At 42.9% G+C, this 71548-nt stretch overlaps 4 protein-coding genes and 1 pseudogene across 6 annotated transcripts in view; 1 reads left to right on the forward strand and 4 right to left on the reverse strand.

The window, feature by feature from the left end:
• The first annotated feature begins 5902 nt into the window (after positions 1–5902).
• Positions 5903–7593, forward strand: LOC123481156 (polycomb complex protein BMI-1-like). The gene is made up of 5 exons (XM_045219536.1): positions 5903–6061; positions 6278–6314; positions 6571–6669; positions 6895–6975; positions 7330–7593. Exons 1-5 carry the CDS (start codon positions 5928–5930, stop codon positions 7591–7593), a joined length of 615 nt encoding a protein of 204 aa, XP_045075471.1. The 5' UTR covers positions 5903–5927.
• A 6801-nt stretch (positions 7594–14394) lies between these two features.
• On the reverse strand, positions 14395–15974 carry LOC121532833 (CDGSH iron-sulfur domain-containing protein 3, mitochondrial). Its single transcript, XM_041838626.2, has 3 exons — positions 15639–15974; positions 15202–15318; positions 14395–14960 (listed from the first exon to the last, which is right to left on the reverse strand). The coding sequence occupies exons 1-3, from the start codon at positions 15726–15728 to the stop codon at positions 14775–14777; spliced, it is 393 nt and encodes a 130-aa protein (XP_041694560.1). The 5' UTR covers positions 15729–15974; the 3' UTR covers positions 14395–14774.
• A 13875-nt stretch (positions 15975–29849) lies between these two features.
• LOC121532998 (protein AF-17-like) lies at positions 29850–54404 on the reverse strand. Of its 3 annotated transcripts, none has more exons than XM_045219539.1 (20): positions 54121–54404; positions 52809–52888; positions 50868–50922; positions 50573–50682; positions 48210–48313; positions 47999–48092; positions 47503–47622; positions 47296–47382; positions 44357–44507; positions 43235–44095; positions 42403–42602; positions 41711–41828; positions 40602–40668; positions 39099–39247; positions 38432–38644; positions 38083–38159; positions 36422–36786; positions 36022–36079; positions 33145–33327; positions 29850–32866 (listed from the first exon to the last, which is right to left on the reverse strand). In XM_045219539.1, the coding sequence occupies exons 1-20, from the start codon at positions 54227–54229 to the stop codon at positions 32831–32833; spliced, it is 3237 nt and encodes a 1078-aa protein (XP_045075474.1). In that variant the 5' UTR covers positions 54230–54404; the 3' UTR covers positions 29850–32830. The 3 variants fall into 3 exon arrangements, with proteins under 3 accessions (XP_045075474.1, XP_045075473.1, XP_045075475.1); XM_045219538.1 differs by having other exon boundaries at positions 33145–33333; XM_045219540.1 differs by having other exon boundaries at positions 33145–33333; positions 52838–52888; positions 54121–54154.
• A 748-nt stretch (positions 54405–55152) lies between these two features.
• LOC121532997 lies at positions 55153–56162 on the reverse strand (annotated as a pseudogene).
• A 12123-nt stretch (positions 56163–68285) lies between these two features.
• The window catches only part of LOC121533990 (zinc finger protein Aiolos-like), a gene marked incomplete at its 5' end in the record, with an annotated part of 6889 nt that continues 3626 nt past the window's right edge, over positions 68286–71548 (reverse strand). Inside the window, one exon of the mRNA XM_045219537.1 lies at positions 68286–69594. Within this exon, the coding sequence (XP_045075472.1) occupies positions 68924–69594 (671 nt within the window). The remainder of the gene's footprint in view (positions 69595–71548) is intronic.

Here is a 71548-nt window from a genome sequence, read left to right on the forward strand (position 1 = left end):
AAATCACATTGTAGGATTTTTAATGAATTTATTTGCAAATTATGGTGGAAAATAAGTATTTGGTCAATAAGAAAAGTTTCTCAATACTTTGTTATATACCCTTTGTTGGCAATGACACAGGTCAAACGTTTTCTGTAAGTCTTCACACACTGTTGCTGGTATTTTGGCCCATTCTCCATGTAGATCTCCTCTAGAGCAGTGATGTTTTGGGGCTGTCGCTGGGCAACACGGACTTTCAACTCCTCCAAAGATTTTCTATGGGGTTGAGATCTGGAGACTGGCCAGGCCACTCCAGGACCTTGAAATGCTTCTTACGAAGCCACTCCTTCGTGCCCGGGCGGTGTGTTTGGGATCATTGTCATGCTGAAAGACCCAGCCACGTTTCATCTTCAATGCCCTTGCTGATGGGAAGGAGGTTTTCACTCAAAAATCTCACGATACATGGCCCCATTCATTCTTTCCTTTACACGGATCAGTCAGTCCTAGTCCCTTTGCAGAAAAACAGCCCCAAAGCATGATGTTTCCACCCCCCATGCTTCACAGTAGGTATGGTGTTCTTTGGATGCAACTCAGCATTCTTTGTCCTCCAAACACAACGAGTTGAGTTTTTACCAAAAGTTCTATTTTGGTTTCATCTGACCATATGACATTCTCCCAATCCTCTTCTGGATCATCCAAATGCACTCTAGCAAACTTCAGACGGGCCGACAGTACTGGTTTCTTTAACAGGGGGACATGTCTGGCATTGCAGGATTTGAGTTCCTGGCGGCGTAGTGTGTTACTGATGGTAGGCTTTGTTACTTTGGTCCCAGCTCTCTGCAGGTCATTCACTAGGTCCCCCCGTGGTGGTTCTGGGATTTTTGCTCACCGTTCTTGTGATCATTTTGACCCCACGTGGGGTGAGATCTTGCGTGGAGCCCCAGATCGAGGAGATTATCAGTGGTCTTGTATGTCTTCCATTTCCAATAATTGCTCCCACAGTTGATTTCTTCAAACCAAGCTGCTTACCTATTGCAGATTCAGTCTTCCCAGCCTTGTGAGGTCTACAATTTGTTTCTGGTGTCCTTTGACAGCTCTTTGGTCTTGGCCATAGTGGAGTTTGGAGTGTGACTGTTTGAGGTTGTGGACAGGTGTATTTTATACTGATAACAAGTTCAAACAGGTGCCATTAATACAGGTAACGAGTGGAGGACAGAGGAGCCTCTTAAAGAAGAAGTTACAGGTCTGTGAGAGCCAGAAATCTTGCTTGTTTGTAGGTGACCAAATACTTATTTTCCACCATAATTTGCAAATAAATTCATTAAAAATCCTACAATGTGATTTTCTGGATTTTTTCCCCTCATTTTGTCTGTCATAGTTGACGTGTACCTATGATGAAAATTACAGGCCTCTCATCTTTTTAAGCTGACTAAATACTTTTTTCCCCCACTGTATACAGTTGAAGTCAGAAGTTTACATACACCTTAGCCAAATACATTTAAACTCAGTTTTTCACAATTCCTGACATTTAATCCTAGTAAAAATTCCCTGTTCTAGGTCAGTTAGGATCACCACTTTATTTTAAGAATGTGAAATGTCAGAATAATAGTAGAGAGAATTATTTATTTAAGCTTTTATTTATTTCAACACATTCCCAGTGGGTCAGAAGTTTACATACACTCAATTAGTATTTGGTAACATTGCCTTTAAATTGTTTAACTTGGGTCAAATGTTTCGGATAGCCTTCCACAAACTTCCCACAATAAGTTGGGTGAATTTTGGCCCATTCCTCCTGACAGAGCTGGTGTTACTGAGTCAGGTTTGTAGGCCTCCTTGCTCGCACACGCTTTTTCAGTTCTGCCCACACATTTTCTATAGGATTGAGGTCAGGGCTTTGTGATGGCCACTCCAAAACTTTGACTTTGTTGTCCTTAAGCCATTTTGCCACAACTTTGGAAGTATGCTTAGGGTCATTGTCCATTTGGAAGACCCATTTGCGACCAAGCTTTAACTTCCTGACTGATGTCTTGAGATGTTGCTTCAATATATCCACATAATTTTCCTTCCTCATGATGCCATCTATTTTGTGAAGTACACCAGTCCCTCCTGCAGCAAAGCACCCCCACAGCATGATGCTGCCACCCCCGTGTTTCACGGTTGGGATGGTGTTCTTCGGCTTGCAAGTTACCCCCTTTTTCCTCCAAACATAACGATGGTCATTATGGCCAAACAGTTCTATTTTTGTTTCATCAGACCAGAGGACATTTCTCCAAAAAGTACGATCTTTGTCCCCATGTGCAGTTGCAAACCGTGGTCTGGCTTTTTTATGGCGGTTTTGGAGCAGTGGCTTCTTCCTTGCTGAGCGGCCTTTCAGGTCATGTCGATAAAGGACTTGTTTTACTGTGGATATAGATACTTTTGTACCTGTTTCCTCCAGCATCTTCACAAGATCCTTTGCTGCTGTTCTGGGATTGATTTGCACTTTTCGCACCAAAGTACATTCATCTCTAGGAGACAGAACGCTTCTCCTTCCTGAGCGATATGATGGCTGCGTGGTCCCATGGTGTTTATACTTGCGTACTGTTGTTTGTACAGATGAAGGTGGTACCTTCAGGCGTTTGGAAATTGCTCCCAAGGATGAACCAGACTTGTTGGGGTCTACATATTTTTTTCTGAGGTCTTGGTTGATTTCTTTTGATTTTCCCAAGATGTCAAGCTAAGAGGCACTGAGTTTGAAGGTAGGCCTTGAAATACATACACAGGTACACCTCCAATTGATTCAAATGTCAATTAGCCTATCAGCTTTTAAAGCCGTGACATCATTTTCTGGAATTTCCCAAGCTGTTGAAAGGCACAGTCAACTTAGTGTATGTAAACTTCTGACCCACTGGAATTGTGATACAGTGAATTATAAGTGAAATAATCTGTCTGTAAACAATTGTTGGAAAGATTACTTGTGTCATGCACAAAGTAGATGTCCTAACCGACTTGCCAAAACTATAGTTTGTTAACAAGAAATTTGTGGAGTGGTTGAAAAACAAGTTTTAATGACTACAACCTAAGTGTATGTAAACTTCCGACTTCAACTGTATATATACACACTACCGTTCAAAAGTTTGGGGTCCATGAAAACATACATGAAATGAGTTTGAATAGGAAATATAGCAAAATGCATAGGAAATGTAGTCATTGACAAGGTTAGAAATAATGATTTTTAATTGAAATAATAATTGTGTCCTTCAAAAACGTTGCTTTTGTCAAAGAATCCTCCATTTGCAGCAATTACAGCCTTGCAGACCTTTGTCATTCTAGTTGTCAGTTTGTTGAGGTAATCTGAAGAGATTTCACCCCATGCTTCCTGAAGCACCTCCTACAAGTTGGATTGGCTTGATGGGCACTTCTTACGTACCATATGGTCAAGCTGGTCCCACAACAGCTCAATAGGGTTGAGATCCGGTGACTGTGCTGGCCACTCCATTATAGACAGGATACCAGCTGACTGCTTCTTCACTAAATAGTTATTGCATAGTTTGGAGCTGTGCTTTGGGTCATTGTCCGGTTGTAGGAGGAAATTGGCTCCAATCGAGAGCCGTCCACAGGGTATGGCATGGCGTTGCAAAATGGAGTGATAGCCTTCCTTCTTCAAGATCCCTTTTACCCTGTACAAATCTCCCACTTAACCACAACCAAAGCACCCCCAGACCATCACATTGCATCCACCATGCTTGACAGATGGCATCAAGCACTCCTCCAACATCTTTTCATTTGGTCTGCGTCTCACAAATGTTCTTCTTTGTGATTCGAACACCTCAAACTTCGATTTGTCTGTCCATAACTTTTTTCCAATCTTCCTCTGTCCAGTGTCTGTGTTCTTTTGCCCATCTTAATCTTTTCTTTTTATTGGCCAGTCTGAGATATGGCTTTTTCTTTGCAACTCTGCCTAGAAGGTCAGCATCCCATGTCGCCTCTTCACTGTTGACGTTGAGACTGGTGTTTTGCGGGTACTATTTAATGAAGCTGCCAGTTGAGGACCTGTGAGGCGTCTGTTTCTCAAACTAGACACTAATGTATTTGTCCTCTTGCTCAGTTGTGCACCGGGGCCTCCCAGTCCTCTTTCTATTCTGGTTAGAGCCAGTTTGCGCTGTTCTGTGAAGGGAGTAGTACACAGCGTTGTACGAGATCTTCCGTTTCTTGGCAATTTCTCGCATGGAATAGCCTTCATTTCTCCGAACAAGAATAGACTGACAAGTTTCAGAAGAAGGTTCTTTGTTTCTGGCCATTTTGATTCTGTAATCGAACCCACAATTGCTGATGCTCCAGATACTCAACTAGTCTCAAGAAGGCCAGTTTTATTGCTTCTTTAATCAGCACAACTGTTTTCAGCTGTGCTAACATAATTGCAAAAGGGTTTTCTAATGATTAATTAGCCTTTTAAAATGATAAACATGGATTAGCAAACACAAGGTGCCATTGGAACACAGGACTGATGGTTGCGGATAATGGGCCTCTGTACGCCTATGTAGATATTCCATAAAAAATCAGCCGTTTCCAGCTACAATAGCCATTTACAACATGAACAATGTCTACACTGTATTTCTGATCAATTTGATGTTATTTTAATGCACAAAAAATTGCTTTTCTTTCGAAAACAAGGAAAACTAAGTGACCCCAAACTTTCGAACGGTAGTGTGTGTGTGTGTGTGTGTATATATATATATATATATATATATCATACTATTGTTTGCAAGAATTGTGTATAATAATTTAAATGGGAAAAACTCAAAAGTTTTGAATCCGGTGTCATTTTGTGTATCAGTTCATAAACCATGTGCCATAGAATCAGTACATAGAAAATCTCTTCCCAACTATTTTGCCATCTGTATGGCACAGCTGTCCATTTTTTGGTCCTTAAATTAAACTGGTATACTTTTTATCACAATTTTCTTTAACCAATTTTGGTCTTTAATGCAGGGCCGACAGACGGGTTCTTTACTTTCTCCCTCTTCCATTTTTGCGGTAATGTTGCAATTAGTTGGTTGTAATTTTGGATAGAGCAGACATTTCCATATATTTTTGTTAGCTGCATGTGTGACATAACTCCACCAGTCCTATTTATGATATAATTTACAAAGATTATACTGTTTCCTCCAAAAATGTTTATTTGATCAATTAGTATATTTGAGTTTAACCATAATATTTGTTGTAATATTTGTTCAGTCTTTTCTGGTGGATTAAACTGAAATTACAACCAACTGTCTATGGCTTGTTTTAAAAATAGCGATATTTTGGAGATTATTTCATTTTCAAATAACCGAAAGTGAGAGGTTGTAATCTGTTGGACGTACTGCCAAATTCTCTAAAACAATGTTGGAGGCAGCTTATGGTAGAAATTAACGTTCAATTCTCTGGCAACAGCTCTGTTGGACATTCCTGCAGTCAGCATGCCAATTGCACGCTCCATCAAAACTTGAGACATCTGTGGCATTGTGTTGTGTGACAAAACTGCACATTTTACAGTGGCCTTTTATTGTCCCCAGCACAAGGTGTACTTGTGTAATGATCATGCTGTTTAATCCGCTTCTTGATATGCCACACCTGTCAGGTGGAGGGATTATCTTGGCAAAGGAGAAATGCTTACTAACAGGGATGTAAACAAATGTGTGCACAACATTTAAGAGAAATAAGGTTTTTGTGCGTATGGAACATTTCTGGGATCTTTTATTTCAGTTCATGAAAAATGGGACCAACACATTACATGTTCCGTTTATATTTTTGCTCAGTGTACATTGCAGTATTTTACAAGGAGCTAATTTAGTGCTAATTACAGTATAATAAGCCTGTTTGAGACTTTGCCCATGAACAGTTGCCCCCTTTTAATAATTTAAAGCGGACATGTGCCAATGTCTTTCACTCTAATGACTTCTATTGTTTTGTTTACATCAGATGAGATGAAACGAAGGCGAGACTTCTACACAAACCAGGAAAACCAACACCTGGAGCCAGGAGAAGTTGTGGAGGAGCCAACTATTATTGCAGAAGATGAAATCATCAGTCTCTCCATTCAGTTCCATGAGAAGAATAAGTACGTTCTAGAATGTGTGATCTCAATCTTTTTCATGCAACCAATTAGATAGGATGTTTCTGTTTCCTATAGTATAGAACAGAGCAAATTATAGGTTACAATAGTGCTGTATCGCTACGTGCTAATAAGTTTGTTAACAGAAAGATGGGTAAAAAAAGCAGTTCAAAACAAAGCTATGCTCATCTTAACCCATGTTGTTTTTCTATTTGCCTATAGAAGTGACACACAACCTGTGGATACAGAAGGAGACAATGTGAGTGATTCAACCATAAAATACTAACCCAATATACATGCAAACGCTAACGTCAATTTCTCATCCACACTTTCTAAATAATAATGAATGCCATTTAGCATACGCTTTTATCCAAAGCAACTTAGTCATGCGTGCATACATTGCAAGCGCCATGCTCTACCAACTGAGCCATACAGGACCTTTCATATTGTGTCCTGCCCTTACCCTCTAGTTATAAATCTGTTCAAACCACGCGTACCGTTCTCTTCATTTCCAGACCAACAGCAAGCGCTTCCTGCAATGCCCGGCAGCCATGACAGTCCTGCACTTAGCCAAGTTCCTGCGTAGCAAGATGGACATTCCAAACACCTTACGGGTAATTCCTACAGGCTGCACAGCATCGCCTCACAACTCCATAGAAAGCTCTAGTATACACCAACAACAACTTTGTCTCAATACTGTATTTTAGTTACAAGCTGCATTCCTATACATTAGATCATGCATGCTTTCGCTTAGGTGGACTAGCTCTACTATTCCCATACTTCACGCTGTTCTCTTGGACTGTGTTATTAATCTGTAATAGTGCTCTCTACCTTGACAGATTGAAGTGCTGTACGCTGATGAGCCCTTAAAGGACTACTACACGCTGATGGATATTGCCTACATGTATTCTTGGCGACGTGTAAGTGCCAATTGACACACTGGCTATAACACCAACACTTACCAAGCTTCAGTTGTCATTTCCAACCCTAATCCCAATTTTACTACTACTAATAATAATAATAATAATTATAATATGCCATTTAGCAGACGCTTTTATCCAAAGCGACTTACAGTCATGCGTGCATACATTTTTTTGTGTATGGGTGGTCCCGGGAATCGAACCCACTACCTTGGCGTTACAAGCGCCGTGCTCTACCAGCTGAGCTACAGAGGACCACATCTACGTGACATCTACGTGGCTAGATCCTAGGATCTGAGTGATCTTTCACGTGTCTGGAGAGTTCTCATCCTCTCTCTGTGACTCTTTTTGCAGAATGGCCCCCTCCCCCTGCAGTACTGGGTGAAGCCCACCCGGAAGCGTCGAAGGCTGTCCCAGGGTGCTGCCCAGGCCCACTCCGACGGTGTCAACACTAGCCCCACCTCTGAGAGCGACTCCCACAGTGACAAGACCCTGAGCCCGGCCGGTCAGGCCCCCAAAGCCTCCACCCTGCCCAGCCCTGCCCTCCGAGGCCAACCCTCTACCCTTCAGAGCCCCAGCGGTACCACAGGACCCAATGGCACTCAACGGCTCCTCTAGCCTCCAAGTCAGGGAGCAACGCCTGCAAGGTGAACGCCAACGGCAAAAGCAATGGAGGGCGACTGAGACTAGGGGGGACAAAGGGGCTGTACCACCCCAACCTAAATCTGATACATCCCAGAAACATGGAGAATGGAATGGAATTGCCCCAAAATGTCAGAGAGTAGCCCCTCAATGGACAAATGGGACAGACAAGGAGAAAGTCTGCCAAGAGAGTACTGAGGGAGAGGGAAATTGTGATCAGCAAAAAGACTGTCAAGTGCAGCCAAATAGACATTTCATTTCAATGTGTGTGACTGTGTGTTAGAGTAAAACATGCATACAAAATGTACAGTATGTATCCAATGTGAGCATTCGTGCCTACATGGTCATGTATATAGAGTATCTTTTATACAGGATATTGTAATTGTTTTGTAACTGTATAATATGCAGTCGGTTCTCCGATTCCCCCAAGTTAATTTGGCTTTTAAATATACATTTTGACAAAATGCTGAATGGCATTGCAATGCGAATGTCTATCTATCTATATATATATATATATATACAGTGGGGGAAAAAAGTATTTAGTCAGCCACCAATTGTGCAAGTTCTCCCACTTAAAAAGATGAGAGAGGCCTGTAATTTTTATCATAGGTACACGTCAACTATGACAGACAAAATGAGAAAAAAAATCCAGAAAATCACATTGTAGGATTTTTAATGAATTTATTTGCAAATTATGGTGGAAAATAAGTATTTGGTCAATAACAAAAGTTTCTCAATACTTTGTTATATACCCTTTGTTGGCAATGACACAGGTCAAACGTTTTCTGTAAGTCTTCACAAGGTTTTCACACACTGTTGTTGGTATTTTGGCCCAGTCCTCCATGCAGATCTCCTCTAGAGCAGTGATGTTTTGGGGCTGTCGCTGGGCAACACGGACTTTCAACTCCCCCCAAAGATTTTCTATGGGGTTGAGATCTGGAGACTGGCTAGGCCACTCCAGGACCTTGAAATGCTTCTTAGGAAGCCACTCCTTCGTTGCCGGGCGGTGTGTTTGGGATCATTGTCATGCTGAAAGACCCAGCCACATTTCATCTTCAATGCCCTTGCTGATGGAAGGAGGTTTTCACTCAAAATCTCACGATACATGGCCCCATTCATTCTTTCCTTTACACGGATCAGTCGTCCTGGTCCCTTTGCAGAAAAACAGCCCCAAAGCATGATGTTTCCACCCCATGCTTCAAAGTAGGTATGGTGTTCTTTGGATGCAACTCAGCATTCTTTGTCCTCCAAACACGGACGAAGTTGAGTTTTTACCAAAAAGTTCTATTTTGGTTTCATCTGACCATATGACATTCTCCCAATCCTCTTCTGGATCATCCAAATGCACTCTAGCAAACTTCAGACGGGCCTGGACATGTACTGGCTTAAGCAGGGGGACACGTCTGGCACTGCAGGATTGAGTCCCTGGCGTGTGAGTGTGTTACGATGGTAGGCTTGTTACTTTGGTCCCAGCTCTCTGCAGGTCATTCACTAGGTCCCCGTGTGGTTCTGGGATTTTTTTCTCACCGTTCTTGTGATCATTTTGACCCCACGGGGTGAGATCTTGCGTGGAGCCCCCAGATCGAGGGAGATTATCAGTGGTCTTGTATGTCTTCCATTTCCTAATAATTGCTCCCACATTTGATTTCTTCAAACCAAGCTGCTTACCTATTGCAGATTCAGTCTTCCCAGCCTGGTGCAGGTCTACAATTTTGTTTCTGGTGTCCTTTGACAGGTCTTTTGGTCTTGGCCATAGTGGAGTTTGGAGTGTGACTGTTTGAGGTTGTGGACAGGTGTCTTTATACTGATAACAAGTTCAAACAGGTGCCATTAATACAGGTAACGAGTGGAGGACAGAGGAGCCTCTTAAAGAAGAAGTTACAGGTCTGTGAGAGCCAAAAATCTTGTTTGTTTGTAGGTGACCAAATACTTATTTTCCACCATAATTTGCAAATAAATTCATTGAAATCCTACAATGTGATTTTTCTGGAAAAAAATCTCAATTTGTCTGTCATAGTTGACGGTACCTATGATGAAAATTACAGGCCTCTTCATCTTTTTAAGTGGGAGAACTTGCACAATTGGTGGCTGACTAAATACTTTTTTCCCCCACTGTATATATATATATATATATATTAGTACCAGTCAAAAGTTTGGACACACTAACTCAAGGGTTTTTCTTAATTTTGAAGACATCAAAACTATGAAATAACACATGGAATCATGTAGTAACCAAAAAAGTGTATATATTTTATATTTGACATTCTTCATATAGCCACCCTTTGCCTTGATGACAGCTTTGCACACTCTAGACATTCTCTCAACCAGCTTCAACTGAAATGCTTTTCTAACAGTCTTGAGGGAGTTCCCACATATGCTGAGCACTTGTTGGCTGCTTTTCCTTCCTTCTGCCGTCTGACTGATCCCAAACCATCTCAATTGGGTTGAGGTTGGGGGATTGTGGAGGCCAGGTCATCTGATGCAGCACTCCATCACTCTCCTTCTTGGTCAAATAGCCCTTACACAGCCTGGAGGTGTGTTGGGTCATTGTCCTGTTGAAAAACAAATGATAGTCCCATTAAGCCCAAACCAGATGGGATGGCGGATCGCTGCAGAATGCTGTGGTAGCCATGCTGGTTAAGTGTGCCTTGAATTCGAAAAAAATCACAGACAGTGTCACCAGCAAAGCACCCCCACACCATAACCTCGCCTCCTCCTTGCTTCACGGTGGGAACCACACATGCGGAGATCATCCGTTCACCTACTCATGCGTCTCACAAAGACACGGCGGTTTGAACCAAAAATCTCACATTTGGACTCCAGACCAAAGGACAAATTTCCACCGGTCTAATGTCCATTGCTCGTGTTTCTTGGCCCAAGCATGTCTCTTCTTCTTATTAGTGTCCTTTAGTAGTGGTTTCTTTGCAGCAATTCGACCATGAAGGCCTGATTCACACAGTCCCCTCTGAACAGTTGATGTTGAGATGTGTCTGTTACTTGAACTCTGTGAAGCATTTATTTGGGCTGCCATTTCTGAGGCTGGTAACTCTAACTTATCCTCTGCAGCAGAGGTAACTCTGGGTCTTCCATTCCTGTGGCGGTCCTCATGAGAGCCAGTTTTATCATAGCGCTTGATGGTTTTTGCGACTGCACTTGAAGAAACCTTCAAAGTTATTGAAATGTTCCGTATTGACTGACCTTCATATGTTAAAGTAATGATGGACTGTCATTTCTCTTTGCTCATTTTAGCTGTTCTTGCCATAATATGGATTGTCTTTTAGGTGGACTAGCTCTACTATTCCCATACTTCACGCTGTTCTCTTGGACTTGTGTGTTATTAAATAGGGCCATCTTCTGTATACCCCCCCAACCTTTTCACAACACAACTGATTGGCTCAAATGCATTAAGAAGGAAATAAATTCCACAAATGAACTTAAGGCACACCTGTTAATTTTAATGCATTCCAGGTGATTACCTCATGAAGCTGGTTGAGAGAATGCCAAGAGTGTGCAAAGTTGTCATCAAGGCAAAGGGTGGCTATTTGAAAAATCTCTAATATAAAATATATTTTGATTTGTTTAACACTTATTTGGTTACTACATGATTCCATGTGTTATTTCATTCTACAATGTAAAAATAAAGAAAAACCCTTGAATGAGTAGGTGTCCAAACTTTTGACTGGTAGTAATATATATATATACACACAGTGGGGAGAACAAGTATTTGATACACTGCTGATTTTGCAGGCTTTCCTACTTACAAAGCATGTAGAGGTCTGTCATTTTATCATAGGTACACTTCCAACTGTGAGAGACGGAATCTAAAACAAAAATCCAGAAAATCACATTGTATGATTTTTAAGTAATTAATTTGCATTTTATTGCATGACATAAGTATTTGATACATCAGAAAAGCAGAACTTAATATTTGGTACAGAAACCTTTGTTTGCAATTACAGAGATCATACGTTTCCTGTAGGTCTTGACGAGGTTTGCACACACTGCAGCAGAATTTGGCCCACTCCTCCATACAGACCTTCTCCAGATCCTTCAGGTTTCGGGGCTGTCGCTGGGCAATACGGACTTTCAGCTCCCTCCAAAGATGTTCTATTGGGTTCAGGTCTGGAGACTGGCTAGGCCACTCCAGGACCTTGAGATGCTTCTTATGGAGCCACTCCTTAGTAGCCCTGGCTGTGTGTTTCGGGTTGTTGTCATGCTGGAAGACCCAGCCACGACCCATCTTCAATGCTCTTACTGAGGGAAGGAGGTTGTTGGCCAAGATCTCGCGATACATGGCCCCATCCATCCTCCCCTCAATACGGTGCAGTCGTCCTGTCCCCTTTGCAGAAAAACATCCCCAAAGAATGATGTTTCCACCTCCATGCTTCACGGTTGGGATGGTGTTCTTGGGGTTGTACTCATCCTTCTTCTTCCTCCAAACACGGCGAGTGGAGTTTAGACCAAAAAGCTCTATTTTTGTCTCATCAGACCACATGACCTTCTCCCATTCCTCCTCTGGATCATCCAGATGGTCATTGGCAAACATCAGACGGGCCTGGACATGCGCTGGCTTGAGCAGGGGGACCTTGCGTGCGCTGCAGGATTTTAATTCATGACGGTGTAGTGTGTTACTAATGGTTTTCTTTGAGACTGTGGTCCCAGCTCTCTTCTGGTCATTGACCAGGTCCTGCCGTGTAGTTCTGGGCTGATCCCTCACCTTCCTCATGATCATTGATGCCCCACGAGGTGAAATCTTGCATGGAGCCCCAGACCGAGGGGGATTGACCGTCATCTTGAACTTCTTCCATTTTCAAATAATTGCGTCAACAGTTGTTGCCTTCTCACCAAGCTGCTTGCCTATTGTCCTGTAGCCCATCCCAGCCTTGTGCAGGTCTACAATTTTATCCCTGATGTCCTTACACAGCTCTCTGGTCTTGGCCATTGTGGAGAGGTTGGAATCTGTTTGATTGAGTGTGTGGACAGGTGTCTTTTATACAGGTAACGAGTTCAAACAGGTGCAGTTAATACAGGTAATGAGTGGAGAACAGGAGGGCTTCTTAAAGAAAAACTAACAGGTCTGTGAGAGCCGGAATTCTTACTGGTTGGTAGGTGATCAAATACTTATGTCATGCAATAAAATGCTAATTAATTACTTAAAAGTCATACGTTATTTTCTGGATTTTTGTTTTAGATTCCGTCTCTCACAGTTGAAGTGTACCTATGATAAAAATTACAGACCTCTACATGCTTTGTAAGTAGGAAAACCTGCAAAATCGGCAGTGTATCAAATACTTGTTCTCCCCACTGTATATATATATATATATAAACTAGAAATAAAAAGGCAAGATCTGTCTTCTTGCCGTCAGTCATACTGTATATAATAACTCTGGTGTATGTAGATAGATGCAGTACTTTCAACTGGTAATGGCCCCAATCACCAAGGACAATAGATATGTACTTAACGTTTGATGCACTTTCTTTGAGTGAAATACAGACCACAGTATATGAGTACTGAACTTCCCTGTGCTTTGACATTAGAAAAGCCATTATATTTATCAAGCCTCAAGCAGCACTACAATTGTCTGAAAAACGTAGCTTACCGTACATGTTTGTCAACATTACATATCAGTACCTGTTCTCACATCAATTAGCTCAAAGGGAATTGTATATCTGACCATGTATTTTCATACACTTTTGACATTCCCTCAATGTATATTTTGACCATTCAATTATATTATTTTAAAATATCAGCCATATGTGCATGTTTAGGTCATTAAAAAAGTTGACTTACTTGGTTTTGAGTCCAGTGTCCCATTCTGATTAGTTTTATGGATATATTCTTGAAGTAGTTCAAATGTCACAACTTGCTCCTGTAATAAGTCTACATTTGGACCTTTAATACATAGACATCTGTTAAATTGCTATCAACAACAATTCATGAGTAGCAGAACTTTAAAGCATATATTATGATCGTGCATCTATTTAGGAATGTTTAACTTGATTTTAAGTTGGGATCCATGGCAACTCTCCAAAGAATCTGTGGATTTTCATGACTTCAATGCAGATGTTTTAGGTTGAAACATTGCATTTCTGCATAAGTGAACAGAGGATATAACATGGCAAAATGTGACTGTAATTCAGAGCTAAGGGAAAGTAAAAAATAAAAATACATTTGATTGTTTTAATTTCAACACAGACAGAAGAATACATCATGGAGGGAATAATACTCCGTTTTTAGAGCTATAAAAATACATCTTAAACAATTCATCTCACAGCAAGCCTAAGATTTAGTGTTCTATTACAATTCTTGATTTTGAGAAACAGTCCATCACAATACTTGTGCGTATCATTAGCTGAGCATTAAAATGAAACATCACAATTTCAAACATTTACAGAAGCACCCAGTGCATACCACACAGGGCAATTCCACAGTAACAGAATGATGCTGAGACTGATTTTTCACTTTTAAATATAAGCCAAACAATAACCAATGATTGCAAAGAATGACGGTACAAACTGTAATTCTGTTACCAAACTTTGCATCTGCACTGTTCAAGTAAATGTGTTTTTGTAAAATGTTCTGTGGAAATTGTTAAAACTAGTCCTTGTGCATGAAGTTGTATGGTTTGTTTAACTTTGTAATTATTGGTTTTGGCTTGACACATTTTAAAGTGAAATATCTGAATCTCAGCATAATTCTGTTATTGTGTAATTGCCCCATTACAAGTATCACTTTGCAGATTGCTTATCATGGGATGAACCCTTAATTGAGTTGTTCACAGAGCTCTTATGTCATGCAAATCTTGTATGAATGACGTGGGGAGATTTGTTCAAAGCAAGTGCTAAGCCCAGAGTGGAAAACAATGGTTTCCCATGATATACTAATGAGGGCCCTAAGACTGCGTTTAGACAGGCAGCTCAATTCTGAATTTTTTTTCCCACTAATTGGTCTTTTGACCAATCACATCAGATCTTTTCACATCAGATCTAAGCATGTCACAGTATGTCAGATATGTATATGTCATCTGTTCGCTGTCAATCACCCAATTGCTAGCGCTACCTTCTGAACCAGTGATTCTGGTCCTCCATCTCCAGGACCAGAACTCAGAGGACCCACACCACAGTGAATTGGACAAAAACAATCAGCTCCTATCCATTCAGGAGTGTGTGTTCACTGGGAGCAGGGCAGACTGGATGAATTCCTGCTTGTGAGTGCCGTCGCAGTATGGTGGGTTAGCGGTGTACTTGCAGCCACACAGCCAAGCTTTGGAGTCCTTCTCAGGGACGAAGCGCAGAGGTATCAGGCCCTGGGCTTTAGTCTTGTGGGCTCCATCACAGAAAGGCTAAGACAGAAAGACGGGAGAAACAAGCCAGGGATTGAGGACCTCTAACGCTAAATTAGCTACTGCTGCTAGATTTTGTGGTCATTCCTGAATAATCTGCTGCTTTGGTATGCTAAAGCCAATCTGATCCAATTCCATTTCATCGCAAACAAGCGGATCATGACAGAATTCAATGAACCTGTTTCATTGAAAGCGATGGGCACATGGTGGCCAATGTAAAGCATGATTGTAGTGCCTTCACCTGTTTCTTGCTGTGTCCACAAGCGCACCATGAGTGACGCTTTCCACCTATAAGCTCCACCTTGAAAGGCTTTTTGGCAGCGATGACAGGCTCAGTGGGTAGAGTGGAGAGCTGGACCTGTAACGACAACAGTTTCAGATTTAGGGTAGCAAAACAGATTTCCTTCATGCAAATGCAGTGAATACATCCTACAAATGGAAAATACTATTATAGCACTGAGTAAAAATCACTTCCTCCCAATGCTATAGAGTAGGAGTAAATCCTCACTCCACAATCCAACCTGCAAACTACCCTTGCAACATTGTAACCCAACATTTTACTTGCAGGCTACCGTTGCAACATTGTAACCAACGACAACTTGTTTACATGCACAAGACAGTGTTATTTTTTTTTTACCATGTCAAACTTCTTCCTTGAGACTTTGATCGTTTGCTTACCTTTGGGGCGGTAATAATCGGCAATATCCAAGGTTGTATCAAGGTTGCAGAAACTAATTTGCGCACTCTGCCTGATATGATCGTGTTCATGTTTGTTTGTGTGTGCGTGCTATTACGTAGTCTGCGGCTGCTAATCTGTATATAGTTATTTACAACCAAATAAAGCCTTCAAAGTCAACGTATTCATCATATTAGTGACATACAATTACCAACTAAATGAAAATGGCATCAACCACAAACAAGCAACGTCAGCTGAACTTGAGATAAGGGCGAGCAGAGATTTGGTGTAGCTAAAGGCTGGTCATGTAGAGGTCGCTTCCGGAATTAGTCACGTGGGCCGCTACATGCGTCTTCTCTCCAAGCAAAATGCGCAACATTGAGGGGATTCGATTATCTGTCCCGGGTTACTCCGGTGGGAAGAGTTTCACCGAGTGAAAAGTGAATTCGTTTTGGAACTGGGCTGCTTCCTGAGCGTGCAACCTGGACTCAGGGGTAGATGTAACATAGTAAATGTCAATTCTGGGACACTCAATTAGTATATGTTACGTTTCGTATGGTATGTATTAATTTGTAGATCTCCATAATCGATTTAGTATGATATGTTACGGATTACAATTCGTATTTATTTTACGAATTGTTCTCATTTACAACTGCGACCTGGCCAAGATAAAGCAAAGCAGTGCGATAAAAACAACAACACAGAGTTACATATGGGGTAAAACAAAACATAAAGTCAAAAATACAACAGAAAATATAGAAAGTTATGGAGGTAAGGCAATAAATAGGCTATAGTGCAAAATAATATGTTACGAATTGCAATTCGTACAATACGTTACAAATTTACAAAAAATGTGATATGTTAAGAATTCCAATTTGTTGTAGCTAATGTTGGCCACCCCTCAGAGCCTGGTTCCTCTCTAGGTTTCTTCCTAGGTTTCTGCCTTTCTAGGGAGTTTTTCCCAGCCACTGTGCTTCTACATCTGCATTGCTTGCTGTTTGGGGTTTTAGGCTGGGTTTCTGTATAGCACTTTGTGACATCTGCTGATGTAAAAAGGGCTTTATAAATACATTTGATTGATTGATTGAGCTAGGTGGCAACCTAGCTAGGCTTGGGGTTAGGGTTAGGGTCAAGGTTAGGAGTTAGGTTAAAGGGTTAAGGTTAGGGGAAGGGTTAGCTAACATGCTAAGTAGTTGTAAAGTAGCTAAAAAGTAGTAAGTAGTTGCAAAGTTGCTAATTAGCTAAAGTTGTCCATGATGAGATTCAAACATGCAACCTTTGGGTTGATAGACGTTCGCATAATACGCCCACCTATCCACTCCCGACCAACCAACCTACTTTTGTTTTTGCGTTAAGTAATACTCTGTTTTATGTAACCATACCAAACGTAACATATCATACTAATTTGAGTGTCCCGGATTTACATTTACAATGTTACTTCTAGTCTATGAGACCAGGCTGGAGCGTAAACCAGGTTCCCTGTTCAAAGCCCATGGCAAATCGGCTCAAAACAAAAGTGGCAGACTAGGCTAGATTAAGCATGTGGAGTAATGAGTAGGATTCTGTGTTTACACAGGCAGAATTGGGATGCCTGTGTAAATGCAGCCAAAGTGATTGCTTTTGACAAAAATGCTTTATCTGCCTTCCCAATGAAAACTAGTTTGAAAAATAAAAAATATATTTTACGGAAAAGAGATGTTGTATATATTTCTGGACGATGCACCATGCTGCCTTGTTGACAACATGACCGAGCAGCAGGTAGCCTGGCGGTTAGAGAGGTGAACCAGCGGCCGGAGGATTGCCATTTCGAATCTCGGGTCTGACTGGAAAAACTGTCTGGAAGAGCTGGCAACCATTGGTTGCTGGTATCAAATTCCTAGCTGCAATTTGCCTGCTGTTGTGCCCTTGAGAAAGGCACTTAACCCTCACAACAACAGCTTCCTGAGCGCCCAGTGTGGCAGCCCCCCTGCACCTCTCCAAAACCTGTATACATGTGTCTTTCGGAGGGGTTGGGTTAAAAGCGGACCAATAAAGTGATCTTAATCCCTCATATTTTTTTACTAATTAACTTAGTTTAAGAACGATCATCATATATCAGCTATATGAACTTGCCAGGTGCCAGCATGTTAGACAGATATGAGAATACAACATAATTTTTTGATTTGCTGCAGTAGTCCTGTTTCACTATCCTTGCATCATCTCTTGCCTCCAGTTTGAGCTCAGGCTCTTTGATGATTACCTTTGATATTTAACATGAACATGAGCTTTGTTCTATATAGGCCAAAAGTCACTCTCTTCTTCTAATATCTACATTACCTGACTGTTACTCAAAATAATGCATGGTTTAACCTCTATGGGATCGGTGTCCCGTATACAGGACGGTTGAGCTAATGTGATTAGCATGACTGTTGTAAGTAACAGCAAACCTTCCAGGACATAAACATGTCTTATATGAGCAGAAAGCTTACATTCTTGTTAATCTACAGTTGAAGTCGGAAGTTTACATACACCTTAGCCAAATACATTTAAACTCAGTTTTTCACAATTCCTGACATTTAAACCTAGTAAAAATTCCCTGTCTTAGGTCAGTTAGGATCACCACTTTATTTTAAGAATGTAAAATGTCGGAATAATAGTAGAGAGAATGATTTACCTCCTGACAGAGCTGGTGTAACTGAGTCAGCTTTGTAGGCCTCCTTGCTCGCACACGCTTTTTCAGTTCTGCCCACACATTTTCTATAGGATTGAGGTCAGGGCTTTGTGATGGCCACTCCAATACCTTGACTTTGTTGTCCTTAGGCCAATTTGCCACAACTTTGGAAGTATGCTTGGGGTCATTGTCCATTTGGAAGAACCATTTGCGACCAAGCTTTAACTTCCTGACTGATGTCTTGAGATGTTGCTTCAATATATCCACATCTATTTTGTGAAGTGCACCAGTCCCTCCTGCAGCAAAGCACCCCCACAGCATGATGCTGCCACCCCCGTGCTTTACAGTTGGGATGGTGTTCTTCGGCTTGCAAGCTCCACCCTTTTTCCTCCAAACATAACGAAGGTCATTATGGCCAAACAGTTCTATTTTTGTTTCATCAGACCAGAGGACATTTCTCCAAAAAGTACGATCTTTGTCCCCATGTGCAGTTGCAAACCGTAGTCTGGCTTTTTTATGGCCGTTTTGGAGCAGTGGCTTCTTCCTTGCTGAGCGGCCGTTCAGGTTATGTCGATATAGGACTTGTTTTACTGTGGATATAGATACTTTTGTACCTGTTTCCTCCAGCATCTTCACAAGGTCCTTTGCTGTTGTTCTGGGATTGATTTGCATTTTTCGCACCAAAGTACGTTCAGCTCTAGGAGACAGAAAGCACCTCCTTCCTGAGCGGTATGACGGCTGCGTGGTCCCATGGTGTTTATACTTGCGTACTATTGTTTGTACAGATGAACGTGGTACCTTCAGGCGTTTGGGAATTTCTCCCAAGGATGAACCAGACTTGTGGAGGTCTACAATTTTTTTTCTGCGGTCTTGGCTGATTTCTTTTGATTTCCCCACGATGTCAAGCAAAGAGGCACTGAGTTTGAAGGTAGGCCTTGAAATACATCCACAGGTACACCTCCAATTGGCTCAAATGATGTCAATTAGCCTATCAGAAGCTTCTAAAGCCATGACATCATTTTCTGGAATTTTCCAAGCTGTTTAAAGGCACAGTCAACTTAGTGTATGTTAACTTCTGACCCACTGGAATTGTGATACAGTGAATTATAAGTGAAATAATCTGTCTGTAAACAATTATTGGAAAAATTACTTGTGTCATGCACAAAGTAGATGTCCTAACCGACTTGCCAAAACTATAGTTTGTTAACAAGAAATTTGTGGAGTGGTTGAAAAACAAGTTTTAATGACTCCAACCTAAGTGTATGTAAACTTCTGACTTCAACTGTAACTGCCCTGTCCAATTTACAGTAGCTATTAAAGTGAAGAAATACCATGCTATTGTTTGAGGAGAGTGCACAACAACAAAAAATGTATCACGGCAATTGGTTTGATACATTCACCTCTAAAGGTAAATAATGTACTTACATTCAGTAATCTTGTTCTGATTTGTCATCCTGAGGGTCCCAGAGATAAAATGTAGCATAGTTTTGTTTGATAAAATCCATTTTTATATTCAAATGTAGGAACTGGGTTCTACAGTTTGAACCGTTGCTGTCTCTGGCTCCACACCCACCCCGCCCGGCCATCTAGATGTGTGAAAGTTAGTGTATAAGCTAATGATCCATCATGTATGACATTCCTGGGAGTATGTAAACTTACATTTTGTATTACCATATAATTTTCGTATGTTCTCTATAGTTATGTACTTGAAAATGTATCAACTGACCAATTCAGCACATTTGGGCAGACTTTATACAAAATAGTCCAGTATTGCAATGCTTCACTGGATCAATCTGAAACTTTGCACACACACTGCTGTCATCTCGTGGCCAAAATCTAAATTGCGCATTTCAAAGATGATGGAAGAAAAAAACAATAGAAAATGCATGTTTTTTTGTCAGTATTATCTTTTACCAGATCTAATGTGTTATATTCTCCTACATTAATTTCACATTTCCACAAACTTAAAAGTGTTTCCTTTCAAATGGTATCAAGAATATGCATATCCTTGCTTCAGGTCCTGAGCTACAGGCAGTTAGATTTGGGTCTGTCATTTTAGGCGAAAATTGAAAAAAAGGGTCTGATCCTTTTAAGGAAAAAAAAGCAGAATGACAAATTGTGTATTTAAATAGTAGGCTATTATTTATTACCTTATGGACAGTGACAACCTAAATGCCTTTATCCATTTATCATAAATAAAATGTTTGTCAACAAGTGATTTATGAACAATGAATATAGGCAGTACAGTATAAGGAAGTTCTGAAGGTAATGCGCAAGGTGAAATTTCAAAATTGGGTAGTGCATCATCAGTATTCCTCTTGTCATGTCAGTAATTGCATACCTTAAGAGAGCTATTTATAACTTGTCAGAAATGTCCAGATGTTATTTTTTTATTTTACCTTTATTTAACTAGGCAAGTCAGTTAAGAACAAATTCTTATTTACAATGACGGCCTACACCGGCCAAACCCGGACGACACTGGGTCAATTGCGCGCCGGCCTGTGGGACTCCCAATCACGGCCAGTTTTGATACAGCCTGGAATCGAACCAGGGGGTATGTAGTGACGCCTCAAGCACTGAGATGCAGTGCCTGCGCCACTCGGGAGCCCAAGATCAACTAGCCCATGTCAGCTAACATTTTTTAGCTAGGTTTTTTAGCCCATAGATTTTGTAGTGATGTTCGAGTCACTCAAATATCACATGAATACACATTAGACATGGCAAAATGTATAGAATTGCTAGAACATTTGCTTTAAAACTGGAACATTTTCTCTGCACCCCATGACAAAATGTGTAGAATTGCAGGAAATAAGCTTTAAACATGCAAAATGTTCTCTCCTCCAACAAGAGGAGAGTTTGTGTCATGAACGGTTTGTGTCATGAACAGTGCTTGTGCCCATAGAAATAGACATTGCGCGTGCGCAGGGGGGCCTGAGTGAAAAAGTTTGGGAACCCCTCCCATGGTGGACAATCTTTTTTGTTCCAACCCAGCACTACGAGAACTTACTAAAATAATGTAACTTGGAATTTAGTAGCCTATTCAGTGGACCTGCCAAATGACTGTTGAACTTTGCTCACTTTGCAACTTTTTACCTAGTCTTTGCTCTTTTGATATTTATTTGGATCCTGACAAATTCCCCAGTCTCTGCCGGTGACAAGCATACCCATAACATGATGCTGCCACCACAATACTTGAAAATACAAAGGGATCAACAACATTGCATTCACTCCATATTACTGGCTTCGATGACAAAGTGAAAAGAAGCAGTGTTAAAAAATCCACTCAATCATCCATTCTGTTTGCAACAAGGCTGTTAAGTAGTACTGCAAGACAACATGGCAAAGACATTAACTTTTTGGCCTAAATTAAAGTATACAAATCAAATCCAACACAAGAGAGTGAAACCCTCTCTATTTTCAAGTATTGTGGCAGCTACATCATGTTATGGGTATGCTTGTCATCGGCAGGGACTGGGGAGTTTCAGGATCAAAATAAATATGAAAGAAATACAGGCCAGGTAAAAAGCTAGAGGAAAACCCACCTCTGTCTTCTAAAAATCTAACCCTGGGATATAGTTCTATTTTTCAGCGAGACAATTAGGAAAACATTTTATAACTTTCTTGCACTTTGAAAATGTGGAGTAGGTTCTGTAGATCTGTAGGAAAAACATCTAATTTAGTCCCTTTTTAGATTTAATTTTAAGGCAGCAAAATGTGAAAAAGGTTAAAGATTTTCTATAGGCACTGTAGGTCCATTACCACTTCTACACAGTTTTGATTTGGGTTTAGTCATCTTAAAGTATATTGACTTTGTTTCCCCCCAAAACACTAAAAAATATAAATAAGTATCTCAAGTCACCCGCTGGCCGGATTGGACAACCTTGCGGTCCAACCCACTTACCTCAATAGACCATTGGCAGGGGCCCTGTGCAAGGTCTCGCATCATTTATTTTATACTGACTCCCATGGCCTGTGTATAATGAGCATCTGATGAGAGAAGAGGTTAATGATGTTCATATTAGGACCCATTCACTGCTAACCAAGTTTCTAGAGTAAACCGTGTGACATGTTAATTGTCCAATAACCTTTCAGCCTCTCTAACCTACCTACCATAAGACATGTTTTACCTTTCAACCTTTCTAACCTCTAAGCTACCTACCACTAAGCCCGAACTGGGCATCAGGGGGTTAATATTTTGTGTGAGAAGGCCGTAAAAACACAGTCTGAGGCTCAAAGAGTCACAGTACATAATCAGATCACCATATGAACAGCAATGGAGGACACTTCCTGACTCTCTGTGGTTCTTACACAAAGCGAAGATGAGTTGAAGAGCAGCAAAGCAGTTCCCTCTGCGGCCCAGCTCCTGAACATGCTGCTTGATGCGGGGCTCTCCTGTCCACTCCAGCCAGCATATCGCGTTGTCCAGGACCTCCGGCACATGCTGACCACAGAGAGTTACCAGTCAACAAAACACTGATTTAGTCTTTACCATTTATTGTCATGAGACAATCAGGGCTGGGCAATATATTGTTATGTATTTTTACAATACCCTCTATAAAAGGTATTTTGATAGTGCTAAATATATGGAAAGTTCTACAAATTAGATTACTTTATTATCAGTTTTGTCCTAGTTTGGTTGAGTATAAAACAAAATCAGAATGAAGAAAGCTCATTAAAACCACTTAGAATGTATTTGATGCCATGTTAGGGTCATGCGCTACATACAAAACATATTTAGAACTTTTACTATTAATAATCAAATAATGCCATATATCAGCAAAATATTGTGAAATGATATTTTGGCCATATCGCCCAGCCCTAGAGACAACACGCCAATCGGCAATGGGTCATAACGTGAAATTCATGCGCATCAGGTTGCTAGATATTCTATGTGACAAATCAAGTTGAGGAATGACTCCAATGCAATCTGCGATTCAAATGTAATAACACCAAACAGGACATTCCGGTTTCCTTTTCTCCTGGGTATGTCCTGGGTCAGCAGGATGTAAATGGGATTCTTAGAAGTTCTTAACCAATGAAGATGGGCACCCCACCCTTTGGCTTCCTCACAAACACTAAGGAGCATTTTGCCCCATTTCCCAGGCATGAAGAGAACATTATTGTATTCTTATGAATAATTACTGTGCTGTGTGAATACTTCCCTATTAGAAAATAGAGTGGCAAGAAACCATGTTGCTCTAAAAATTTAGTAAGATATGGGCAAGAGGAAGCAGTGATGATGCATCAAATTTACATTTCTTTATGAGGCAAAGGCTTGCATTCCACTTACCAAGTTAAACTTATTGCTTATCCCGATCATATGCCTTGTCTGATCTTCTAATAACTGGAAGAGAAAGAAATGACAACATGAGTCTTCTCAGATTCAACACTGCAATTCCTGCATGGTGCCATTTTCATTGTAACAAGGAACATGGAACTTACACATCCTTTTTACATCGCTCTGAGGATAGCTTCCAATATTTCTATCCTGTGCAGTCTCTTCAGACTTAAGTCATTGCTGAGACTAGAGAAAGAAAGGTAAAATGAGAACTTGAGTTTTAACACACTGTACTGAGGAATTAAGAATGTGTGGCAGTGTCACGGATTCAGCCGAGGCTGCCCCTCCTCCTTGCTCGGGCAGGCTTCGGCGTTCATCGTCACCGGAGTACTAGCTGCTACCGATCCATGTATCGATGTTCGACTTGTTCTGTCTTTATTGGTTACACCTGTTTCCCATTATGTAGTATGTCTTCCCTATTTAACCCTCTGTCTCACACTGTGTGTTGTGTGTGTTTGTTCATGTTTCAGCTGTCGTTAGTGTGCAGGTTTGTTCCCTCCCTGTGTGGAGGTTGTTGTTCTTTATTTTACCTTTGAGTAAAGTACGTCTTCTGATCAGCTCTGTGTCCTGCGCTTGACTTCGCCTACCGCATTTCACTGACGCCCTGACAGAAACACACACCATCTACATGGAGTCAGCAGGTACAGCGATGCCAGCCGGATCGATGGAGGAATGCATACAACAACAAGCGGCCATGATCCAGGCTCTCGGCACCGCCATGGAACGAGTGGTGAACACTATGGAGCGATGGGAGAGAGGAGGTCTTCCTATACCTCCTCCGATTACACCACCACCTACACAGATATCCATCGCTTCACCTCCTGGGTCCAGTGGGATTCGGCTCTCGCTCCCGAGGGCTTATGACGGTACAGCTGCCGGGTGTCAGGGTTTTCTGCTCCAGGTAGAGCTCTACCTGGCAACCATCCACCCGGCTCCCTCGGGATACGAGAGCGTGTCCGCCCTCATCTCCTGTCTGTCCGGTAAAGCGCTGGAGTGGGCCAACGCCGAGTGGGGGGGGAATAGACGCCGCAACTGTCAGCTATGCAGAGTTCACCCGCCGCTTTAGGGCGGTATTCGATCATCCACCAGAGGGGAGAGCGGCGGGTGAGCATCTATTCCACCTCAGACAGGGGAAGAGGAGCGCGCAGGAATTCGCTCTGGACTTTCGGACTCTGGCTGCCAGCGCAGGATGGAATGAGAGGGCCCTCATCGACCACTACCACTGTAGCTTGAGGGAGGACGTTCGTCGGGAATTGGCCTGCAGGGACACCAACCTAAACCTGGACCAACTGGTGGATATGTCGATTCGACTGGATAATCTGTTGGCTACCCGCGGACGTCCGGATCAGGGGCCGTCCATTCCATCCCCCAGCACCTCCGACCCTACCCCTATGGAGCTCGGAGGTGCTGCTATGAGGGAGACCAGTAGAGGGGCCGTCCCCTGCACCAACTGTGGCCGCAGAGGACACACTGCTGGTCGGTGCTGGGGAGGGCCTCCAAGGAGTCGAGGCAGTAGGCAGCGCACTGATTAACCGTTTCAGATGAGTAGGCACCCAACTCACGCAGAGCTCCCTGTTGCGCATATGTGTATGAATGTTGTGTTTCCCGAGTTTTCTTCTCATTCCCATCATAAGGCGCTAGTAGATTCAGGCGCAGCTGGGAACTTTATTGATCGTCAGTTTACCCGTAAGTTAGGGATTCCTATTGTGCCAGTCGATGTGCCCTTCCCTATCCATGCCCTAGATAGTCACCCTTTAGGGTCAGGTCTGATTAGGGAAGTCACAGCGCCCCTCAGGATGAAGAAGCAGGAGGGGCATGAGGAAATAATTAGTCTATATCTGATTGATTCTCCTGCGTTTCCCGTGGTGTTGGGGCTTCCCTGGTTAACTTCTCATGACCCCACTATTTCATGGCAACAGAGGGCTCTCAAGGGATGGTCTAATCAGTGCTTGGGGAGGTGTGTAGGTGTTTCCGTAGGGGCAACTACGGTGGAAAGTCCGAACCAGGTTCCCACCATGCACATTCCGCCTGAATATGCCGATTTGCCTCTCGCCTTCTGTAAAAAGAAGGCGTCTCAATTACCACCCCATCGACAGGGGGATTGTGCGATAAACCTCCAGGTAGGTGCTGCGCTTCCCCGGAGTCACGTGTATCCTCTGTCACAGGAAGAGATGGCGGCTATGGAAACATATGTCACCGAATCTCTGAGACAGGGATACATTCGGCCGTCCACTTCCCCTGCGTCATTGAGTTTCTTTTTTGTGAAGAAGAAGGATGGTGGTTTACGCCCGTGCATTGACTACCGTGGTCTAAATCAGATCACAATAAAATATAGCTATCCATTACCTCTGATTGCGAGTATGACGGAGTTATTGCACGGGGCGCGCTTCTTCACTAAATTGGATCTCAGGAGCGCGTACAACCTGGTGCTTATCCGGGAGGGAGATGAGTGGAAGACAGCATTTAGTACCACCTCAGGGCACTATGAGTACCTCGTCATGCCATACGGTCTGATGAATGCTCCTTCAGTCTTCCAATCGTTTGTTGATGATATTTTCCGGGACCTGCATGGACAGGGGGTAGTGGTGTATATAGATGACATTCTAATATACTCCGCTACACAGGCCGAGCATGTGTCCCTGGTGCGTCGGGTGCTTGGTAGACTGTTGGAGCATGACCTGTATGTGAAGGCGGAGAAATGTCTGTTCTTCCAAGAGTCCATCTCCTTCCTAGGACACCGCTTGTCCACGTCAGGTGTGGAGATGGAGATTGACCACGTTTCGGCCGTGCGTAATTGGCAGACTCCAACCACGGTGAAGGAGGTGCAGCGGTTCTTGGGTTTTGCCAATTACTACCAGAGGTTTATCCGGGGCTTTGGGCCCATTACCTCCTTGCTAAAGTGAGGGCCGGTGCGTCTGCAGTGGTCAGCTGAGGCGGACAGGGCTTTTAGGCATCTGAAGGACCTTTTTACTTTGGCTCCGGTGCTGGCTCATCCGGATCCTTCCTTGGCATTCCAGGTTGAGGTGGATGCGTCCGAGGCTGGGATTGGTGCTGTACTGTCTCAGTGCTCGGGTACGCCACCAAAACTCCGCCCCTGTGCTTTCTTTTCTAAGAAGCTCAGTCCGGCAGAGCGCAATTATGATGTTTGGGGACCGGGAGCTGTTAACTGTGGTTCAAGCCCTGAAGGTGTGGAGGCATTGGCTTGAGGGGGCTAAACACCCTTTTCTCATTTTGACTGACAATCGTAACCTGGAGTACATCCGGGCGGCGAGGCTGGTGGCACCGGTGGTGTGGGAGGTTGATGCGGACATCGAGCGGGCGTTACGTACCGAGCCTACTCCCCTCCAGTGTCCAGAGAGTCGGATGTACGTGCCGCTCGAGGTTCGTGATTGATTGATCTATTGGACTCACACATCACCCTCCTCTGGTCATCCTGGCATCGGTCGGACAGTGCACTGTCTTAGTGGGAAGTACTGGTGGCCCACTCTAGCCAAGGACGTGAGAGTTTATGTTTCCTCCTGCTCGGTGTGCGCCCAGTGTAAGGCACCTAGATACCTGCCCAGAGGGAAATTACAACCCCTACCCGTTCCACAACGGCCGTGGTCCCACCTATCGGTGGACTTTGTGACGGACCTTCCCCCCTCGCAGGGGAAAACCCGATCCTGGTCGTTGTGGATCGGTTTTCGAAGGCCTGCCGTCTCATTCCTATGCCAGGTCTCCCTACAGCCCTACAAACTGCTGAAGCCCTGTTTACACACGTCTTCCGGCACTACGGGGTACCTGAGGATATTATGTCGGATCGGGGTCCCCAGTTCACCTCAAGGGTCTGGAGGGCGTTCATGGAACGTCTGGGGGTCTCGATTAGCCTTACCTCAGGTATTCACCCCGAGAGTAATGGGCAGGTGGAGAGAGTTAACCAGGATGTGGGTAGGTTTCTGAGGTCCTATTGCCAGGACCAGCAGGGGGAGTGGTCGGGTTATATCCCCTGGGCAGAGATAGCCCAAAACTCACTCCGCCACTCCTCTACTAACCTTACGCCTTTCCAGTGTGTGTTAGGTTATCAGCCAGTCCTGGCATCTTGGCATCAGAGCCAGATCGAAGCTCCTGCGGTGGATGAGTGGTTTCGGCACTTGGAAGAGACCTGGAACGCTGCTCATGTACACCTGCAGAGGGCAATCAGGCGACAAAAGGCGAGCGCTGATCGCCACCGCAGTGAGGCCCCGGTGTATGCACCGGGGGATCGGGTCTGGCTCTCGACCCGAAACCTGCCCCTTCGCCTGCCCTGCCGGAAGCTGGGTCGGCGGTTTGTGGGGCCATTTAAAGTCCTGAGGAGATTGAACGAGGTTTGTTATATGCAGCTCACTCCACCCATCCCCTGATGGTGCCAGAGAGACTAGGGCAGGGACATGTGGGTACGCAGACATGCGAGCAACTGCAGCCCCTCATGATGAATTCAGATTTTTTTGTGGCCCCATCCCATCCCTGGACAAGCAGGATCATAAACTGTCTCCCCAAACTCACAGTGACCTCCTCTACCAGGCCTGGCAGGCCACCGATAGGTTGCTAGGGAGGTTGCTAGCGGGCAGAACACCTGACAGTCCTTCTGCGGGCTTAGGTGAGAGCCTCCTCAGTCTCTCTCCAAGTAGAGTGCGTGGACAGAAGTGAGAGTTGTTGTTATTGAAACGTATGCATTTACTGTTGGTTGTTACTATTGCCAGTTGTTAATAGTAGTTGATGCTATCTATGTGTTATACAGTCCTTTGCTTATGTCACTATCTCCTTATACCAGGGGTGTCGAACTCATTTTGCCCCGGGGGCCGCATTCTGTCTTCAACAAGGTCCGGAGGTCCGCACTGAAAATTGGTTATACTGTATTTCCTTGCCATCAAAATTACCTACAAAATTGTCCTATATCCATAATTTTTTTTTGTTTCCAATGCTCCCGGACTGTCTAGTGATTGTTAGCGAGCTGGACAGTCAAGAAACTGTATGAATGTAGGTCTATTGACTGTGCACAGTGATTATTAGCGAGCAGGACAGTCAAGAAACTGTATGAATATAGGTCCATTATCATTTCTACACAGTTTCGATTTGGTTTTAGTCATTTTTAAGTATATTGAGTTAGTTCCCCTCCCCCCAAAAAAAGAATCACGACGCGGGTGTTTTTTTACTCAAACCACCTGTGGGCCGGATTGGACCCCCTCGGGTCTTATGTTAATCAGTGGTGGAAAAAGTACCCATTTGTCATTCTTGAGTAAAAGTAAAGATACGTTAATAGAAAATGACTCAAGTAAAAGAGAAAGTCACCCAGTAAAATACTACTTGAGTAAAAATCTAAAAGTATTTGGAAATATACTTAAGTATCAAAAGTAAATGTAATTGATCAAATGTACTTAATTATTAAAAGTAAAAGGATAAATCATTTCAAATTCCTTATATTAAGCAAACCAGACGGCACCATTTTCTTGTTTTTTGAAATGTACGGATAGCCAGTGTGCTCCAACACACATAATTTACAAACGAAGCATTTGTGTTTAGTGAATCCACAAGATCAGGTAGTAGGGATGACCAGGGATGTTCTCTTGATAAGTGTGTGAATTTGACCATTCTCCTGTCCTGCTAAGCATTCAAAATGTAACAAATTATTTTGGGTGTCAGGGAAAATGTATGGAGTAAAAAGTACATTATTTTCTTTAGGAATGTAGTGAAGTAAAAGTAAAAGTTGTCCAAAAAAACCCATAGTAAAGTACAGATACCCCCCAAAAATATGTAAGTAGTACTTGAAAGTATTTTTACTTAAGTACTTTATATCACTGAATATAATTGCTCTTGTGCTGTTACTCACTCTAATGCTATGTCTATTATGTACAGTATATTCATTCATATCTCTTATCTGTATATAACTACATCCATCTCATATGTATGTCCTCTGGAAATAATGTTCTCTATTGTGTGTAACTCTCTGTGAGGTTGCCTTATTCCTCTGACTGGAAAATGTGTCAGTGAGTCACTGACCAGCCCAACTGGAGAGCCGCTCTCTTTCAGTTATGACTGTTCATAACACTGTTATGACTGGTTCATGAAGGCATTATGACAAGCTGCTTCAAGTAAGTAATGCACACAACAAGGACGTTGTCAATGCTGCAGTCTGGAAATGAAGCTTTGAAACCAAGAGAACATGCAAATCAACTCAGTAAAATACATTTATTGACAGTAAAAGTTCAGTCGTCTTAATAGTTCCTTTTTAATTTTTACACAAAAATATCAAAATACTTTACAGGGCATTAAATCTGAATATTGGCAAATTCATTGTTGATTAATTATCTCAAACAAATACAATGTACATTGACAACAATGCTTGTCCTTTCTCAAATGCAGTGCTCAATTTAAATTTCATAAAACATTTTTTGAGAACAATGCATTTAAAAACGATGTGTAGTCTAACTTGGTATTTAGCTACTGATTTGCGAGACTTAAATGCATTTCATGCATTTTATGTCCCAAGAAGTTTGTTCCATTTTCATCAAACTTCATTGAGAGAGAGGTGCTTAAATATGCTGTAATACATAACAGATACACAGTACAACATACGTACATAATAACATGTATTATCTTGGTTACCCAAACTTCAAAGCTTAGAAAATGAATGTGTCTATACACAAACACATTTAAGTATACAATTTGTACTCAAACAATAAAAAACAACAAAAGTATATATACATTAAAAAAAAGGTATACATTTCATTGGGCCAAATCGCCCCAGTGCAACATGGGAAAGATTCCCCTTCAAGATTCCTTCGCAGTACTCTTTCAGTCAAAACAATCTCTTCGACATGTTCTTTCCTAGATTTTTACCTTAATCATACAACAACTCATAAGGACGTACTTGTTCAACTGCAGACCTCCTTTAGAAGTCCTGTCAATATGGAGGAATACGCTCATGTGTTATCAACGTTAACATTCTCCTATAGTCTCGTTGCTACAGTATTTGACCAACTAACATAGTCGCTTGAAAGTTCCTCACTGACAACTATCTACAAAAACAGAACAGTTCTAATACTTACCGATATCACATGTACGGGAGGTCAATATCGAGGTTGCAAACAGAAAACTAATACACATTTGGAAATGATCTTTGACCATAGTTAAATGTGGAAATTATTAAATAAGTAACGAACACCACAAAGGAAAAATATTATTCCAGTCTAACAGCGAGTTAAAAGACCTGGGAGAATGGCCGATGTTAACAGATTAGCTTGATCCCAGCACAGAAGGACTTGTTATTATGTGCCACACAAGAAAGTAGATGCAGTAAAAAAAATAACATATCAGAGTTCCCGAGTTGCCTATGTGTTCTGAATGGTAACATTTATAACTTGACATCATGATCTCAGTCGTAAGACATACTATACATTATGCTGTTATTAGAATGACGTAACAGATGTCATAGGCAGTCATATCATAACAGATAAAGTCAGCAATAATGGATTGAGTCACGGTTGTATAAGAACATAGTCACAAACACCATGACCGCTATGCCATTACTATGACAGCATTTTATAGATCTTACATTTACATTTACATCATTTAGCAGACGCTCTTATCCAGAGCGACTTTACTTATGACAAAGTAAAGTGATACCGTCTAACATGGGATGTTACTTGTCAGTTCTTCTAAAAACTAGAACATTGAGCAGCATCTTAAGACACTATTACAGATGATTTGAGACTTATCAATAAACATATTTTCATTTTACAATTGTTGACATATCACTGTTGCCTATCAATATTATAAATGATAAGATTGAAAAGAGTGCTTTCACCTAAATCTGAAATAATGGTAAATGTAACCAGAACAAAAACTGAGAAGAGAAGAGAACCTGCCTTTTTGCTGTTAAGAGTGAGTTGTTTTCCCTCAGTAACTCTAGCATCATTTTAAGGCATTGACAACTATACAGTATTGCTAAAAGAACAACTAGTTTTCCGGGCATCAAAAGAACAATATGTACAACAGAAACAAATCAGAAACACTAACAGTTCAGGATAGAGTGCAAAATATTCAAACTAATCAATCACTAACTTGTCAGTTCCATGTAGCCTAGTAACAGTAAGTACCAAATATCCCTTATTAGGTTCTATATCGGTGGTTCATTTTCGAAGAAAAGTATACATGGGTTGAACAAAATTAAAATAATAATCGTACATATTTACTTTGACTATTTTCAAATGTTTGGTTTGGTTTCATTAATCTCGGCAGCGGCACACATATTGAACTTCATACAATCTCTATAAATTCTCAGGGGTGGACTGAGGCATAGTTGGCACTCTACCCTGCCAATGCCAGTCCCCAGATAATTTGGTGCCAGTCTGTAGCTGTGACATTTAATAGGATAGAATAGGAATATCATAGTTGTAAAATATATGAGAGGGAAGAAAATGAAAGGAATTCAGACCTTGAGGAAGACAGTTGATGTTTAGAGAGGTGGCAGACAGTTCGTCCTCAACAAGGACGTTTGGAGGGATACATTGGTTCCATAGGGGTATAATTGCTGAAGTGGAGGGTCAGTGCTTCAGTAAAGTTATGGCCTAAGGACACTTTGGCCCAAAACACTCACACCCAAATTCCAAGTCGACACTTAGCCCAACCCATAGGCACTCCGGTAGATCTAAAAGGATTGGATAGGTTTAAAATGATAAGGTAATTGATTTACCTTGCCTTCTGATTGGCTGGGTGGAATATTCACCATATTGTTTACACCCATCTAATCATTTCAGATCTCAGGAAGTGCCTTGGGAGTAGCGGCTAGGGGTTCTATGCTGGACCCCGATACCCTCCACATCTACCTTCAGGACACCAGAGTCTCTGGCTCTGCTACAAGAGCAAAACCAATTGGTCTTGTTAACAGATTAGTGCAATTCAATTACAGACCACTGTATTCATGCTCTCTGAAAGCTGCCTACACATACATACGGACCTAGAAGAAAAAAACTTCCTCAAATAAAAAATAACAACCGTTTAAGTCGGTTCCATTATACATTCATAAAAGAGGGGGAAAGACAGAGACGATAGAAGACAGAGAGTTCAAGAGTCTTTCAGATGGAGATTAAAGGTGACATTAGTTTCTGATGGAACAGCTCAATTACCTTCCTTCCCACCTGTTATAGCTGCTGTTATAGCTGCAACAGTTCAGACATGAAGAAGACATGTCAGCCATTCTTGTCTCCGCCCTTCTCTCCCATCCCCTGAAATCAAACACATTTAAAACTGACCTGTGAGTTTAGATGTTCAGCCCACACATATATTTGTCATCATTTATGGAGTATACACCTACAGTATTTCCTCAGGTTTAACAGCATCACAAAGCAAGTCAACATCAACAAAAGCAGTTTATTCTTTAAAGCTTCAGTTGATCAAGCATTGACATTGCTAAATGGCATATTATTATTATTATTATTATTATTATTATATACAGTGGTCTATTCAAATAAGGAGTCTTGAACAACTGCATATCGGCACTCACCCCGGGCTTGTGAAGTGCATTCTCCTGCAGGCCGAAGAGGGCGTTTCCCTGGCCACCCTGCAGGGGCGAGGCCCCCAGGTTGGGGGACTGGGCAGTGGGGGTGGAGGTGAGGGCCCCGGTCAGCGTGAGGCGCTGTAGCTCCCTCTGCCGCTGCTGTTGCAACATCTGATAGACCACCACCTGCTGCTCCTGGGACACACACAGCCCAAGAGATAAGGGACTTGGAAAATGGGTAGTGATATGCACATCCCAAATTAATCCATCGGTGCTGGGCCAAAAAAAGACCGCAGCATATACTGTATGCTGGGGTTTTTTCTCAATTTATTTTTTGGGACCAAAATAAACCTGGCCATGGTCACACTCATTGAATAATTATGGGTAACAGCCAAGCAGATTGGTAACTTTTTTTCTAATTTGGCACAGAGAAACTAGAGGCCATGAGTAACTTGAGCAAAAATAATGGCACCGATTGGCCTATAGGTGGCACTGTTATAAGCAGTCTCACTTAAACTATCATATCCAAATTTAGTTTGACCTAGAGACTTGAAACTTTGTATGTACAGTTCCTTCAGAAAGTATTCACACCCCTTGACATTTTCCACATTTTGTTGTGTTACAGCCCAAATTTAAAATGGATTAAATTTAGATTTTGTGTCACTGGCCTACACACAATATCCCACAATGTCAAAGTGGAATTGTATTTTTAGAAATGTTTACAAATTAATTAAAAATGAAAAGCTGAAATGTCTTGAGTCAAGTATTCAACCCCTTTGTTATGGCAAGCCTAAATAAGTTCAGGAGTAAAAATTTGCTCAACAGGTCACATAATACTTTGCTTGGACTCACTCTGTGTGCAATAATAGTGTTTAAGATGATTTTTGAATGACTACCTCATCTCTGTACCCCACACATACAATTATTTGTAAGGCCCCTCAGTCGAGCAGTGAATTTCAAACACCATAAAGATTAGGGAGGTTTTCCAATGCCTGACAAAGAAGGGCCACCTATTGGTAGATGAGTAAAAATAAAAAAGCAGACACTGAATATTTCTTTGAGCATGGTGAAGTTATTAATTACACTTTGGATGGTGTATCAATACACCCTGTCACTACATAGATACAGGCGTCCTTCCTAACTCAGTTGCCGGAGAGGAAGGAAACCGCTCAGGGAAAAGAAGAAAGCCTGTACAGAGTAAACATATTCCAAAACATGCATCCTGTGTGCACTAAGGCACTAAAGTAAAACTGCAAAGAAATTAACATTATTTCCTGAATACAAAGCGATATGTTTGGGGAAAATCCAACACAACACATCACTGAGTACCAGTCTGCTTTCCAACAGAAACTGGGAGACAAATTCACCTTTCAGCAGGACAATAACCTAAAACACAAGGCCAAATATATAGTGGAGTTGGTTACCAAGATAACATTGAATGTTCCTGAGTTGCCTAGTTACAGTTTAAACTTAAATCGGCTTTAAAATAATAATGTGCAACTATTGTACAATCCAGGTGTGCAAAGCTCTTAGAGACTTACCCAGAAAGACTCACAGGTCAAAGGTGATTCTAACATGTATTGACTCAGGGGTGTGAATACTTGATACTAGATATTTATATATTTAATTTTCAATACATTTGCAAACATTTCTAAAAACATGTTTTCACCTCGTCATTATGGGGTATTGTGTGTAGATGGGTGAAAAAAACAAATATTTAATACATTTTGAATTCAGGCTGTAACACAACAACATTTGGAATAAGTCAAGGGGTATGAATACTTTCGTATGGCAACGTTGGTGTCTTTCCTCATGCTGAACTAATTTGCCTCAATGACCCATAACGTCTGTCAGGACAGATTTTCCTCCATCTTGGGAATTTTGTTCTGTATTATTCAGGTCCAACCCCCATAACCGGACACCAAAGACAACCCTTGACCTCGTCCATCAGGTCAGGACAATCCATCCAATCCAACAGCTTCTGGCTATGATGCAAGCTTTAAAGGCAACCGTCAAAAATCATGGAGTAATCTTGGAGCAGCTGAGGTTTCAGACGGTACCTTCTAGCACAAATTCCAGTCCAAAACAGTACTCCACACCAACGCAGCTCCCAGTGTTGGCATTAGCTACACCTGATCAAGCTCAGGCACCACCTGAACCACCAGCAGTGGGCCGCCATTCCAGGGCTGTAGCCGCAGCCTCTCCCTACCAATCACCTCGGCCACCTCACCCCCAGACTCATCCGATCCAACCTCTTCCTATCCAGCTCCAGCCTGTAGCACCCCCTATCCAGCTCCACCAGCCTGTAGCGCCCCCTAACAAGCGTCTAGCTCCAAATAAAAAATCTGATTTGACGTGTCCATTTAAAACACTGTACATCCACTCCACAGTGGCCTATTAACTTGAAACTTGTCATCGCTATCATAGACGTCCTTAACATGAACCACACTGAATTTGGTAATGATATCTAAAAAAAAACAAGGAAACTATTAATAACAACTCATTCTTCGCATATGTAACACTAATGCTCAAAATCATCTTCTCATGAACCATACGTCAGATTCACTCCAGATGTTGTATTTAGAATCATGATTGCACACAATGGAAGATAGTTCCTACATGATCGAGTGCTTTCTTTGTTATCCAACTGATCTTGTGTCCTTTTTGTCATCCTGTGAACCCCGTTCATTGCTGCTCGCAGCTATATCTCTTATTTCAGTCCTGACAATTCATCCATTAATACTGTTTCAGTTTTATCTTAACTTCTTATGATAACCATCTTATCATCACGGTTGTGTTGTATTGCGTTACCAAACATCAAGAGCATTTACTGCAAGTGTTTGCATGGCTGAGTGTGTTTGTAGGGCATGGTAGAGTCATTACTGGAGTGAAGTGCTGCTGGAGAAGGAGCTGCTTCTGCTGCTCAGACAGGAGGGAAGACCTGAAACACAACCATGTTAAATATTACTCATCATGGGACACTTCCAGTCCAAATAACACTTAACTAGCCAACCCATTAGTCACTATTACGGTAACAGTCTAGACCTAAATCAGTCAGCACAGCCATTCACAACATCAACCAACACAGTCACAACAAGAAATCAACTGTCTGTCACTGTCAGATTATATAAAAATGTATCGCTGTCACAAAAAGAGTGGCCGTGGCTATCACAACAACAACAACAACCGATCAACAGCAATCGACCAACAACATCATCACAAAACAATCAACCAACACTATCATTACACTTTTTTGGTGATCAGACAGGGAGGAGGTACTCACGGACTCATGCTCTTGGGGAGTTGCAGGCCCTGTGCCAGTGTCTGGGGGCCCAAAGGAGGAGGCTGGGGCCGCAGGGCAGGCAGGGTGGGCTGGGGGGCGTTCTGGACAGGCGACTGGATCACCCCGTTCAGGCTGCCCAGCACGCCGTTCATGTTCAGCTGGGGACTTCCTGCTAGGGAGGCCATGAGCCCGCCCACCATGGAACTGCTGGCCTGATTGAGGCCTCCCAGGCTGTCAGTCAATCCCCGCCCACCCAGCCCGTTCAGCAAGGGCTGGCCGAAGGAGGCGGGACTCTGCTGAGGAGGCGGGGTGCTCTGGAAGGAGAGGGATGAGCTACTGCGGGAGGGACTACCAGAGTGGAGCTCCTAGAGTCGGAAGATAAAAACACAGGGTAAAACTAATAGGACAGTTATGGTTCATTTAAAGGTGCAATCTGTACGTTTCATTTCCCCATATTTCACACATTACCATTCCCTCAATGTAACAACGCGCATGTCCCGCCCACCTGAGGATCTCTTTTCAGCCATCTATTTCCTGTGTTTGAGGGGTGAAAAATCCACTTGTCACTTTAATCTCACTGGATTAATTCCTTTCATTTCACTCCTGCGACTCTTTCATACTCTTGCTTGTGCCTGTCATTTTTTCCCGTTAACGTTACGACTGTGGAAATGTTTGTAATGACCTGTCAAACATACTCTGGTAATGGCTAAAATGGTCTCAATAGAATAAATTGTCTTTACATTGAATCTATAATAACGCTAAAGCTTCGTCAGGTATTTAACGCACCGTCTTGACACTTACATCACAAGAAACATGACTTTATTTTGATGCCCTGAAATGAAAGCAACTTCCGAAAATGAACACTCGGATTATAGTGATATTATGTTTGATCTCGCAAACAATGTAAAGTATGTTTAAATAGGTGTAATCTAGAGCGAAGCGTATTGATTTTTACACCGAGGGTACCCTGCTATTGACGCACTTGTTGAATTATGCAAGACAAAGTGACAACAACAGTAATTAATGAGGCAGTCTAGACAGTGCAGGTAGGGTAGACAGAGCAAGTGTTTGGTTGTTGGAGCCCTGCTCCACCCCTTTATGTTAATCTGTTGCATATAGTCATAAATGTAAAAATATATATATATTTTGTAACTGGTGTATTTATGCAAATGATGCACATAACATTTTCTTAATTTTAACACAAAATATAAAACAATACCTGATACAATAACAACATTTATATATGAGTGCATTCTAAGAAAAAAAGTGAAATTTTACAATAAATTGAATACCTGAATTCCCACCAAAATCCCTAAACTCCATTCATTATTTGTCCGTGCCAGTAAGATATTTTATGTGTTATAATTCTGTCAATATCTGATGGATTATAACAATTCTAAAAGTTTGGAGTATCTTCATCCATTGTCCTTTCGTTGCATTTATTCAAATGTTTTTAAAACCTTTTAACAATTTAGATGGCCGTTGCTACTCAAGGTACAAACAAGTAGAGGCAGCACTTTTGATTGGAAATTAAACTCAGATGTCACCTTTAATGCTACAGTTTGGGATAAAGGATAAGTGTAATGTATAACTGAACAGTGGGTTCAGTTATTGGTTGATACTATGGTGGTAAGGTATGGTGGGCACAAAGGGGTTCTCACCTCGGATGAGGTGATGAAGGAGGTATCATTCAGGAAGCAGCTTTTAGACAGGGGACTCTTATTGGTGCTGAGGGGGTCTATAGGGATAAGAGAGGTACACACACAGGGATATAGATACAGGGACAGGGAACCAACTCCAAAAACACAACACACAACCATCCAGATTATGATGACAAAAACAAGGTTTGTGTTTGGGGATGGTGGCATGTGGCACTCTTTCCAGACTTGGCCATAGATGTCATACAGACTAGCAAACTAACTCTAACAACGAATGAGGTAAGGAGGATGGAAAGCTTCTGAGAGGAGGTGAAGGAGGAGTGGAGGATGAGGAGGGTTTTCTGAATCTGACCGTGTGCGGAGGAGAGGAAGCTGATGTGGGTGGGGGTGGGCACTAGGCCCTGGGCGGAGTGGTGGGAGTGGTGGACCTGCAGGGGGAAGGAACAGGCCAGCTCCACGTTGAGCAGCTGCAGCCGCTCCTTCTTGGCCGTCAGGCTGAGGATCTGGTCCTGGAGACGCTGGTTCTCCTGCTGCAGCGAGTGGAGGGACTGGAGCATCTCTACAACTGGAGGAGAGAGAGAGATGGAAAGGGGGAAGGAGATGGGAGAGGGGGGAAGAGACAGGGAAAAGGGGTAGGAAAGAAAGTGAGAAAATTAGAGAGTGAGAGTATAGCACTGTATTAGAGTCACTTCTGTTTTTTGTTACAGCTTCCATACTGAGTGTTGTGTCGCACAGTGCTGTTTGTGCAAAGACAGGTCCTAAGGGATACACTAATGTTCATTGCTGAAGAGCACAGCGCATTTGAAATGATCTGAAAGCAAGAAGATCAGTGTATCAGACTGACTCGGGTTGATAAGAATCCATTTAATCTTCAAAGAGTCCAAAAATACATTTTACAGTGGGTGTGTATGACAGACTGTGTCATAAAGGCAGACACATCGCCCAAAAAAGACAAACGGAAAATTCTCAGAGAATGAAGATATATTATAGACTGCCACAAAGCATCCCAGTGTACTTACTGTTGGCTCCCATCTCTCCGTTGCCATGCTTCTCCAGGAGGAGCTCTATGTGGAAGCTGGATGGAGGGACGTTTTCAGGGCGACCTCTGACCCCAGTGCCCACGCCCTCTCTCTGGTCAAACAGCAGGGGCAGACTGCTCATAGGAGACCTGTGAGAAGAACAGTGGTAAATGAACGGGGATACGGCTACAGAGAACAGAAACAGATTGAAATGGAATAAAGGTGATACACAAGAGACAGAATGAAATGGAAAGGTAAAGTATACAAAAGTAAAAGTGAGTGTGAGAGAACAGTGTTGACAATAACAGTGAGAGAGATTAGTGTTGATAGTAACAGTGAGAGAGAACAGTGTTGATAGTGAGAGAATAGTGTTGATAGTGACAGTGAGAGAGAATAGTATTGATAGTGACCGTGAGAGAGAACAGTGTTGATAGTAACAGTGAGAGAGAACAGTGTTGATAGTGAGAGAATAGTGTTGATAGTGACAGTGAGAGAGAATAGTATTGATAGTGACCGTGAGAGAGAACAGTGTTGATAGTGTCAGTGAGAGAGAACAGTGTTGATAGTGAGAGAATAGTGTTGATAGTGACAGTGAGAGAGAATAGTATTGATAGTTACAGTGAGAGAGTGTAGTGTTGATAGTGAGAGAATAGTGTTGATAGTGAGAGAATAGTGTTGATAGTGACAGTGAGAGAAAATAGTATTGATAGTGACCGTGAGAGATAACAGTGTTGATAGTGACCGTGAGAGAAAACAGTGTTGATAGTGTCAGTGAGAGAGAACAGTGTTGATAGTGAGAGAATAGTGTTGATAGTGACAGTGAGAGAAAATAGTATTGATAGTTACAGTGAGAGAGTGTAGTGTTGATAGTGAGAGAATAGTGTTGATAGTGAGAGAATAGTGTTGATAGTGACAGTGAGAGAAAATAGTATTGATAGTGACCGTGAGAGATAACAGTGTTGATAGTGTCAGTGAGAGAGAACAGTGTTGATAGTGAGAGAATAGTGTTGATAGTGACAGTGAGAGAGAATAGTATTGATAGTTACAGTGAGAGAGTGTAGTGTTGATAGTGAGAGAATAGTGTTGATAGTGAGAGAATAGTGTTGATAGTGACAGTGAGAGAGAATAGTATTGATAGTTACAGTGAGAGAGAACAGTGTTGATAGTGAGAGAATAGTTTTGATAGTGACCGTGAGAGACAATAGTATTGATAGTGACAGTGAGAGAGAACAGTGTTGATAGTGAGAGAATAGTGTTGACAGTGACAGTGAGAGAAAATAGTGTTGATAGTGAGGGAATAGTGTTGATAGTGACCGTGAGAGAGAATAGTATTGATAGTGACAGTGAGAGAGAACAGTGTTGATAGTGAGAGACTAGTGTTGACAGTGACAGTGAGAGAAAATAGTGTTGATAGTGACAGTGAGAGAGAACAGTGTTGATAGTGACAGTGAGAGAAAATAGTATTGATAGTGACAGTGAGAGTAGAGTCATAGAGAAACTTACTGTGAGGAAAGGCTCTCTCGTGGCGAGTTGTCGTGACATGGGAAGCGACAGTCGTCCATCTCGGACTCTGAGAGGAGAGAGGGCAATCACGATAAACTACCAAGTAGCTACAGTAAGGGAGAGTGGGGTAAGTTGAGCCATTTTTTACATTAAGCATCACTCCGTCAAGGGAAATATAGTATTTCTTTCTGTTTTGAAAACATAGCTTGTCCAAACAAAAGTGGTCTCTTGGCACAACTTAGTTGAGCCGTGGGACAGGGTAAGTTAAGACAACTTAGTTGAGCCGTGGGACAAGGTAAGTTAAGACAACTTAGTTGAGCCGTGGGACAGGGTAAGTTAAGACAACTTAGTTGAGCCGTGGGACAGGGTAAGTTAAGACAACTTAGTTGAGCCGTGGGACAGGGTAAGTTAAGACAACTTAGTTGAGCCGTGGGACAGGGTAAGTTAAGACAACTTAGTTGAGCCGTGGGACAGGGTAAGTTAAGACAACTTAGTTGAGCCGTGGGACAAGGTAAGTTAAGACAACTTAGTTGAGCCGTGGGACAGGGTAAGTTAAGACAACTTAGTTGAGCCGTGGGACAGGGTAAGTTAAGACAACTTAGTTGAGCCGTGGGACAGGGTAAGTTAAGACAACTTAGTTGAGCCGTGGGACAGGGTAAGTTAAGACAACTTAGTTGAGCCGTGGGACAGGGTAAGTTAAGACAACTTAGTCGAGCCGTGGGACAGGGTAAGTTAAGCTGCCTACAAATGTCTGTACTAAATGTAATATTACCATTACCTTTTTTAAAACCATGTCTATCTTTATTTCCCCAACACAATTCAAAGCAATCACAATCGCTTTTTGTCTTTTAATAATTTTAAGCATCTTTTAACAGAGGCTTAACACCTAACAAACACTTTGTACTTTTTTAACACTTTTAACATAGGCCAGGCCCTGTTGTTACCTCATATCCCAGAGATAATGCCTTGCAAAATTATTAATTTTGTGTATAGTTTCCTAGAAACAAGGGTGGCTCAACTTACTCCTTTGGTTCAATTTACCCCACTCTCCCCTATGTAACTTCATAGCAAACATAAGTATCTCACTAACGAGCGTGTGTGTGTGTTACCTGGAAGTGAGGTCTGGGCTTGGCTGAGTAGTGAGGGCAGTGTAGGGGCAGTAGAAAGGATCCTGCCAAAGGGCTGAGAAGAGCTGAGGTTGTAGGAAGAACTGGAACATGGGTGGACCTACAAGGGTTTAACACACAGAGAACAAAGTTAGGATCTAATTTACCTGGCAACTGAATACATGTGGGATACTATTTTAGTTTTAACATGATATCATTGATAAGCTCAGTCATGGGCTGCGTTTCAAATGGCACTATATATTCCCTGCATAGTGCACTACATTGATGTAGGATCTTAATTTGATCACCCTGTTGTAGGAGAACCTTCCTGCAATGCAGGACATTTTTAACTTGTAGTGTATTTGCTTTAGCAAACTGGTTCAAATTAAGATCATACATCTGTATATAGGGAATAGGGTGCCATCTGGGGTGCAGACTAAAGTTCTGCTACCTGACCCAAGCTTGACGGGCTCCGACATTATACATCGGGTTAGGGCTGGGTAGGGCCTGTTTTTTCATCAATAACTAGGATTTACTAACTGAGGAAGGTTTCGGGTTTCGGGCAGGGCCTTACATTTGGCAGAGGCAATCGGACCTGGGTAGGGTAGGGCCTGAATGTCATGGACATGTGTAGGGCTTAAAATGAATGTCCGTGCAGGGCTCTAACGCAGACATGATGTTGATTTCTGGAGTACCTGTGTGTTGGGGGCAGAGTTGACTGGTTGAAGTGACAGTGTGGAGACGTGAGATGGCAGGAGTCCTGAAGAGAGAGCGGTGCTACATATGCCCCCGCCCAACGATAGAGGGGTGGTGCACACCCCTCCTCCCAAAGACAAAGGGGTGTTACAGACACCCCTACTCAAAGACAGAGGGTCCTTGTGACTGATGTAGTTTCCTAAAGAAGAGAATAATATCAGACTTAATTCATAAATGCAATTAATTTATAGAACACACACATGCACATATGTACAGACACATACACACACACACAAGCGCACACCTAAAAGTGCTAAGGTTCTATCTTCTGAGAGTAGAGCAAAAGCAGGATGTCAACCCAGCCATTGACGCACACGCTCTCACTGTTGACACTACACACAACACCACAATCTAGCAAATCTCTTTACTACGCACAGATCACTAACTACCTAAGGCCAGATTTATTATGTATGTGCAAAGCTTGCACTTCTAGTTCTGTTCAAAAAGTCATAAGCAACAAAGGGTTCTTTACTCTTATTGTTACTCAATCTGTTACTTTTCTTCATCCTTTTCTTTCTCTCTAGTGCAAATATGTACAAGCTTAAATCTGCCCCCCATTTTCTAAATGAGGTATCTTGCTACCTGAACATCTCTAAATACACATACTTATACTTATAACGTGTACGTTCATCATTCAAAGTCACAATACATAGAAATGCGGTGTATTATTTCCACATGCAAGTGCACACTTGCAGTCACTTGTGCGCTCACAGGAAGCTAGAGGGCTACCACACAGCACACCCACTCAGACGGATCTGGTGAGAAACTCACCGGAGCCGAGCAGCGTATTGCCGCGGCCTGTGGAGAAACTGACGCTAGAGGAAGTGGAGGAGGAGGGGAAGGAGGAGGAGGAGAGGGAGGAGGTGTGCAGGGTGGAGGAGTACGCTGTGTGGGGGAGGGTGGGGGAGCTGGGGAAGAGCGAGGAGGACAAGGTGGAGGAGGTTAGGGGTGGAGGTGGAGCAGGAGCCGTGTGGTGATGGTGCTGACGGTACTCCTCCTCTCGCCTCTCCGTCCGCTCCCGGTTCTTGCTCCCCCGTGGGCGCCCCGGTCCGTGCCGGCTCTTCTTGTTGCCACGGTGCCTCCTCTCCCGGTGTGTTGGCAGCGGTGGTGGGGGCGTGGCCTTGTCTTCCTCTAGGTCGGCCTCCTCCAGTATAGGGGGCGTGGCTAGGTGCGGGGACTTGAGAAGCGACTTGGAAGGCTTGTAGTCCCCCGAGGAAGAGGAGGAGGAGATTTTGCGGAGCTTGCTGCTGCCGCCGCCTAGCCCACCCGAGGAGGAAGTGATGCGCATGATGGAGCCGAAGGTGGAGATGGTGACCTTGGTCTCGAAGGAGCTGGCCTCGCCCTCTGACCTCTCGTGACCCTGCGACGACCCTCCGTGAGGTCCGTCAACCGGGGTCAGGGCCGGGGGCTGCATGGAGGCCTTGTTGTGGTATTTACTATTGTCCAATTCCTCTTCCTCTTCTTTCTCTTCTTCCCTTTCCTCCTCCTCTTCTTCGTCATCTTCCTCAGGCGCTGTCCGTCTGGTCCGCTCTTCGTGGTGCTCCTCAGCACCGTGCTCGTCCTCTCCTCGGTCGGGGTCACACTCCAAACGAGAGGTAGAGGAGAACGGGAGGAAGTCTTGGGAGCCGCCACCTGGGAATACACACCATAGTTATACCTAAACACAGCACAATAACCAGACAACACTATACGGTGCAGTTATACCTAAACCATTATAAAACAAACGTTCAGACTAAACACAGTGAAGTTATACCAAAACAAAGAGCTAAAAATCGAGCAGTTCTGCACTAGAGAGTTATGGATTTGGTTATTCACAAACAAACAGAACTGAATGAGAAGTTACTTGGACACAAAATGGCCGGTTGGTTGGTCCATAAAGGATTAGGTTTGTACCAGTGTTGAAGGGACTGGAGGAGCAAGAGGAAGAGGAGCAGCTCTTGCCAATGCTTCCTGTCTTCTTACTGCGATGTCCCAGCTGACTGTGAGAGCTCAACCTCTTCGAATTCCCCTCGCTGTCCTTGTTGCCGTGGTGACCCGACGACAACTACATCAACAACACAGAGAGGTCACGGGGGAAAATGTGTCATTATAGAGTGAGAAGCGGTTTGATGTAATAGATTAAAGCCATTTACGCTCATTAGAAAGTATTGTTAGACGGTCCTATTACAGTTTTTCTCAATTGCTAAAACACTAAACCCTATTGTCTGAACCAAATGCTCAGTTGCCTGAACCCACTGATTAAATCAATCACTCTTTTGGCAAAACCATAAGCACTTTTCACCTGTTTAGACATAACTTGCCAACACATTTTCATTGTGATGCACCCGTGCTGCATAATGGTGAGCACAGGTGACAAAAGTCAAACACAATTAGAGCACAGGTGTCACCACTTGAACACAACAACTCAAAATTGATCACACTTGTGGCTAATGATGTGAGGGAACATATACAGTAAGCCAGTTCAGAGAGCACTGGTTTGTGAGGCCCTACAATGGATAGAAATCTGAGAGGAAGAGTTCGTGTGAGAGGAGGTCGAGGTGGTCGAGGTGGTCAGCGAAGACAAAGAACAGTAATATCTGATGAAATCAGAGCTACTGTGATTGACCATGTTCTTGTCCATGGTATGAGCATGAGGGAGGCTGGACAAAGGGTACAACCAAACATCAGTAGATTCACTGTGTCCACCATAATCCGAAGATTTAGAGAAGAGAACAGGTAATTACCTTTTTTTGACATTATAGTACAGTATGTAAATGTTGACAGCAATTACTGTATGACATACTATATACTGTACCACAGTATACTGTAAGTAAATATATGTTTCAGTACATCACTGTACCAATGTACTGTAGTATTGTAACGGAGGGTTGGTCTAACTGTTTGTAGGACTAGTATTCCATGTATATTTTTTGTAACTCCATGTTCTCTTTTTGTAGAATTGAAAGACTGCCACATGGGGGTGGGAGGACAGGTATGTTCTCCCCACACCAAGAGACCCTAATTGTTGATATGGTCCGTGAGAACAATGCCATTAAACTGAGCGAAATTCAGCAGAAGATCATTGAGGACCATTTAAATTTTGAGGGTATCAACAGTGTCAGCCTCTCTACTGTTGATTGTGTCCTCAAGCGCAACAGACTGCGCATGAAACAGCTATACAGAGTGCCCTTTGATCTCAACTCAGACAGAGTCAAAGAGCAAAGATTCCAGTATGTACAGGTTGGCATATATCCAGACACATTCAATGTTGATTACTCTAAGTAGTGATTTACTGTAGTGGCCTAAATCACTTTTTCCGTATCACTTACAAAACTATATCTATTTCTACAGAGGGTTTTTCAACTGGATGCAATGGAAAGACCCCATCAATACATCTACATGGATGAAGCTGGGTTTAATCTCACCAAAAGGAGGAGAGGCTGTAATGTGATTGGCCATCGGGCCATTGTTGGTGTTCCTGGGCAGCGTGGTGGCAATGTCACATTATGTGCTGCCATCAGCAATCATGGGGTTGTCCACCATCATGCCAACCTGGGGCCCTACAACACTCACCAGCTCCTCATTTTCCTCAATCACATGCGAGATGCTTTGTTAGGGCAGCAGGATGAGCATCCCATCTATGTTGTTGTTTGGGACAATGTGAGTTTTCACAGAGCCCTCCAGGTTAGAGAGTGGTACAATATGAACCAAGGTTTTATCAATCTTTGCCTTCCACCGTACTCCCCTTTCCTAAACCCCATTGAGGAATTATTCTCCTCATGGCGGTGGAAGGTATATGAACGCCAACCTTACACCAGGGTAAATCTCCTGCAAGCCATGGGACTTGCCTGTGGTGACATAGGTGTGGAGGCATGCCAAGCCTGGATACGGCATGCCAGGGGTTTTTTCCCCGTTGCCTGGCCAGACAAAATGTGGCCTGTGATGTGGATGAAGTCCTGTGGCCTGACCCAGTACGGAGACATGATGCTGTGGCTGAGTAATGCACTTATTTGTATATTTTTGTACTTTATTTTTACATGGGCTTACTGTACACAAGTGGCAAACGCATAAGATTTCTGTTTGTTTTTACAAGTGCTACATGTAAATGCACAAGATTTCTGTTTTGTCTTTTTGTACAAGTGCTAAATGCACAGTTTTTTTTTGTTTTGCAACATGCATTTAGCCTACAGTGAACAATAAACATTTATTTCTCCAGCTTCATGTCCTGAGCATTATGTTTTCTATGTTTCTACGTAGTGTTTAGTGACTGTTCAGTAGTGTTTTTTATTTTGATTGACTCGGGGCACGATTTGACAACATAGTTCAGTTTTGAGCACAGATTGAACTGTTTTGAGGTGAAAGTTTGGTTTTGCAAGAAGAGTCTGAGGTTTTGTGAATGTAGCTTGAAAATTGGGATTTGTGTTCACAGTTAAGAGAAAAGGAGAGCAGCTTTCAAGAAATGTGTCTTAGCAATCGAGAAAAACTGTAAGAGAGTTCAACCAAGGACCTCATCTGGATAAAACCATTTTCACAAATGTATCAACTTAGCAATACGCAATAGTTCAAACTATTTAGGAGTCCAAATGGTTATATTAGAACAATGTAGAAAGACAGATAGGACGGGTGGATGTGGGGAAAGATAGAGAGAGAGAGAGAGAGATATGAGAGAGAGAGAGAGAGAGATAGAGAGATATGAGAGAGAGAGAGATATGAGAGAGAGAGAGATATGAGAGAGAGAAAGAGAGAGAGAGAGAGAGAGAGAGAGAGAGAGAGAGAGAGAGATATGAGAGATATGAGAGGTTAGAGACTGAGTGCACGTAGGGGTGTAAATATTGGGGTTGGCTAGGCTTTACCTTGTCCATGCTGCTGGACAGTGAGGACCCCTGACCATCAGATGACTTTTTATGCCGCTCCTTTTGCCTCATCTTGTCCTTGTGACTCTGAATGAAACCAAAGGGAGAGGCTGAGGATTTGAGCATTCATGCAAATACAGCAATACAAGCCACACAAAGCAATAGTCAAATGCACGTTCAGTATGTACACAATACACACACACTCACCTTCCTGGGCCTGTGGTGGTGGGAGCCGTGTTTGTCCTGGGAGGGGGAGGTGGAGCGCCCCCTAGAGTGGCCGAAGGAGCTGCGTTCGGTGTTCTCCCCACTGGAGCGCATCTTCTTCTGCTACAGGAACCCACAGTGGAGAGGCAGAGAATCACACTGCTGCCAACAGTAACAATCACAGGGGCAAGTACAGCTAGAGGGGCAATAGCTAGAGGGGCAATAGCTACAGCTACAGGGGCAACTAGGTGGCAGTAGCTAGAAGGGAAACTGTCACAGGGGATATTTCTCTACACAGGCTTGAAAAGCTATGCCTCCTTGCCTTCCTCAATGCAGTATGTGAATGGAAGTTACAAATCCAACTGAAAAGTTGTAAATCCTTTCCAAAGCCTTCTTTTTACACCATATAACACATTTACACATTTCATGCCATTTAAATAAGAATTGGAGATCTCATGGAAAGCTGAAAACAGAGTCGAATAGATTGCCAGTCTCTTACCATCTTGCTGTAATGGTGCTTGCAGTAGCCACAGTACTTGACGTTGTCAGCCTCAGGGCCCTCCTCCTCACACAGCAGGCCAGCCATCTGAGCACTGCACAGGGTCAGACAGTCAGACAGACGGGAGAGGACACACACACACACAGTCACACACACAGACACACACACAGACACACACACACACACAGACACACACCCACAGACCACTCACCAGGTGACGTGGAAGGCTTGTCGACAGCCCTGGCGGTTGCACGTCATGCAGGCTCCACAGGCAGCCTTGCTCTCTCGCCCGTGGTCTTCACAGATATAACACGTCTAAAGACAGAGGAGGAGAAGAAGAAAAATGGTGGAAAAGAAAGATAAAAAAGAATGACGACTGACCAGAACATATCTCCTCTTCTCAACAGCAGATGTCAACCTGAAATCACACACATATGTAATGGGCAGACTTAGCTATGGAAGGTAAATCAGTCGTTCCACGAAATGAGTGGCTTTTGTGTCCCTTTGATATTTTATGTAGAAATTGTGCACAGATATTGCATTTTAAAATCCTGTTATATTACTGTAAATGACCTTTAATATAGACCACATGGAAGATTTTTTATATGAATAAAGACTTGCTAAAGTGCCAAAATTCAGCAATATGACATGTCCCTCTGTGCATCCTCCGTGACTTATATGAAGATTTTAACCCACTTAACCCCAACATTTGTCCAAGTTTTTACCATCATTGTAAAGCCCTAGTTATTTGGTCGCTTTGACAGTCATTTCTGAATTATTTATTTCATGTTATTAGTGATTCATTTTAAGGTCAACCCTGTTACGTGAACTGAACTCTCGTTTTAATATGGGGAAAGTATTGCTTTTTTTAAATGGAAAATTCAAGAGACATTGAACATCTAATAGTCAAGTCATAGTTTAAAAGCAGGTAAACTGGTTCTACTCTTTTTGGCCATTTTCTGGCGTTTTGTGGTGGAAAACTGAGCGGGTCGAGCATAACACGTCAACCCTGTTACCCATAGATAGACAGACTATATAAATTGTGAAGCATGCATTCAATTGCCTCTCCCTATCGCACACAACAAGCCTCCATTCCCCCTGTCACAAGGGGATTCATGGCTGATTTTAGATGAAGTCATCAACCCTGTTACTGTATTTGGCACTTAATAGGCACTTACTATAGTCATTTTTTAAGTTGAACATGTGCTCTTTATGACAGAATGATAAAATTAGGTGAAATAAAAAGTTACACTACTCAAAAAGTACCTAATTGGTGGAACGACCCAAATCTAGATGTCTGTAGTGTCCCAAATGCCATCCTATTCCCTATATAGTGCACTACCTTTGACCAGGGCCCATAGGGATAAAAAGTAGTGTACTATACTCTAGGCTCTGGTCAAAAGTAGTGCACCACATAGAGAATACGGTGCCATTTGGGATGCACACTGTGTGATACTGTTCAACTGTATGGGCCTCACCAGCGCCCAGAGCCCAACCCTAGCCTGTCATTGATAGCAGCCTTTTATGAAACATTCTGCCCCCCTTCCTGTTCAAATCTCGCTCCCCCACGGCTACTACCCAGACAGAGGGGGCTGGCTGTCTACGGGGGCACGAGAGGCCTAGCAACAGGTGCTGGACAAAGGAACAGCGGGCTCCTTCTCTTTCTTCTCCCTTCATCTGCCCCTCCTCTCCCCTTCTGAGCCATATGTATCGTGGGCCGAAGGGAAACAGAGAAACGGCATCTGGAGCTACTGTAAAGGAGGGAGGGTGGTGGGCTTATTGAGTCTTCACTCATTGCCCGCATCCCAAATGGCACCCTATACTCTGTGTAGTAAAGCTACTTTTGACCAGGGCCCATAGGGGATAGGGTACTATTTGGGACACGGCCATTGTCCACTCAAACGCTCTCTAAGAATGCAGGGCAGCAAATCCGGATGAATGCCTCTGACAACCCAGACCAGAGAGGTGCAAGCCATTTACTGTAGCTTCACCTGACACTGTAACATGAGACCACTACCAGACAAGCACTCACTATTGTACAGCAGCAAGCATCTTAGTAGCTTCCCATTGACTCTAATAGAAATGTAATCTAATCATATAAAAGCTTTCGTTCAAAAAATCTGTCTGATGGGCGTATGTTGAATATAGATTTTTCCACAATAGCGATCACTCAAGACCATTAGGCCTAAAAGCATGCAGACTGTGGTGGGATACATGGCACACTACCATCCAGATGCCAACTCTAAATGGGCTAACTTGCAGCGAGGACTTCAAAGAGAAGGCTTTGGAAAAACTCTGGAGGATCTCATGAAAGCTTTGCGTGTGCAAAAATATATTGTATACTAATGACTGCCTGCAAATCACAGAATCTGACAAAAATGTCCCCACGCGTTTGTGTGGAATATTCAAGATAGGCACATTGATGAACAACCATTTACTCTGGCTAAATAAACAATATATCCAATTTGATTAAATCTTGATAGGCCTATACAATGCATTTCAAATGACAGTCAGAACACCCTTCACAAAAGACAAACAAGGTTATCAAAAGTTGAAGTGAACAGTGAAGAATACCTTGATGTATCTGTCGTGAGGGACGTACTGCAGCACTATAGGCTCCATGGTGAGAACGTTGGCAAACTGCACCTCGGGAATATAGAGCGCACACACCACGTGGGCCCAGCCTGGAGAGAGAACAGCTCACATTAGTACACACACATACACACACATACGCACACCCTGACGTGCATACACACACATTAACACTAATAATATATTTGTAAAACAAGGCAAACGTGGAGGAAGGCGGGATTGATGGAAAGTGGAGGATGAAGGATAGAGGGAAGAAAGTCAGCGTTCAGTTGTTTACCTCCACTGTCTGTCCTCTTGAGGGCGCCATCTTTGTGAGGGCACAGCTCACATCTCTGATGAGAAATGAGAGCACACCTCACAATAACCAACTACGCACAGTAGCTTCAATAGCATACTGTACTATCAGAGTTATTACTACAACAGGCAGGGTTATGCTGTACATTGATAGAGATGCAGTATATTACATTGATTTTAATGAGTATATGGATAATATATTGATATATTGGACATACAGCACCAGTCAAAAGTTTGGACACACCTACTCGTTCCAAGGTTTTTCTTTATTTTTACTATTTTCTACATTTTACATTTTACATTTTAGTCATTTAGCAGACGCTCTTATCCAGAGCGACTTACAGTTAGTGAGTACATACATTATTTGTATATTTTTTTATACTGTCCCCCCGTGGGAATTGAACCCACAACCCTGGCATTGCAAACGCCATGCTCTACCAACTGAGCTACATCCCTGCCGGCCATTCCCTCCCCTACCCTGGACGACGCTGGGCCAATTGTAGATTGTAGAATAATAGCGAAGACATCAAAACTATGAAATAACACATATGGAATCATGTAGTAACCACAAGAGTGTTAAACAAATCAAAATATATTTGAGATTTGAGATTCTTCAAAGTAGCCACCCTTTGCCTTGATGACAGCTTTGCAAACTCTTGGCATTCTCTCAACCAGCTTCATGAGGTAGTCACCTGGAATGCATTTCAATTAACAGGTGTGCCTTGTTAAAAGTTAATTTGTGGAATTTCTTTCCTTCTTAATGTGTTTGAACCAATCAGTTGTGTTGTGACAAGGTAGGGGTGGAATACAGAAGATAGCCCTATTTGGTAAAAGACCAAGTCCATATTATGGCAAGAACAGCTCAAATAAGCAAAGAGAAACGATGGTCCATCATTACTTTAAGACATGAAGGTCAGTCAATCCGGAACAGTGCAGTATCAAAAACCATCAAGCGCTATGATGAAACTGGCTCTCATGAGGACCGCCACAGGAAAGGAAGACCCAGAGTTACCTCTGCTGCAGAGGATAAGTTCATTAGAGTTAACTGCACCTCAGATTGCAGCCCAAATAAATGCTTCACAGACTTCAAGTAACAGACACATCTCAACATCAACTGTTCAGAGGAGACTGCGTGAATCAGGCCTTCATGGTCGAATTGCTGCAAAGAAACCACTACTAAAGGACACCAATAAGAAGAAGATATTTGCTTGGGCCAAGAAACATGAGCAATGGACATTAGTAGGTCAACGGATGATCTCTGCATGTGTGGTTCCCACCGTGAAGCATGGAGGAGGAGGTGTGATGGTGTGGGGGTGCTTTGCTGGTGACACTGTCAGTGATTTATTTAGAATTCAAGGCACACTTAACCAGCATGGCTACCACAGCATTCTGCAGCGATACACCATCCCATCTGGTTTGCGCTTAGTGGGACTATCATTTGTTTTTCAACAATGACCCAACACACCTCCAGGCTGTGTAAGGGCTATTTGACCAAGAAGGAGAGTGATGGAGTGCTGCATCAGATGACCTTGCTTCCACAATCACCCGACCTCAACCCAATTGAGATGGTTTGGGATGAGTTGGACTGCAGAGTGAAGGAAAAGCAGCCAACAAGTGCTCAGCATATGTGGGAACTCCTTCAAGACAGTTGGAAAAGCGTTCCTCATGAAGCTGGTTGAGAGAATGCCAAGAGTGTGCAAAGCTGTCATCAAGGCAAAGGGTGGCTACTTTGAAGAATCTAAAATCTTAAATATATTTTGATTCGTTTAACACTTTTTTGGTTACTACATGATTCCATATGTGTTATTTCATAGTTTTGATGTCTTCACTATTATTTTACAATGTAAAATTTTTTAATAAATTAAGAAAAACACTTGAATGAGTAGCTGTGTCCAAACGTTTGACTGGTACTGTATATACTCACCACTCTTGCAGCTCTCTCCTGAGACTCACATTTTCGACAGAACCACGGTCCAGTGGGCACCTGGACGATGCCATAGCACGCTGTGACACACACACACACACACACACACACATAAAGACACAAATACAGACACATCTTTAGTCTACCACTCAAATGAATGAGACACAAACAAAGGAACCAAAACCGATACATAACTTATTAGATATGTAACTAACTAACTTCTTGGTATACCTTCAACATTTAATTTGTATTTTTTTTTTTTACTGTTGAGAGCAAGCATAGAGTAAGTAAGTAGCCTTGCACAAGCCTTGGCTTGTGAGAGCCGGAACGACTCATAGGAGCAAGAGCTGTTTCTGTAGCTTGAAGCAGCTTGATGTACAAGTACACCCCCTGGACAGGATGCTAGTCTATTGCAGGGCTTTACCCCCAATCTATCTCCTTAATGCTGAGTGCCAAGCAGAGATGCAGCAGGTCCCATTTTTACAGTCTTTGGTATGACTCGACCGGGGATCAAACTCCCAACCTTATCAGGACAGACACTCTTACCACAAGGCCACTGAATTAAGAGAAGGCATAGTTAGGGCATAAAGTTAAGTGTGACAATGATTTATAGATTTCTTGTCACAGATATTCCCGAGATGATCCCAATATTGATAGGCTCTTGAAGTAGGTCACCTTTTTCAAAGAATGGTGGTGGTTTGAATGCAGCCATAGTGGGTTTACTTTGCAAGACATAGGCTGATTTATAATAATATTACATTAATAACAGTTTATAAACTCAGATTGTATTGTGTGTCGGCTACATACGATATTGTAATTGATGTTTCCTTCATAACACAATAAATAAAAGCCTTGGGTGATATCCTGTGAAGGTGTGCACAACTCTTAAAGCCTTACAACTGTAAAGATTTACATATTAAATAATAATTGTTGGCTCTTATTAAAATCCAAACTCATGGACATACAGGGGATACAAAGATGTAAACAAAGCATGTGGATACATAGTTGAGGAAACAATGCATCCGGAAGGCCCGATAGGCCAGCTAGTCTGCTGCTCCAGTAGTAGCAAATGCTTGCTAACCCTGCGTGACTTAGTATCGAATAATAGCCACGCTACCAAAACCGCAACAGTCCGCGCCATAAGGGCTTAATGTAATTTTCTATGTCCCCTCTCTCGCGCTCGCACCACGTCAACGCGTGCTGAAGGAAAACACCCCCTCCCACATAAACACAGACACGCGCGCACGTAGGCACGCACCACCCCATCCTTCCTCAATACCGTAATTACATTGTAATATAGCAAGCTAGTTACCCTGATGCACAGCGACGCTGCACCCGTGCCCATCACAGTATACAAGAGGATTTTCAGCCCAGCCTCGCTCATCGGAACACACGCAGCAACCTCCAACCATTTCCCGCATACTGTTCCCATACGGTATTTTATACGGTTTTGCGACGACTTAATTCGCCAGGGTGTCAAGTAGGCCCTGACTTCAACGGTGTATCAAACATGGTAGTCGGTAGTCGTGCTACACTGCAACCACGAATGAATTTCAGCGTGGGATTCGGGTACGGCGAGTTTTCCGTGATGTCTTCCCGTCCCCTGTAGAACCGATGCAGTGCGCATGCCCACATCTGCAGGCAGAATAGTCTCACTGTGAAGATGACAATATTTCCATCCCTTGAAGTTATGTCCTCAGTTCTCCATGCTCAATGACAATATATATGCACCCTTTCTACATTATAATGACAAAACAGCCCGATCTCTTGCTGTCGAAAAGCAATAATGACAAAAGTGTAGACTAAAGCATGCCTCTTCTCTTTGAACTGTGGATTAAAGCACTTTAAATGCATAGCGCCATCTTTAGGGATCAGACAAAACAGAATTGTCTAGGCCTGCTAGCCTAAATTGAATATCCAGACATAGTTTGGGGAAACTGTTAATATCATTCAAAAAATATGTAGGCCAGGCCAACTACTTTGCAGATTTATTTTGAGACTTTATAACAACTATATCCAATATGTAGGCATATTAAAAAGTATTATCATAATAATAGTCTATAAAACAGAATAAGATAACGTATGTTGTACTAGTGGCATTATAATGTCTCATAATGATGGCTGCTTAAAAAGAGGTCAAGAAAATACAATTGTAGGCTAATAATGCGTTTTATTGGGCACTTGTGTGATGTGTTATGTAAAGCATTGTTGTAAAACCTTAGACTGCAAAGCCTTACATGACTTATTACACGATCTTTCTCAAAAAGTGAACTGTAATATTAGAGATTAATGCATAAACGTGAGAGAAAAAAAACAATACAATATAATAATGTCTGTAATAGCCTAAAGATTACCACTATTGTTCATGAACATAAAATGTAATTGTAATCCAAAGTTTTAATAGGAGTTTATAGCTGAACTCAAAAACAGAGGATGTAATTATCTATCCTTGGAATGACAGACTGCCAGTCAGCCTGTGAGACTTTAATGATATATGAATAACTTTTGAAATGTTGAGCTCTGGCAACAACATCATTGGCATAGCCCCCTCCAGTGGTTTTAGCGTCCACCTGCTCATATGAGGAGATGCTGCCCGCCCCGTATTGTAGGCTGCCAACGCCCCTGAAAAACATAAACACAATAGGTTAGTAGTTGCATCACCTCAATCCAGGAGTGAGTCAATGAGTACCTTTCAGCTTCTGCTCCTTGGTCCAGCTAGGATATCTGAATAGGAGCCAGCCAAAAACTGTGTGCCTTGTTCGATATGTTCCTGACTGTCCCATGCCCCCTGTGGAGGGTGCCAGCACCTGTCAACCTAGAAATATAATAGAGATCTCCAATAGAATTGTAGATTCTATTGATAGAATTGTAGATTCTGTAGACTCATACTGTATTGTAGAATGCTCATCAAACAAGTAATTCTACATTAGACATGACCTCCTGGGAAGCAGTTGCACAGTGGGTAAAAACAAGTTAGAAATTAAACAACCAGATTACAATAATGGGTGTAAAAATGACGTCTCTACAACCAGCATACAATTATGATTGTAATTATGTCATTTCAACCCTTGATCCACAGTCTCACATTCATTCTCACAGAAATGTTTATATTACCTGCATTAGCCCATGGGCATTTCCATTGTCCCCTGAGCCATTGACCAGTCCTGTCCCATCCCTGGACTCTCTAGAGATGATACCACGAGGACAGCTGGGTCCACTCCATACTTTTTGCCCTGCACTGGTGATGCGGTCCTTGTACTGGTCCACGTAGGGCCGATCATGCTCTGCCATTTCATGAGATGCTGACACGCCTTGATGATTGATTGCAAAGAAAAATAAGAATGTTATTATCATTCTGTGTTTGCTTTTCTATCTAATTGAATTATTAGATGAATGTATGTGTGACATGGTTTAGGTCTTGCCCAGGAATAAGCCAAAAGCTTGCTAATTAACAGCCAAGCTCCACCCACAATTGCAACAAGCTGCACCATGAGACACACACATAAACCTGGGCATTAATTAAGACATAACCATGTCACATATGGACTAGCAGTATTGATTATTTGTGTGTACTGAATTTATACATATATAAAGTGCATTCGGACAGTATTCAGACCCCTTGACTTTTTCCACATTTTGTTACGTTACAGCCTTATTCTACAATACCCCATAATGACAAAGCAACAAAAAAAAGCAAAAAAATAATAATAATAACTGAAATATCATATTTACATACATTTTCAGACCTTTTACTCAGTACTTTGTTGAAGCACGTTTGGCAGCAATTACAGCCTCGAATCTTCTTGGGTACGACGCTTCAAGCTTAGCACACCTGTATTTGGGGAGTTTCTCCCATTCTTCTCTGCAGATCCTCTCAAGATCTGTCAGGTTGGATGGGGAGCGTTGCTGCACAGCTATTTTCAGGTCTCTCCAGAGATGTTTGATCGGGTTCAAGTCCTGGCTCGGGCTGGGCCACTCAAGGACATTAAGAGACTTGTCCCGAAGCCACTCCTGCGTTGTTTTGGCTGTGTGCTTAGGGTCGTTGTCCTGTTGGAACTTTGACATTTGCCCCAGTCTGATATCCTGAGCGCTCTGGAGCAGGTTTTCATCAAGGATCTCTCTGTACTTTGCTCCGTTCATCTTTCCCTCGATCCTGACTAGTCTCCCAGTCCCTGCCGCTGAAAAACATCCCCACAGCATGATACTGCCACCACCATGCTTCACCATAGGGATGGTGCCAGGTTTCCTCCAGACATGACGCTTGGCATTCAGGCCAAAGAGTTCAATCTTGGTTTCATCAGACCAGAGAATCTGGAGCTCTGTCAGAGTGACCATTGGGTTCTTGGTCACCTCCCTGACCAAGGCCCTTCTCCCCCGATTGCTCAGTTTGGCCGGGCAACCAGCTCTAGGAAGAGTCTTGGTGGTTCGAAACTTCTTCCATTTAAGAATGATGGAGGCCACTGTGTTCTTGGGGACCTTCAATGCTGCAGACATTTTTTGGTACCCTTCCCCAGATCTGTGCCTCGACACAATCCTGTCTCTGAGCTCTACAGACAATTCCTTCGACCTCATGGCTTGGTTTTTGCTCTGACATGCACTGTCAACTGTGGGACCTTATATAGCCAGGTGTGTGCCTTTCCAAATCATGTCCAATCAATTTAATTTACCACAGGTGGACTCCAATGAAGTTGTAGAAACATCTCAAGGATGATCAATGGAAACAGGATGCACGTGAGGTCAATTTCGAGTCTCATAGCAAAGGGTCTGAATACTTATGTAAATAAGGTTTTTTATTTTTAATACATTTGCAAACATTTCTAAAAACCTGTTTTCACTTTGTCATTATGGGGTTTTGTGTGTAGATTGATGAGGATTTTCTATTTATTTAATCAATTTTACAATAAGGCTTTAACGTAACAAAATGTGGAAAAAGTCAAGGGGTCTGAAGGCACTTTATAGGCAGGTCTTGATGAACCACCTGACTTCATCAAATCAAATCAAATCAAATCAAATTTTATTGGTCACATGCGCCGAATACAACAGGTGCAGACATTACAGTGAAATGCTTACTTACAGCCCTTAACCAACAGTGCATTTATTTTAAACAAAAAAAGTAAGAATAAAACAACAACAAAAAAAGTGTTGAGAAAAAAAGAGCAGAAGTAAAATAAAGTGACAGTAGGGAGGCTATATATACAGTAAAATAAAGTGACAGTAGGGAGGCTATATATACAGGGGGGTACCGTTGCAGAGTCAATGTGCGGGGGCACCGGCTAGTTGAGGTAGTTGAGGTAATATGTACATGTGGGTAGAGTTAAAGTGACTATGCATAAATACTTAACAGAGTAGCAGCAGCGTAAAAAGGATGGGGTGGGGGGGCAGTGCAAATAGTCCGGGTAGCCATGATTAGCTGTTCAGGAGTCTTATGGCTTGGGGGTAGAAGCTGTTGAGAAGTCTTTTGGTCCTAGACTTGGCACTCCGGTACCGCTTGCCGTGCGGTAGCAGAGAGAACAGTCTATGACTAGGGTGGCTGGAGTCTTTGACAATTTTGAGGGCCTTCCTCTGACACCGCCTGGTATAGAGGTCCTGAATGGCAGGGAGCTTTGCCCCAGTGATGTACTGGGCCGTACGCACTACCCTTTGTAGTGCCTTGCGGTCAGAGGCCAAGCAGTTGCCATACCAGGCGGTGATGCAACCAGTCAGGATGCTCTCGATGGTGCAGCTGTAGAATTTTTTGAGGATCTGAGGACCCATGCCAAATCTTTTTAGTCTCCTGAGGGGGAATAGGCTTTGTCGTGCCCTCTTCACGACTGTCTTGGTGTGTTTGGACCATGATAGTTCGTTGGTGATGTGGACACCAAGGAACTTGAAGCTCTCAACCTGTTCCACTACAGCCCCGTCGATGAGAATGGGGGCGTGCTCAGTCCTCTTTTTTTTCCTGTAGTCCACAATCATCTCCTTTGTCTTGGTCACGTTGAGGGAGAGGTTGTTGTCCTGGCACCACACGGCCAGATCTCTGACCTCCTCCCTATAGGCTGTCTCATCGTTGTCGGTGATCAGGCCTACCACTGTTGTGTCGTCGGCAAACTTAATGATGGTGTTGGAGTCGTGCCTGGCCATGCAGTCATGGGTGAACAGAGAGTACAGGAGGGGACTGAGCACGCACCCCTGAGGGGCCCCCGTGTTGAGGATCAGTGTGGCAGATGTGTTGTTACCTACCCTTACCACCTGGGGGCGGCCCGTCAGGAAGTCCAGGATCCAGTTGCAGAGGGAGGTGTTTAGTCCCAGGATCCTTAGTTTAGTGATGAGCTTAGAGGGCACTATGGTGTTGAATGCTGAGCTGTAGTCAATGAATAGCATTCTCACGTAGGTGTTCCTCTTGTCCAGGTGGGAAAGGGCAGTGTGGAGTGCGATAGAGATTGCATCATCTGTGGATCTGTTGGGGCGGTATGCAACAGAATTATTCATAGAAGTCATGGCTCAGTCCAGAAACAACCCAAAGCTCCCATCTAGGTCAAACTGAAACTGAAAACAAGCTCCCACTAGGTACATTTCAAACTGAAAACAAAATGATGATGATTTGTGTGGACATAGTAGGAAATGCATGCTTGAAATCTAAATTGAGCAAAGTGCCTCATTTTAACAGAACAATAGGCCCCATTCAATAAAATGGACCACAGGGAGTCTTTATATTTATTTTACCTTTATTTAACTAGGCAAGTCAGTTAAGAACAAATTCTTATTTACAATGACGGCCTACCAAAAGGACAAAACACACATCATGACAAGAGAGACACCACAACACTACATAAAGAGAGACCTAAGACAACAACACAGCATGGCAGCAACACATGACAACACAACATGGTAGCAACACCACATGACAACAACATGGTAGCAGCACAACATGGTAGCAGCACAAAACATGGTACAAACATTGTTGGGCACAGACAACAGCACAAAGGCAAGAAGGTAGCGACAACAATACATCACGCGACACAGCCACAACTGTCAGAAAGAGTGTCCATGATTGAGTCTTTGAATGAAGAGATGGAGATAAAACTGTCCAGTTTGAGTGTTTTTTTGCAGCTCGTTCCAGTCGATAGCTGTAGCGAACTGAAAAGAGGAGCGACCCAGGCATGTGTGTGCTTTGGGGACCTTTAACAGAATGTGACTGGCAGAACGGGTGTTGTATGTGGAGGATGAGGGCTGCAGTAGGTATCTCAGATAGGGGGGAGTGAGGCCTAACAGGGTTTTATAAATAAGCATCAACCAGTGGGTCTTGCGACAGGTATACAGAGATTACCAGTTTACAGAGGAGTATAGAGTGCAGTGATACAGTGGGGAAAAAAAGTATTTAGTCAGCCACCAATTGTGCAAGTTCTCCCACTTAAAAAGATGAGAGAGGCCTGTAATTTTCATCATAGGTACACGTCAACTATGACAGACAAATTGAGATTTTTTTTCTCCAGAAAATCACATTGTAGGATTTTTATGAATTTATTTGCAAATTATGGTGGAAAATAAGTATTTGGTCACCTACAAACAAGCAAGATTTCTGGCTCTCACAGACCTGTACCTTCTTCTTTAAGAGGCTCCTCTGTCCTCCACTCGTTACCTGTATTAATGGCACCTGTTTGAACTTGTTATCAGTATAAAAGACACCTGTCCACAACCTCAAACAGTCACACTCCAAACTCCACTATGGCCAAGACCAAAGAGCTGTCAAAGGACACCAGAAACAAAATTGTAGACCTGCACCAGGCTGGGAAGACTGAATCTGCAATAGGTAAGCAGCTTGGTTTGAAGAAATCAACTGTGGGAGCAATTATTAGGAAATGGAAGACATACAAGACCACTGATAATCTCCCTCGATCTGTGGCTCCACGCAAGATCTCACCCCGTGGGGTCAAAATGATCACAAGAACGGTGAGCAAAAATCCCAGAACCACACGGGGGGACCTAGTGAATGACCTGCAGAGAGCTGGGACCAAAGTAACAAAGCCTACCATCAGTAACACACTACGCCGCCAGAGACTCAAATCCTGCAGTGCCAGACGTGTCCCCCTGCTTAAGCCAGTACATGTCCAGGCCCGTCTGAAGTTTGCTAGAGTGCATTTGGATGATCCAGAAGAGGATTGGGAGAATGTCACATGGTCAGATGAAACCAAAATAGAACTTTTTGGTAAAAACTCAACTCGTCGTGTTTGGAGGACAAAGAATGCTGAGTTGCATCCAAAGAACACCATATCTACTGTGAAGCATGGGGGGTGGAAACATCATGCTTTGGGGCTGTTTTTCTGCAAAGGGACCAGGACGACTGATCCGTGTAAAGGAAAGAATGAATGGGGCCATGTATCGTGAGATTTTGAGTGAAAACCTCCTTCCATCAGCAAAGGCATTGAAGATGAAACGTGGCTGGGTCTTTCAGCATGACAATGATCCCAAACACACCGCCCGGCAACGAAGGAGTGGCTTCGTAAGAAGCATTTCAAGGTCCTGGAGTGGCCTAGCCAGTCTCCAGATCTCAACCCCATAGAAAATCTTTGGAGGGAGTTGAAAGTCCGTGTTGCCCAGCGACAGCCCCAAAACATCACTGCTCTAGAGGAGATCTGCATGGAGGAATGGGCCAAAATACCAGCAACAGAGTGTGAAAACCTTGTGAAGACTTACAGAAAACGTTTGACCTGTGTCATTGCCAACAAAGGGTATATAACAAAGTATTGAGAAACTTTTGTTATTGACCAAATACTTATTTTCCACCATAACTTGCAAATAAATTCATTAAAAATCCTACAATGTGATTTTCTGGATATTTTTCCCTCATTTTGTCTGTCATAGTTGACGTGCACCTATGATGAAAATTACAGGCCTCTCTCATCTTTTTAAGTGGGAGAACTTGCACAATTGGTGGCTGACTAAATACTTTTTTCCCCACTGTATGTCCTATAAGGAGCATTGGTGGCAAATCTGATGGCCGAATGGTAAAGAACGTCTAGCCGCTCGAAAGCACCCTTACCTGCCGATCTATAAATTACGTCTCCGTAATCTAGCATGGGTAGGATGGTAATCTGAATCAGGGTTAGTTTGGCAGCTGGGGTGAAAGAGGAGCGATTACAATAGAGGAAACCAAGTCTAGATGGGGCGGCAGGTAGCTTAGTGGTTAAGAGTGTTGTGCCAGTAACCGAAAGGTCGCTGGTTCTAATCCCCGAGCCGACTAGGTAAAAAATCTGTCGATGTGCCCTTGAGCAAGGCACTTAACCCTAGTTGCTCTGGATAAGAGCATCTGCTACATGACTAAAATGTAGATTTAACCTTAGCCTGCAGCTTTGATATGTGCTGAGAGAAGGACAGTGTGCTGTCTAGCCATACTCCCAAGTACTTGTATGAAGTGACAAGCTCTAAACCCTCAGAGGTAGTAATCACATCGGTGGGGAGATGGGCATTCTTCTTACCAAACCACATTACCTTTGTTTTGGAGGTGTTCAGAACAAGGTTAAGGGCAGAGAAAGCTTGTTGGACACTAAGAAAGCTTTGTTGTAGAGCATTTATCACAAAATCCGGGGAGGGGCCGGCTGAGTATAAGACTGGATCACCTGCATACAAACGGATGAGAGAGCTTCCTACTGCCTGAGCTATGTTGTTGATGTAAATTGAGAAGACCTTGGGGCCTAGGATCGAGTCTTGGGGTACTCCCTTGGTGACAGGCTGTGGCTGAGACAGCAGATGTTCTGACTTTATACACTGCACTCTATGAGAGAGGTAGTTAGCAAACCAGGCCAAAGACCCCTCAGAGACACCAATACATCACAGCCGGCCCACAATAATGGAATGGTCTACCGTATCGAAAGCTTTGGCCAAGTCAATAAAAATAGCAGCACAACATTGCTTAGAATCAAGGGCAATGGTGACATCATTTAGGAGTATTTTGGAGATTGCGAGGAGGATATCTTCTGATATGATCAAAGCAACAATATTGTTTCTTATTGAGGTAATTTACAATTGAAGTGTCCTGGCTGCATATCAGTTCAAAATAGAGATGAGGGATAGTTCACCTAAATTAGAAATGTACACATTTGTTTCCGTACCTTGAAAACTATTTATGGAAATAATTACATTTGTGATTTGTGTGAACTATCAATATTCTTCTCAAACTCTTTATTTGTGTAATTATCAATCAAAGCAATTTCTTGGATGCAAATAAGTTAGACCTTGATTCAGTCAGCAGATGTCACTGTGTGCCCTATTCCATTGTGCATTGTATGTTCTCCATTGCCATTTTATTACTCCTGTCTCTCACAGGAGGCTAGTGGCACCTTAATTGGGGAGAACGGGCTCGTGGTAATGGCTAGAGCGGAATAAGTGGAATGATATCAAATACATCAAACACATGGTTTCCAGGTGTTTGATGCCATTTCATTTGCTCCGTTCCGGGCCAATATTATGAGCCGTTCACCCGTCAGCAGCCTCCACTGCTGTCTGTGTAAGTAAATTGCTGCTGGGTAACTTGTTTTAAACTTGTGGAAGAGAGAGAGACAGGGAACTTCCCAAGGACACTTGGGCAGACAGAGAAAGTTAGACAAAGGACTGGGTCATCAAACGAGGGAAGTAACAATGACTGGATGTATGCTTTTCTACCATGAACACCTACCCCACCTCTGTACCACTCTACACTCTCCTTTCAACCTAGGAGTCAGTTCTATTTTTTTTTTCTTTTTACAGTTTACTCTCAACATTGATAAATATCTATTCAGCATCATCATTTTTAATGCAGAGATACAGTGGGGCAAAAAAGTATTTAGTCAGCCACCAATTGTGCAAGTTCTCCCACTTAAAAAGATGAGAGAGGCCTGTAATTTTCATCATAGGTACACGTCAACTATGACAGACAAATTGAGAGAAAAAAAATCCAGAAAATCACATTGTAGGATTTTTAATGAATTTATTTGCAAATTATGGTGGAAAATAAGTATTTGGTCACCTACAAACAAGCAAGATTTCTGGCTCTCACAGACCTGTAACTTATTCTTTAAGAGGCTCCTCTGTCCTCCACTCATTACCTGTATTAATGGCACCTGTTTGAACTTGTTATCAGTATAAAAGACACCTGTCCACAACCTCAAACAGTCACACTCCAAACTCCACTATGGCCAAGAACAAAGAGCTGTCAAAGGACACCAGAAACAAAATTGTAGACCTGCACCAGGCTGGGAAGACTGAATCTGCAATAGGTAAGCAGCTTGGTTTGAAGAAATCAACTGTGGGAGCAATTATTAGGAAATGGAAGACATACAAGACCACTGATAATCTCCCTCGATCTGGGGCTCCACGCAAGATCTCACCCCGTGGGTCAAAATGATCACAAGAACGGTGAGCAAAAATCCCAGAACCACACAGGGGGACCTAGTGAATGACCTGCAGAGAGCTGGGACCAAAGTAACAAAGCCTACCATCAGTAACATACTACGCCGCCAGGGACTCAAATCCTGCAGTGCCAGACGTGTCCCCCTGCTTAAGCCAGTACATGTCCAGGCCCGTCTGAAGTTTGCTAGAGTGCATTTGGATGATCCAGAAGAGGATTGGGAGAATGTCAGATGAAACCAAAATAGAACTTTTTGGTAAAAACTCAACTCGTCGTGTTTGGAGGACAAAGAATGCTGAGTTGCATCCAAAGAACACCATACCTACTGTGAAGCATGGGGGTGGAAACATCATGCTTTGGGGCAGTTTTTCTGCAAAGGGACCAGGACGACTGATCCGTGTAAAGGAAAGAATGAATGGGGCCATGTATCGTGAGATTTTGAGTGAAAACCTCCTTCCATCAGCAAGGGCATTGAAGATGAAACGTGGCTGGGTCTTTCAGCATGACAATGATCCCAAACACACCGTCCGGGCAACGAAGTAGTGGCTTCGTAAGAAGCATTTCAAGGTCCTGGAGTGGCCTAGCCAGTCTCCAGATCTCAACCCCATAGAAAATCTTTGGAGGGAGTTGAAAGTCTGTGTTGCCCAGCGACAGCCCCAAAACATCACTGCTCTAGAGGAGATCTGCATGGAGGAATGGGCCAAAATACCAGCAACAGTGTGTGAAAACCTTGTGAAGACTTACAGAAAACGTTTGACCTGTGTCATTGCCAACAAAGGGTATATAACAAAGTATTGAGAAACTTGTTATTGACCAAATACTTATTTTCCACCATAATTTGCAAATAAATTCATAAAAAATCCTACAATGTGATTTTCTGGATTTTCTTTTCTCATTTTGTCTGTCATAGTTGACGTGTACCTAGGATGAAAATTACAGGCCTCTCTCATCTTTTTAAGTGGGAGAACTTGCACAATTGGTGGCTGACTAAATACTTTTTTCCCCCACTGTATACAAACCTGTCATCTTTACAATAAACACCCTGATAAGCATATCTGGGCATATTCATTGAGAGCCTGCTATGTAAGTAGCACGTCTCTTCACTCAACTCTGCACTGAGAGAGAGAGAGAGAGAGATGTGCACACTGCCCACAAAATGAGGTGGAAACTGAGCTGCACTTCCTAACCTCCTGTCAAATGTATGACCATATTAGAGACACATATTTCCCTCAGATTACAGCGATCCACAAAGACTTCGAAAACAAACCCAATTTTGATAAACTCCCTTATCTACTGGGTGAAAAACCACAGTGTGCCATCACAGCTGCAAGATTTGTGACCTGTTGCCACAAGAAAAGGGCAACCAGTGAAGAACAAACACCATTGTAAATACAACCCATATTTATGTTTTTTTATTTTCCCATTTGTACTTTAACTATTTGCACATTGTTACAACACTGTATTTATACATAATATGACATTTGAAATGTCTTTATTCTTTTGAAATTTCTGAGTGTAATGTTTACTGTTAATATTTATAGTTTATTTCACTTTTGTTTACTATCTACTTCACTTGCTTTGGCAATGTTAACATACGTTTCCCATGCCAATAAAGCCCTTAAATTGAATTGAATTGAATTGAATTGAGAGAGAGAGAGAGAGAGAGAGAGAGAGAGAGAGAGAGAGAGAGAGAGAGAGAGAGAGAGAGAGAGAGAGAGAGAGAGAGAGAGAGAGAGAGAGAGAGAAAAGGGAAGTGAGTGCTGATGGAAAGGACAGATAAAGAGGTGTCAACAGCAGGATGAGATGAGAATCACACCTGTTCTGGTGGTCTGAGGCCGGCTTGGCAGCGAGGCGTGACTGACTGTGTCCCTGGTCTGTCTGACATGTGTGGCTCATCAACATTGCCTGCTCACTATTACTGATAAGACCAGGGAGTCTGATAAGACTACCTATATGTAAATATCTACCTCAATTACCTCGTTCTTACCTCTGCACATACAGTGTATTCGGAAAGTATTCAGACCCCTTGACTTATTCCACATTTTGTTACGTTACAGTCTTATTCTAAAATTGATTAAAAATAAATACATCTCATACCCCATAATGACAAAGCGAAAACAGGTTTTTAGATTTTTTTGCAAAAATAAATAAATACCTTATTTACATAAGTATTCAGACCCTTTGCTATGAGACTCGAAATTGAGCTTGGGTGCATCCTGTTTCCATTGGTCATCCTTGGGATGTTTCTACAATTTGATTGGTGTCCACCTGTGGTAAATTAAATTGATTGGACATGATTTGGAAAGGCACACACCTGTCTATATAAGGTCCCACAGTTGACAGTGCATTTCAGAGCAAAAACCAAGCCATGAGATCGAAGGAATTGTCCGTAGAGCTACGAGACAGAATTGTGTCGAGGCACAGATCTGGGGAAGGGTACCAAAAAATGTCTGCAGCATTGAAGGTCCCCAAGAACACAGTGGCCTCCATCATTCTTAAATGGAAGAAGTCTCGAACCACCAAGACTCTTCCTAGAACTGGCCGCCCGGCCAATCTGAGCAATCGGGGAGAAGGGACTTGGTCAGGGAGGTGACCAAGAACCCAATGGTCACTTTGACAGAGCTCCAGAGTTCCTCTGTGGAGATGGGAGAACCTTCCAGAAGGACAACCATCTCTGCAGAACTCCACCAATCAGGCCTTTATTGTAGAGTGGCCAGACAGAAGCCACTCCTCAGTAAAAGGCACATGACAGCCCGCTTGGAGTTTGCCAAAAGGCACCTAAAGACTCTCAGACCATGAGAAACAAGATTGTCTGGACTGATGAAACCAAGATTGAACTATTTGGCCTGAATGCATTAATTTAATCAATTTTAGAATAAGGCTGTAACGTAACAAAATGTGGAAAATGTCAAGGGGTCTGAATACTTTCTGAATGCACTGTAGACTCGGTACTGGTAACTCGTGTATATAGCCATGTCATCGTTACTCGTTGTGTATTTATTCCTTCTGTTATAATTTTTTTAATGTTTCTAATATTTCTCTTTTTTTCTCTCTGCATTGTTTGGAAGGGCCCGTAAGTTTCACTGTTAGTCTACACCTGTTGTTTATGAGGCATGTGACAAATAACATTTCATTTGAGTTGGCCCTTAGGTTACTGGTGTGACTGACTGATACTCAGGTGAAGATGGACATAAGCAGTTTCGATTGGTTTGAGAATTTCTTATCTGGATTGGGGTAGGCAAGTTCTCTCCTAAGAGACCTTCTGCCCCTTGGGAATTGCTTACTGTGTGCCAGACTTCTAGTTTCACATTGAGTGGCACAGAAGACTGATACTGTAGCAGAAGAACAGGACTATTTACTCGGTGATGAACCACAGTAGTGACCTGCTTTAGCCACCAGAGGGCATCTTCTAGTAAAAGGAAAAGCAGAATGACATATCAGTGAATCGCCCCAGCATCCGGGTGAGACAACGGATCTCAAAATCCCATGATGAGATTGGAACATTCCCCCAAATCAAATCAAGCATGTTTTTACATTTTGCTCCCACCTGCCATGTCTTTAGCCAACTCTTATATGCAAGCACAGTTCCCCATAAATGTCACACTGTATGTACATAAAATACAGCCTAAACATTGGTATTAAGGAACAATAATCAAGCGGCAATAAATTATAATTGCTACTATCAATCTTACATGCTCTCTATTAATGAATGTCTTTCAGTATACTGTCTACTTGTGCAATAATGTCCCCTCTATGGACAGACTTGCTTCAGCAGAGCCACAGAACATCTCTACAGAGCAGCCCCTCACAGCACGTGTTCATAGCACAACATCTCCTTAACTTCTCGGAGAGCTAGATAAATACTGTAAGTTGAAATCCAGGACAGAGAAACAGTTAGACTTTGAGGAGTTGTGAAGAGGGGAGTGTACTGTGAAGTGATGGCTTTCTTTGAAGCTGTGAACTTCTCAAACCACAGCCTAAAACAGACACGTGACCTTTGAGATCATAAGGATATTTTTTTTTCTATTTGCACATAGACTGTATTAAGAAGCAGTATTTTTCTGTAGTGGCGCTAGCTACTTCTTTCACAAGTTACAGTCCACACATGATCAGAATAGCTTTAATTATCTCTTTTTATTTTCAAACCTCAGTACAGTTAACAGGAAAACAAATATACATCAGAGTCTGTCAGTCAGCTTACAGTCAACGCAAAATGTACTCAGTACTATGTCCTACTACTACTGCTGTACATATAGAGGACATTTGGAAATACTGTAGTATATCACATCCTAAAAGCAGCAGGCATGGCAAAGGTAATGCCAAATATTGACTGCCTATTACCACTTCTATTGAATAAAACGTTGTCCCACATAAAACACATATTTCCATCATTTTAGATGGAAAATAACTATTGATCAATGATTATCTTTCAGATAATCCTGATTTCTTATACTTTGGCCACTTTGTTATTTGTCATAAATAAATGTTGACGCTTGAGTCGAGGCATGACTATCCTCTATAAAACATTTTAAATGCTACTTTACTGAAATGCTACATTTCTTTGTGTGTGTGTATGGTAATACTTGTGCTGATTAAAAACCAAAAGGAAAGTCCCTGACATACTTTTTGTGTGTATGTAATGTATGTACACAATTAATGTGTGTAAGTGTATACATGTGTATGCATTATTCAGTTTAGGAGTCTGACTACATGTATGGGTGTGTGTGTGTTCACGTGCTCATGTGTGACTACATTACTTCAACTCCAAGCGGTGCTCGCCGCGCACAATGTGTGAGGAGAACTCGTAGCGGTCCCGGCTGCGGTGGCCACACACATTGCACTCCAGTGGGTCACGGAAGCCGTGGCAGCCCATGTGGATGGTGAACATGACGTAGTCCAGAAACCAAACCCTGCAGTGAACACAGGGGTACACTGCCCCCGCCCCTGTACCTACCCCAACCCCTACCTCCCCCTCGCCCCTTACCACCCTCAGAGCCTCTAGGGGGGGCATGTTGAGCGCATGGGCATGGGCATGGGGGTGCGGGAGGTTGTTGTGAGGACTGGGCCCCAGCAGGTGCCCCAGGCTGTAGATGAGAGGCTGGGAGAGCTGGGCCCGATCGGTGTGGAGTGAGTCCAGGCTAGAGTGGCCCTGGCTGGGCCGGGGCAGGTAGGCGAGACCGGTGCTCTGCTGCTGCTCCAGTTTGTGACCATTGGTGAGGGCCAGGGGGCTCATGTCAGCGCGGCTCAGGGGGATGGGGTAGGAGGCCCTGTGGGGGGAGGCAGAGTCAGGGTCCCGGCCTGTGTAGAGGGGCTGGTGGCTGTGGTGGTTCTCGGGTCCTGGGGAGGTGAGGGGAGGGTCCATGACGTCGGAGCGGTGGATCAGCTCCCTGTTGAAGCTCAGGTCCAGACACACACCGTTGTCCCCTGGATCACCCACACAGGGAGAGACGCCTCAGCACTCACTCACTCAGCACTGTGCAGGTGGGGCCACTAACCCAGAGCCAAAAATATATAAACTGTATATCTCTCTCTATATACACATATGGCCATATATATATACATATATCTCTATATAAATGGCTCTGCAGTAACCATTTCACTCTCAGAAAAAAGCCAGAGACGTACAGTGGAGAGGGAGCCACAAGATAGGCACCTGCACTAACCATAAGGAGCTTCAGCAGCAAAAGAGCAAGCTTGGTCGCACTTTGAGAAAAAAAGCACATTCTGTACAATTGAAATCTTGATAGCTAGTACAATAGCGAACTAGCAGGCAGCCGCTGACCCTGTAGATAAACGAGTTTCCTACCACAGAACGAACACTGAGAGGGTGTGAGAGGACATAGAATCTGCGTCCCAAATGGCACCCTATTCCCCATATAGAGCACTACATAGGGAATAGGGTGACATTTGGTGAACTATAGGGAATAGGGTGCCATTTAGGACTCAGTCACAGAGACGAGGAGGAGACGAAGAGGACTCTCCGTCTCCACTGCAACAGCTGCTTCTCCACCACAAGAGGAGACGGAGGCATCTGCTCACGTTTCGCGCTCTCGCCTGTTTTTCTAACTCTGTGGTCGAACACACCACTTCTGTTTTCCTCCTGTGGTCGTCATATTGCAAGATTTCAGTTCATTTGTCAGGGTGATGGGTGATAGGAGGATCTCTTTAGCCCAGACGCTTGCTGTTTTTTTGCAGCGACTCGAATTCCGAAACTAAACACTTCATGATCAGCGGAGACGCTTAACAAGAATGTGTGACCTGGGTATTGGAAATGGGTACACCTCACTTGTGTTTGGGAAGTCAACGTGATGACAAATCACTCATTTACTGAAACTGACAGTTTTCAAACACACAGCAGTAGTAGCAGTGTATTAGTTTCAATGAAGCACTACAACTTGGATGTTTATACTTGTCCGTTTGTGTGTGAGAGAGTTCCAGTGTGCAAAATGCACATCTCCCTCGATTGCTTCATGTTAATGGCATTCTATTCCTATGCGTGGTTAACCAAACCCACCTAACATATACCATATACATCAGGCAGAGAAATTAGGGCAGTGGTCTACCACCCTATGGTGCAGTGCAGCAGATGAGGCTGGCGTTCTGGCCTGAATTCCTGCTTGGCAAGCAAAGCAAGTGGGGACAGGAGAACTGCATTGATAGAGAGACAGAGAGAGAGAGAGAGAGAGAGAGAGAGAGAGAGAGAGAGAGAGAGAGAGAGAGAGAGAGAGAGAGAGAGAGAGAGAGAGAGAGAGAGAGACAGAGAGACAGAGAGACAGAGAGACAGAGAGACAGAGACAGAGAGACAGAGAGAGAGAGACAGAGAGAGAGACAGACAGACAGAGAGAGAGACAGAGAGAGAGACAGAGAGAGAGACAGACAGACAGACAGACAGACAGACAGACAGACAGACAGACAGAGACAGACAGACATGTAGCTTAGACAGACAACGATATGATACACTTTTTCTTAAATCATTAAAACTCACATTTGTTTTAATTAAATGCAACTGACAGTAAACACTAATACAATAATAGCAGCAGTAGCAGCAGCAACAACAACAAGTAGCAAGGGGTCAGATTATGGTAAAAATAATCTGACAGGTGCAGCAACGAAGCCAGTAATCAGAGACCCATTACACAAAGACATACAATGAATCACATTTCTATAAAATTACCAAATGAGCAATTTCTCAAAAGAATAAGCAATCATCAGTCTAGTCACAAAGTAATCATCAAATCAAAATTGCAATTCCTAATTTTGTTTGAATTATTATATCTATAAAAAAAAACACCCGCAGCTTTTACCACCCACACACTCGCCCATGCCTAGTTAACCCTTCCAAGGTCACAACCTGCAAGACAGTTGAACTGTCAGTGAG

The sequence above is a fragment of the Coregonus clupeaformis genome, unplaced genomic scaffold (assembly GCF_020615455.1).
Source record: "Coregonus clupeaformis isolate EN_2021a unplaced genomic scaffold, ASM2061545v1 scaf2448, whole genome shotgun sequence".
Classification (NCBI taxonomy): domain Eukaryota; kingdom Metazoa; phylum Chordata; class Actinopteri; order Salmoniformes; family Salmonidae; genus Coregonus; species Coregonus clupeaformis.

Bases quoted from the DNA above. Each gene is read 5' to 3' on its own strand.
- LOC123481156 (XM_045219536.1), top strand. From the start codon at position 5,928: ATGAAACGAAGGCGAGACTTCTACACAAACCAGGAAAACCAACACCTG. The intron at 6,315-6,570 runs GTGAGTGATTCA...CTTCATTTCCAG, and splicing joins TGGATACAGAAGGAGACAAT to ACCAACAGCAAGCGCTTCCT. The intron at 6,976-7,329 runs GTAAGTGCCAAT...CTCTTTTTGCAG, and splicing joins ACATGTATTCTTGGCGACGT to AATGGCCCCCTCCCCCTGCA.
- LOC121532998 (XM_045219538.1), bottom strand. From the start codon at position 54,229: ATGCGGGAAATGGTTGGAGGTTGCTGCGTGTGTTCCGATGAGCGAGGC. The intron at 39,248-40,601 runs GTAAGTTTCTCT...TTCTTCTCACAG, and splicing joins CGAGAGAGCCTTTCCTCACA to GTCTCCTATGAGCAGTCTGC. The intron at 36,787-38,082 runs GTGAGAACCCCT...TTCCGACTCTAG, and splicing joins CCTTCATCACCTCATCCGAG to GAGCTCCACTCTGGTAGTCC.
- LOC121532833 (XM_041838626.2), bottom strand. From the start codon at position 15,728: ATGAACACGATCATATCAGGCAGAGTGCGCAAATTAGTTTCTGCAACC. The intron at 15,319-15,638 runs GTAAGCAAACGA...TTGTCGTTACAG, and splicing joins CGATTATTACCGCCCCAAAG to GTCCAGCTCTCCACTCTACC. The intron at 14,961-15,201 runs GTGAAGGCACTA...TTTCTGTCTTAG, and splicing joins GTGGACACAGCAAGAAACAG to CCTTTCTGTGATGGAGCCCA.